A 72,089-nucleotide genomic window follows, 5' to 3' on the forward strand; every position below is an offset into this window, starting at 1 on the left:
CTGTGGAGGCTAGGTCGTTGTATGTATTTAAGGCAGAGCTTGATTGGCTCTTGATTGGACATGGCATCAAATGTTATGGGAAGAAGTCTGGAAAGTGAGGCTGAGGAGGGAAGAAAGGATGAGCCACGATTGAATGATAGAGCAAACTCAATGGGGCAAATAGCCTAATTCTGCTCTTGTGTTTCATTGTCTATGGCCTAACACATCCATCTGCAAAATTGGCTCAGTTTTTCTCTCATCATTAACATATCCTGGCTATTGTTATGCCCCATAGCCTTAAATTCTCAAGTTTTATATTCCTTTGTTTGTATTGGTCAGTTTTGGTCACCTCACTACAGGAAGGATGTAGATACAGTAAAAAGAATGCCGAGGAAATTTTCAAGGATGTTGCCTGGATTGGATAGCATGCCTTATGAGAATGGGTAGAGTGAACTTGGCCTTGTCTCCTTGGAGTGATGGAGGATGAGAGGTGACTTGATAGAGGTGTGTAAGATGACAAGAAGCATTGATTGTACAGATAGCCAGAGGCTTTTTTCCCCCCCAGGGCTGAAATTGCCAACATGAGGGAGTATAGTTTTAAGATGCTTGTAAGTAGGTACAGAGGGGATATCGGGGGTGAGTTTTCCCCCACAGAGTGGTGGGTGCATGGAATACACTGCCGGTAACAGTGGCAGAGGGGGATGCAATAGAGTGTTTTAAGAGACTCTTAGATAGGTACATAAGCTTAGAAAATTATAGGGGCTATACAGTAGGGCAAGTCTAGACAGCTTCTACCGTAGGTTACATGGTCGGCACAACGTTGTGGGCCGAAGGGCCTGTAATGTGCTGTAGATTTCTATGTTCTATTCTTACTCCCGAAATGCCCTCATTTCATACTTTTGGGTTCTCTCACCCGTAAAGCAGAAGACCTCGGCAAATTCATCAGATATTCCCTTCATCCTGACCATTCCTTCCCCAGCAGCTCTGAAACTCTAAGTTAATTTGTTTTCTTTCCCTCCAGTCTTAAGGAAGATTTTCGAGCTGAAAGTTGACTCTATTCCCCTTCCAACAGCGGTCGCTACCCGAGTTGCAGAGCCTCTCCGGCATTTAAAGCCTTTTGCTTCCGAAGGTTAGGCCCCGCACGCACTTTGACCCCGGCCTGCGTGACGTTGCCGTGCGAGCGTGTCGCCCAGAGGGACATGGCGGCGGACGGCCTTAACTGGTTCACCGTCCTCTTGGTGGTCGCTGTTTTCCTGCTGACTCACTACGTGATGAAGCGCTGGGCTCGGGACCGCGCCAGGCTTCCCGCCGGCCCGCGGCGCTGGCCCCTGATCGGCTCGTTACCGGGCCTCGGATCGGAAGCTCGGCTCCCTCCGCATCTGCTGCTTAGTGCCATGGCAGAAACATACGGCAGCGTCTCCAGCTTCTACCTGGGCAACTGGCTCCTGGTGGTGCTGAATGGTTTCGAGGCGGTTCGAGACGCACTGCAACGCAATGCCGACGTGTTCTCCGACAGACCAACCATTCCCCTGATAACAATCATAACCCAGCGCAAAGGTTAGAGAGGGGGTGGAGAGGATTCTAGTAACTGTCAGATTACTAACCGATTAATAGTTTACCAACTGATTCGGGTCCATAAAAGTCAACGTGCTCTAAAACAAGCCAATATCTGCCCGAGCACCACATGATTAAATTAGATGCTATTGTTTGATCATCATCCAGTTAAGAGTGCATCAATAAAAAAAATCACCCGTAGATGACAATAACCCTACTGCTTAAAAATTGCACCAGTTGAAGACGGTATCCTTTCTGATTAAAAGAATGTATGTGAATAAAATAGCCTCTTATTAAAGAAGACTATCAGTGGGTAATTGAGTACTGTCGCTAAAAATAAGTGACACATTATCACTCAGTTATCAAGTGTGTCAGCAGGTGGCAATTATCTTAAATACCATGCAAGCAGACAACTATTTGTGGTAGAGCTAGTAACTGGCTAAAGAGGGTGCTAATGGATGATGTGCAAATAGTTAAAACTGAGAAAGTATTATAGGTTAGGCAGCTGGAAATTAAATGATTTTTAAACTATTCCCCAGTTGATGCGCACTTGTCTTTTTTTTTCCAGGTTATTGGTCTTCAAGGAGTATTTTTGAGCTAAAAACGAAATAATTGAAACAAGAGGCAAAAGAATCTGAGAGGTTATAAATGCTATATGATTTCATTGGAATCTTTGGTTCCAATCACAATTAGACATCACAGTAGGGAGAAACCAGGGGAAAGGCCAAAGTTATGCTGATTAAGAGACTGGAACTTGAAAGGGACACACAAATAAGAACATTTTAACACCTCTGCTCCTACGTAGGAGCTCTGAAATCAATGGAAAAATACCAGCAACACAGTCAACATGACAATTCAGTTAAGATTATCAATCGTAGCAGAAGATATAAAATGCTTTAATAAGTTATGTAAAGTGAATTGATTCCCTTAACTATGACGGCAGTAAGCACTGTTAACTTAAAAATCAAAGAAGCAGTGGGACAAATCATGGAAGGATCTCAAAATAATTAAAAAAGAAAAAACCCATCCTCCAATCGAAAAAATCCAAAGTGTAAAAAAGAAAAATAAAACTCCAGTGGCCTCCCACAAATACCTAAAGGGGAAAAATGTTACCCTCAAATATTTCTTGCTTCAGAGACTGATTCCATAAAAAAAATCAGAATTGATAAAGGCTAGAGTTGTATAAAAATTCAGGGTAATTTACAGAGCAGATTAGAATCAATTTCTCATGAAACCATTTCTGTAATGACTTGGTGTAATAATGGTTTAAAGACATTTCACGGTACTGCGGGGGCAGATTCTAGTCATAGCTAGAGCTACTGCTCCATGCAAAAGACATACAAGTCATGAGCAATATCACTGTTTAGATAGTGTGCTTTCCAATAGGGCCCAGCTCTCCTTCATGGTTAGAAAAATATTGTGAAAATTACACATGTAATTTAGATCAAAAAGGAAGATTGATAGTACAGTATTCTTTCAAAGATTTTGGAAATATGGATGTTGCTATAGAATTGTGATTTATGTTATTGGGGCAGCATTTAGTACACTAACGCTGTCATCAAAGTTCTATAACTTTCCTGAGGTTTCTTCTACTTTGTATTTAAATGAAAATATTCATTTTGTAAGTATGATATTTCCTATAAATCAAAGTCCATGCTGCTGTGTGTGGAGAGTGTGGCAGGTGCTTGATTTATGCTTTCGGCTAATACGTCAGTGCAATTCTAAGGGAATGCAGCATTGTCAGAGGTGAAATTTTTCATCCGAAATGTTACGCTGATCTTTCATCGATTTGAAGACTATATTTCTCAATGTAAATTGCTGTGGAAATACAGAAAAAAAATGTGGTGCAGTTGAGCAAGTCAGGTAGCATCGAGAGGATTGACATTTCAGATCTGTTGCCTATCATGAGATACATCTTATAAGCTTGCAGTTATGGAATGCAGAAAGTTGCTTTTTGTTTCACAGAAACAAGAATACAGAAAAATTCCATCTCTTTAAGAGTACTGCAGCAATGACTTTATAGACTGCTAGAGACCCCAGATAATAATTTATTTCGAACAGTTACCTAAAATATTATAATAAACCTACATATTCAAGTGGGACCAACTACTTGATTCATGCAGACACTAGGAGGGTTTGGAAGCCTATATAGTTTAAGGTGCTGGTTTGGACTAAGAGAAATTCTTGCTTGAAATGGTGCAACAAGACCAATTTCGTTATTACTATTTCTTTGAATTATTCTCAAAATGCAAGTTACTAATAATATTTACTCTCATATAAGAGGAAATTATTATAAAAGTTGAGATGTCTTTTTGCATTTGTTACAAATGCAAAAAGACATCTCAACTTTTATAATAATTTCCTCTTATATGAGAGTAAATATTATTAGTAACTTGCATTTTGAGATTAATTCAAAGAAATAGTAATAACGAAATTGGTCTTGTTACACCATTTCAAGCAAGAATTTCTCTTAGTCCAAACATAGAACATAGAAATTTACAGCATATTATAGGTCCTTCAGCCCACAATGTTGTGCTGACCATGTAACCTACTCTAGAAACTGAATAGAAGTTTGACTGCACAGAATATTGTGTACAGCTTTCATTGCCACCCTACAGGAAGGATGTGGTAGCAACAGAGACAGTGTGGGAGAGATTCACCAGGGCGTTGCCAGGACTGGAGGACTATAGTTACAAGGAGAGATTGGATTGGCTGGTTTATTCTTATTGGAATGTTGGACGCTGACTGCTCACCTTACAGAGATTTACAAAATTATGAGGGCAGAATCTTCTTTCCCAGGGTAGGGAGTCCAGAATATGAGGGGAGAAAACTAAAAGGAGATCTGAGGGATGAATTTTTCAGTCAAAGGGTGGTGAATATTTGGAATGAGTTGCTAGCGAAGGCAGTAGAGACAGATATTGTTAGAAAGGTTTAAAGGAAAAGTAGATGGGGAAGGAGTAGAGTGATATGGGCTCAATGCAGTAACATGATGTCCCACACTTGGAATTTACTTGTTGTTTGCTGAGAACTATTCGACTGAACTGAACTGAATGTAATGTAATTGAAAATAATTTTATTTCACAAATCCTATTAACAATATAGTCTTAAAATAGGATGAAATGTATAAATGGGTCTTACTTAGGAGACACAAGAGACTGGGTACTCGAGCAAAGAACTAACTACTGGAGGAGGTCAGTGAGTCAGGCAGCATCTGCTGGAGGAAAGGAATTGTCAACATTTTACATTGAGACCCTGCATCAGGATTAGAAGTTCCCCTTTTCCTCCCAAACCCCTCCAACCCCCAATATTTATTTTTGTCTGCCTCCTAGTTCTATACACCCAGATCCCACACATTTCACCCACTGGCACCACTCCCCCATCTGGTTCTTTCTTCCCTTCATTTCTCCCCTGATGTATTCATCATCAGCTTCCTCACTCATCTGATTTTAACATTCCTAGACTAACGGCAGTAGGCTCCACCTTTACACTCCCTCCCATCTACCCCATCCCTTCATCATTTAACTCCACTTGTCCATCATCCATCACCCTTCCTTGATCCAACAATCACCTACTCAAATTCAGATTTATTTATCACATGTATATCAGCACATCAGTAAAATGTGTGATTTACGTTAACAACTAACACACCTAAGGATGTACTGGGGGCAGCCTGCAAGTGTCGCCATACCTACTGACCTGTCTGACCCCTCACACTTTCCTCTTTGTACTAGCTATCTTTCCTCTTCGCTCTCCAATGAAGGGTCTCAACTGTGTGCATTGACAGTTCCTTTTCCCCCAGAAATTCTGGCTGATGCACTGAGTTCCCCCAGCCGATTGTTTCCTTTTTGTGCTTGGTCATACTTTCTCTAGCTTTAGGAAGTACATAATTATAAAATAATTTAGGATGGTGAACTATTTAGAAATATTCAGGTAGGTATTAAAGTGATAAATAAATGTACATCTGTGTTTATTTTCAGGAATAGTCTTCGCACCATATGGTTTGGTCTGGAAGGAGCAAAGAAGATTCTCCCTCTCAATTTTGAGGCATTTTGGTTTTGGGAAACTTGATCTAGAGCCTAAGATCTTAGAGGAACTGAAAATTGTGAAGTCACAGCTTTCAAAAGCAGTGGGAACAGCCTTTTCTCCTTGTCATGTTATTAATAATGCTGTATCCAACATTATTTGTTCAATGTGCCTTGGAAAACGGTTTGACTATGATAATGAAGAATTTAAATCCATTTTGCATCTGATTGCTCGAGGAATGAAATTGGCATCAAACAGCCCTGCAATGCTTATCAATGTATTTCCTGTCCTTAGGTATTTACCTTTTGGACCTTTCAAAGAGGTTGCCCAAACCGTAAAGGATGTAACTTCATTTCTGAAAAAAATCATCGCTGAGCACCGAAAAACTATGGATCCTGAAAACCCACGTGATTTTATTGATTTTTATCTAAAAGAAGTAGACTGTGAAATACAACGGAACCAAAATACAAGCTTCAGTGAAGATTATTTATTTTACACCATTGGTGATCTCTTTGTGGCAGGGACAGATACAACATCCAATACTTTGTTGTGGGCTATTCTTATAATGGCTTCACATCCAGAAGTCCAAGGTAATGATTAACCATATTTTATGTAATACTTCTATATATTTAGTAGAAGGATGATATTATGTGCACATGTCATAAACAGTATCCCAATCATAATAAGAATAATGGAAACCTATTGTTAAGCATGGAGGTTTCATTAAGAAGGGTGGTGGTGGCATTATCCAGAGCCAAGTGATTCATCTACATTTCAATACATAAAAGCTCATCTACATACTTTTGCCAAAGGTTGAAATAATACACTAATAAAGAATAACATTAGTTACTTTTTCTCCAACTAATTACATTTTCAATCTCCCAGTGGCCACACATTTTAATTCCACTTCCCATTCCCATTCTGACATGTTTATCCACGGCCTCCTCTACTGTAAAGATGAAGCCACACTCAGGTTGGAGGAACAACACCTTATATTCCGTCTGGGTAGACTCCAACCTGATGGCATGAACATTGACTTCTCTAACTTCTGCTAATGCCCCACCTTCCCCTCGTACCCCATCCGTTATTTATTTTTATACACACATTCTTTCTCTCACTCTCCTTTTTCTCCCTCTGTCCCTCTGACTATACCCCTTGCCCATCCTCTGGGCTCCCCCCCCCCGCTTGTCTTTCTCCCCGGGCCTCCTGTCCCATGATCCTCTCATATCCCCTTTGCCAATCACCTGTCCAGCTCTTAGCTCCATCCCTCCCCCCCTGTCTTTTCCTATCATTTTGGATCTCCCCCTCCCCCTCCCACTTTCAAATCTCTTACTAACTCTTCCTTCAGTTAGTCCCGGGGAAGGGTCTCCGCCTGAAACATCGACTGTACCTCTTCCTAGAGATGCTGCCTGGCCTGCTGCATTCACCAGCAACTTTGATGTAATTACATTTTCAGTTTTTTTGATTTTTAAAAATGGTTGAAGAGATGCAATTATTATTACTTTTTAAATTGTTCTATTAATCTTTAATTGCTTTTGAATATCAGAAATATTTAGAAACATTCTAAAAATGATAGCCTTCATCTCATGCAAAGCTGTGTATTTTACTCTGCTGCCAAAGTTTTATGGAATGTTTCACGAGTGTCTGTTGTTCTGGAGTGGTCACATGACTGCACTTCATCGTACAAGACAAGAGCCTCACATTTTTGGACCTGGACCTGCTTAGTAGTAAACTTATACTGATGGATCCACAGATGTAAAGTTTGAAGATCTTTAGTGCGAATATGGGCAGCGAGCTTCCCTGAGCAAGTTAAATCAATGCTGCTTCTTAGCCATTGGCGCCATCCCTTGCTGTGGTAATTATCAGACTTTGGTTGGTGTTATATCTGACAGCAAAAGGTCTACCAAAACATCCCATTTCTGCAATCAAAATGTTGATTCACTCCTCCCTTCCCCACCATTTCATGCAGCTGAAACCCTCAAACTTGTATTTGTTGATTTCACTTCCAGTCTCCCCTCTTCTATCTTCTATACTTGATGTTCTCCGTAGTTTGCTACCTTTATCCTAGATCTTGTATTTGATATTAAACAGTTAAACTATTTTTACAATTCTCATCCTGGTTTTGAAAATTTCAGCTAAAAATATTCTATCATTATTCTTGTATTTTCCAGCTCTACATCTCAGCAATATCTGTATTTCTTTTCACCTGATCACTGCAGCATCTCCAATTTCATTAGCCCATTCATTGCTAACTGAATTAAATTGCCAAGATCTTCAGCGGTGAAATTCCCTCTTTGAAGTGCTCAGCCTCAGCTTTCTATCTATTTTCTCTTCTTTTAAAATGCACCTTATCTCTAAACAATGGACCTAGTATAAATAAGGGTCAAATTTTGTTTGCTAATACCTCTATAAGGCACTTTGCATTGATTTACAATATTTAAGATATATGTTATATATTACAAAGGTGAGAGTGCATTGACATTCAAAGTTCAAAGTACATGTATGTCACCATATACAACACTGAGATTTATTTTCTTGTGGTTATACTTATGTACTAAATCCAATAACCATAACAGAATTAATGAAAGACTGCACCAATAGGGCAGGCAACCAATGTGCACAAGACAATAAACTGTGCAAACACAAAAAGAAAGGAAATAAAAATAACACTCCTGTACCTTCTTCCTGATGGCAACAGTGAGAAGAAAGCATGACCTGGTGGTGGGGCTCCCTGATGTTGGATTGATGGATTCTATTCTCCTACAGCAAAGCTCCATGCAGATGTGCTCAATGGTGGGGAGACTTTTACCCATGATGGACTGGGTCGTCTCCACTACTTTTTTTGTAAGATTTTCTGTTCAAGGGCAGTGGCGTTTCCCTACTAGGCTGTGATGCAGCCAGTCAATAAGCTCTATACAAGTTTGTCAAATTTATAGATGTCATGCGAATCTTTGCAAACTCCCGAGAAAGTAGAGTCACTATTATTCTCTCATTGTAATTGTACCTACAGTACATGCTGAGCCCAGACCTGATCCTCTGAAATGATAATATCGAGAAATTTAAAGCTGCTGACCCTTTCTATCTTTAATCCTCTGATGAGGACTGGTTCATAGACCTCTGGTTTCCTCCTGAAGTTAATAATCAGCTCCTCGGTCTTGCTGACATTACTCGGAGCTTTTTTCATTGTTAGGTCATGTATTTTGTATAAAACAATTTTGAGCAGAAACTTGACATTTAATTTAACATAATATTCATAAATTACCAGGCTTTACTCACTTTTATTCCACTCATAATTAACTGAGACAGACCTATGACTATGATGATATAAGGCATGGTGGATTGGTCTGTAAATAAAATTCTTCTTTTTGCAGAACAGGTTCATAGAGAAATCATGGCCGTTATCGGTGAGTCTAGACTTCCTTCTTACAAAGACAGACATCACATGCCATTCACAGAAGCAACAATAATGGAAATTCAGAGGATGACAACAGTTGTTCCATTAGCTATCCCACATATGGCATCAGAAACTGTTGGTAAGTGTGCTACCAAATTAGCAGTTATTACTCAAGAAATAGCTTCTAAAGATTCATCAGGTTTTCTGCTGGAATATACATAATTAGTTAATAAATTGGGCATTATGTATTTATATTATTAATTGACACAAAGTAGTATAATATGCAAATAAAGATATATAAGGCTAAAAACACTCAATAGATCAAGCAACATCTATGGAAAATGAAACAGAGTCAATGTTTCAGGTTGAGGTTTTTTTAATTAGAATTGGGAAACCAAGAAAAAGGTATAGAGATTGTGATGGAGGCATGGATAGTTCAAAGGGAGTATCTCAAATAGGTTGAGGTTAGGGTTGCCATGGGGACAAATTATTGATTAAGTTACAGTAGATTCCAATTAATTGGGCCATTGGTTATTCGGGGCAGCCACTTAATTAGGACAACAAAAACTAATTGATAAAATAGCTGGGATTGTCTTCATTTATTTGGGACACCACGCTGCTAAATTGGGGCAGGAGACTGTTGCCAAACAGATTCTGACTAGCTTCAGTCACATATATTTGTGTGGCCAGTAGACTGTAAAACATGCACAGAGTGAACAGTTTTTAAATAGCATCAGTTGTTTGTGTTCAAAATCAGTGACTTTTGTCACTGATAGTTGGTGACAAATAATCAGTAAGACAATTCTAAACTATTTTGCTCCCTGTAGTTTCAAGCATTAAGGCTTGGTGATGCCAGAAATGGCTGGGAGTGAAAATGAAATGATTTCACTACTTCAAGTTAGGAACTAAGAGAATTTGAAGGTATTGACAACCATCTTGGATGTTACAATGAAAATAAAGATTTGGAGGATGCCGTGATTGAAAGCATTGGATGAAGGCAGTTCATTATCTACACTAGGTGTTTGTGCTGATTTTGTTCATTGTGTACACTGGATTAATTCCTCAGTTGATAACTATTAGGAACTAATACACAGTTTTATAGTACTGTAGTGTTCTAATTTGTTCTGTATTTCATTTAAGTACACAAGTTGTTACTTTTTTTATACCAATTTGTCTTTTTTATACTCTTTTTAACTATTTCCATGAAACTTCATCTAATTGGGGCAGCTGCTTAATTGGCCCAAAATGTATTGGTCCAATGTGTCTCAATTAACCAGAATGGGCAGAATTTATATGATGTTAATAAGTGCATTCACAGTCTTCCCCAACCAAAAGCCCTGGATGAACCATGACATCGGTAATCTGTTGAGGATCATATTGGTGGCATTCAGGTCTGGCAACCAAGAAAGTTACAAGAAATCTAGGTACGATCTCCAGAAAGCCATATCACAGATGAAGTGGCAATTCCGGACCAAACTTGAATCAGTGAAGGATACTCGACAGCTGTGGCAGGGTTTGAATGCTATTGCTTCTTACAAAGTGAAACCAGATGACAGGTGACAACAAGGCTTCACTCCCAGATGAGCTCAATTCCTTCTATGCTCGCTTTGACTGTCAAAACATGAAGGATTTCCACAGTCCCTGACATGAAAGCATTGTTCAGGAGGGTGAACCCATGGAAAGCATCTGGCCAGCGGGATGAACCAGGCCAAATACTAAAGACCTGTGCTGATCAATTGGCTGGAATGTTCACGGATATCTATAACTTCTCGATTCGATATTCTGAGGTACCCACCTGCTTCGAGCCCTCTTGAATTATACCGATGCCTAAGAAGAAAACAGTAACCTGCCTCATTGACTTTTGTCCAGTAGTACTTAGTGTACATCCACAGTGATGAAGTACTTTGAGAGGTTAGTGATGAAATGTATCAACTCCTGTGAGAGAAGTGACTTAGATCCATCCTACATTTACTTAGTTCCACTACTGGCATAATAGGTCCACAGCAGATGCCATTTCTTTGACTTCACTCAACCCTGGAACATCTGGACAGCAAAGATGCATGCATCAGGATGCTCTTTATTGACGACAGATATTCAATACTATCATCCCCTCTAAACTACTGAATAAGCTTCAAGATCTTGGCCTCAATACCTCCTTATGCATTTGGATCCTCAATTTTCTCAATTGGCGACTGCAGTCTATTTGGATTGGCAACAACAGCTCCTCCACAATCTCCATCAGTACCGGTGCACCACAATTCTGAGTGTTTAGGCCCCTGTTCTATTCAGTTTATACTTAGGTGGGCACGTGGCCAAGTGGTTAAGGCATTCGACTAGCAATCTGAAGGTCGTGAGTTCGAGCCCCAGCCGAGGCAACCTGTTGTATCCTTGAGCAAGGCACTTAACCACACGGTGCTCTGCGATGACACTGGTTTTTGCCCTTCCCTTGGACAATATCGGTGTTGTGGAGAGGGGAGACTTGCAGCATGGGCAACTGCCAGTTTTCCATACAACTTTGCCCAGGCCTGCGCCCTGGAGAGTGAAGACTTTCCAGGCGCAGATCCATGGTCTCGCAAGACTAACGGATGTCTTAGTACTTATGACTGTGAGGGTAAGCACAGCTGCAATGCCACATTTAAGTTTGCTGATGACACCACTGTTGTTGGCTGAATCAAAGGTGGTTGAGGAATCAGGAGGTAGGAGGGAGATTGAACAACAACAACAACCTTTCAGCAAGACTAAGGAGCTGATTATTGACTTCACCGAAGATCCATGAACCAGTCTTCATAAGGGGCTCAGAGGTGGAGAGGCTCAGCAACTTTAAATTCCTCAGTGTTATCATTTTAGGGGATCTGTCCTGAACCCAGCATGTAAGTGTAGTTACGAAGAAAGCACAGCATGCTTCTACATCTTTAGAAGTTTGCAAAAGATTCAGCATGACAGCTAAAACCTTGACAAACTTCTATGGATGTGTCCATAACACCATAAGATACAGGAGCAGAATTAGGCAATTTGGCCCGTCACTCCTGCTATGCCATTTCATCATGGCTGATCCAATTTTCCTCTCTGCCCCAATCTCCTTCCTTCTCTCTGTATCCTTTCATGTCCTGACCAATCAAGAATCTATCAGCCTCTGCCTTAATTATACATAAAGACTTTGCCTCCACAGCAGCCTGTAGTAAAGAATTACACGGATTCACCACTCTCTTGCTAAAGATATTCCTCTTCTGGTCTCCCACCATAGGAAACATCATCTCCACATCCACTCTATTAAGGCCTTTCACTTTACAATGCATTTCAATGAGCTCACCCCTCATTCTTCTGACTTTTAGAGTGAATGCAGGCCCAGAACCACTAAACTCGCTTCATACGACAAGCTATTCAATCCTGCCATCATTTTCGTGCACCTCCTTTGAACCCTCTCCATTTTCAGCACATACTTTCTAAGATAAGGGTCCCAAACCTCCTCACATTATTCTAAGTGAGGCTTCAGCAGTGCTTTATGAAGTCTCAACATTACATCCTTACGTTTATATTCTAGTCCTCTTGAAATGAATGCTAACATTGCTTTTGCCTTCCTTGCCATAGACTCAACCTGAAAATTAACCTTTAAGGAATCCTGCACAAGGAATCCCAAGTCCCTTTGTGTCTTGGGTTTTTGTATTTTCTCTCCATTTAGAAAATAGTCAACCCTTTCATTTCTTCCACCGAAGTGCTTGACCATACACTTCCCAATTCTATATTCCATCAGCCATGTCTTTGCCCATTCTCCTCATCTATCTGAGTCCTTCTGTAGCCTCTCTACTTCCTCAGAACTACCTGCCCATCCACACATTTTCATATCATCTGCAAACTTTGCAACAAAGTCATTAATTCCATCATCCAAATCATGGACCTACAGCGTAATAAGAACCTGTCCCAATACAGACCCCTTTGGAACACCACTAGATACTGGCAGCCAGCCTGAAAAGGCTCCCTTTATTCCCACTCTTTGCCTCCTGCCATTAAGCCACTGCTTTATCTATAAAGAATCTTTCCTGTAATACCATGGGCTCATAGCTTGTCAAGCAGCCTCATGTGTGGCACCTTGCAAAGACCGCCTGAAATTCCAAGTAGATAACATCAACCGATTCTCCTTTGCCAGTCCTACTTGTTATTTCTTCGATGAAGTTCAACAAATTTATCTGGCAAGATTTTCTCTTGAGGAAACCATGCTGACTATGGGCTATTTTATCATGTAGACCTCATCCTTAATCAACTTCAGCATCTTCCCAGCCACTGAGGTCAGATTAACAGGCCTATAGTTTCCTTCCTTCTGCTTCTCTCCCCTTTTGAAAAGTGGCAACTTGCAATTTTCCAGTCTTCTGGATCCATTCTAAAATCTAGTGGTTCTTGAAAGATCATCACTAATGCCTCCACAATCTCTTCAGCCACCTCATTCAGATGGTCCATGTGTCTTATCTACCTTCAGGCGTTTCAGTTTCCCAAGAACCTCCTCTCTAGTTATGGTAACTTTGCACACTTCATGCCCCCGGCTTCCACATACTTCCATCATACTTCTCGTGACTTCCACAGCGAAGACTGATACAAAATACTTACTCAGTTTGTCTGCCATTTCATTGTCCCCCGTTACGACCTCTCCAGCATCATTTTCCAGTGGTCTGATGTCCACTCTCGCCTCTCCTTTACATTTTATGTATCTGAAGAAACTTTTGGTATCCTATTGACTAGCTTATTTTTGTATTCCATCTTTACCTTTTTAACAACTTTTTTAGTTGCCTTCTGTTGGTTTTTAAATGCTTCCCAATCCTCTAACTTCCCACTATTTTTTGCTCTATTATATGTTCTCTCTTTGGCTTTTATGTTGACTTTGACATCTCTTGTTAGCCACGATTGTGTCATCTTTCCTTTAGAATACTTCTTCCTCTTTACGATGTATATATCCTGTACTTTCTGAATTTCTTCCAGAAATTCCAGCCATTACTGCTCATCCCTCATCCCTGCAAGTGTTCTTTTCCAATCAATTCTGGCCAATTCCTCTGTCATGCCTCTGTTATTTCTTTACCTCCACTGTAATACTAATACCTCTAACTTTAGCTTCTCCTTAAATTTCAGGTTGAATTCGATCATGTTACGATCACTCTCCCCCAAGGGTTCTTTTACCTCCAGCTGTCTAATCGATTCTGGTTCATCGCACAACACCCAATCCAGAACAGCTGATCCTCTCAGGGTTCAACCACGAGCTGCTCTAAAAAGCCATCTTATAGGCACTCTAGAAATACCTCCTGCTGTAATTCAGCACCAACCTGATTTTACCTATCTACCTGCATATTGAAGTCCCCCATAACATTGCCCTTTTGGCATGCATCTTCTATCTCCCATTGTAATTTGTAGGCCACATCCTCACACTGTTTGGGGGTCTGGATACAATTCTCATCAGGGTCTTTTTTATCCTTGCAGTTCCTTAGTTCTATCCACAATGGTTCAACTTCTTCTGACCCTATGTCACCTCTTTCTAGGAATTTGATTTCATTTTTTACTAACAGAGCAATCCTGCCCCCCCTGCTTTCCAGCCTATCCTTTTGATACAGTGTGTATCCTTGGACCTCGGACCTTAATTTCCCAGCTGTAATCTTCCAGCCATGGTTGAGGAATACTTACAACATCATACCTGCTAACCTGCAAAAGTACTGCAAATTCATCTACCTTACGCCGTATACTGCGTGCATTCAGATACAACAGGCCATATTATCAAAGAATAAAGAAGTTATTTTCAGGGTCTTGCTTACAATTTATCTGTCAAACAACATTATAAAGGATTACCTGGATCACTACATTGTGCAACTTAACTGTATGCATCAAAATTAACAGTCATGATTCCTACAGTAAACAATACTTACACTTTGTGTGCTATTTCATTATCTGGAAAGTGTGTCCTTCAAGAGATATTGAACGTGCTGTATAAATGTAAGTTCCTTTTCCCCTTTTTGCAAACTCTTACTTCAGTTCTCTGCCCTAGAAAATATTTATCAGCCAGCGTCGTCATCTCAGACTTTGCACTAACAGCCACAATGCTATTGACCAGCCTTCCTGATGAGGAGCCTTCGCCAGAAACAATGACTACTTATTCCTCTCCATAGATGTTGCTTGAACTGATGGGTTCCTCCACTGCTTAGTATATGCTCCTTAAGTTTTCCAGCATCTGCTGAATCTCTCGTGCTATTGATCAGTTTTCTCTTCTGATTGGGTCTTGCTATCTTTTTCCCACCCTCTTCTTACAAAAACTCAATTCATCATCACCATGCCAAATCCATACATGGTTAACATTTTGGGTCATGTTCATTTCCCTAAATTAACTCCTCTTTCACCAAATGATTCATTGTACTCCAACTTCTGAAGCACAAAGACTATTGAGATCAGTTAGAAATACTAAAACGTATGTTAGCACCCTAGCTTCCATCAAAATCTGTGTCTTTCTCAGATGTAAGAGAGTGCTGGCAAAAAGATTCTAGTCTGGGTGGTTTCCCTACTATTATAACAATAGTTAAAACATTTTTGTGCTGTTTTTTATTAGTTTGTAATTAACATAAGATCTGAGTCAGCTATGACTTTATTGTTTATTTTCATTTTATTATGAACCTTATAATGAGTCATAATTTAAATGTCTGGAAAATCAATTTGCCTCACACCATTATCCCTCAAAAACATCAGCAATAAGTAAATTGTTTGGAACAAATCCAATTGCATAGGGCTATCTGATAGTCAATGGACCAGAGGGAATAGTCTAAAAGCCCTTAAATAGGTAAGAAAAACAAAATATTTACAGGAATCAGAAGTACAATATTTTGATTTCTATGTCTATGAATATTTCAGCAGATTGAGCAAAGAAATTTTGGAATAATTTATCCCTCTCTCAAATAATGATTTTTCCCCCAGAGTTCAAAGGTTATACCATTCCTAAGGGGAGCATTGTGATTGCAAATCTGTGGTCAGTCCACAGAGATCCAAGCAGATGGGAGCAACCTGATGAATTTAATCCTTCTCGTTTCTTGGATACAGATGGAAACATAGTAAAAAATGAAGCTTTTATGCCTTTTGGAATAGGTAAGAGTTTATTTTCGAGTGTAGTATTCTTAATGGTAAATTTGTTTATTGTTCTTGCTTGAACTGAGGTACAGGGGAAATCGTTGTTACCATGTCAACCATACAGATCATTTTATTACAATAATGCATTGAGGTAATACCAAGAGAAGACAATAACAGAATGTAGTATTTAGTGTTACAGTTAAAGGAAAAGTGCAGTGCAGACAGACAATAAGGTACAGGGCTATAACTAGGTAGACCGTGAAGTTAAGAGCCCATCTTATTGCACTAGGGGATGGTTCATTAATTTTATAACAGTGGACTAGAACCTGTCCTTGAGCCTGGTAATATGTGGCTTCAGGCTTTTATATCCTCTGGCCAAATGGGAGAGGGAAGAGGAGAGAATGTTCAGGGTGGGTGGGTCTTTGATTGCATTAGCTGCTGTACCGAGGCAGTAAGAAGAGTAAACAGAATCCATGGAGGGGAAGCTGGTTTCCATGATGTGCTGAGCTGTGTCCACAGCCCACTGCATTTTCTTGCAGTTACAGGCAGAATTGTATTAAAACAATTTCCTCTACGTCCTTCCGTGTGAACAGTATTATTTGTCAACTAAGGAAATAAGTTGGAGAGTCAGAGAAACATGTTTGTCCTTGTACAAAAATCACTGAACATTACAGCAAGCAAAGCTGGAAGGCAAATAATGTTCTGGTTTTCATTGCAAGAGGACGAGTACAAGTGTAGAGATGTTTTGCTGAAATGATATAGGGATACTGATGACATTATTGGTCTACCTAAGAACAAAGAAACGTACAATGGAGAGAGTTGAAGAAAGACTTACCAATTTGATTTCTGGACTAAGCAGATAGAACCTATTTGTCTCAAGATGAACTTATTGAAACATAAAATTCTTAGGAGCTTGCCAGGATAGATGTAGAAATGATATTTGGATAGCACACTGGCACAACTAGTTGAGCTGCTACATCACAGCACCAGCGATCTGGGTTCAATCCTGACCTTGAATACTGTCTGTGTGGAGTTTGGACCTTCTTCTGGGTGTACCAGTTCCCTCCCATGTAGCAAAAATATGCAGGTTGGCAATTAATCAGCCACAGCAAGTTGTCCATAGGTCATAGGTGAGGGGTAGAATCTGAGATGGGGGGTTTATGGGAATGTTTCAATAGATGCATCTAATATCAGAGAAACGTATACAACATACGTACATCCTGAAATTCTTTTTCTTTGCAAACATCCACGAAAACAGAGGAGTGCCCCAAAGAATGAATGACAGTTAAAACGTTACAATCCCAAAGACCCCCCAACTCCCCCTCCCAGGCACAAACAGCAGCAAGGCAATGACCCTCCCCTCACCAGCAAAAAAGCATTAGCACCCTCCACCGAGCACTCAAACATGCAGCAAAGCATCAATAAAGATGCAGTACTCCAAAAACTACTCGTTCACCCAATAATTTGACATACCACAGATTCTCTCTCTCTCCCTAATAGGGGAAAAAGAGGTGTCCCCATTTCACAGTGAGAGGGGAGACATATGAAACAACTCACTGATGTATGATGTTAAAAGGCTGTTGCGTCGCTTTTTACGAGCTCTACGCCCAGAGAGTCGACATCAAAATGACGCAGCTGTCTGGGCACACAGCCCACAGCAACTAACCAGCTGCTCCCAATGTTCTGTGTTCTTCCGCAATGCTTCAGTCAGGGGCATCGGCCTAGAATCAGCAAGTCCCCAGAGCCACGAAATTCCGGAACCCTGAAGGCGCACTCATCTTGCAGGCCGTGTCCTTCGGATATCAAAAAATGGCCGGTTGTGATGCCCTGAGAGCGGGTCCTGTTCCTGCAAAGAACCAAAATCAGAGTGTAAATCCAGTTCAGGGTGTTCAAAAGAACACTCCCACACCCTGAAAAGGGACTAAAAGAGATATCAAAGATAGAAATGAAGCTGTTTCTGAAGGTGCAAGCAAAGGAGTCGCCATTTAGTGCCATCTTAACTTCGCCTCACCTTCATTAGGAATAGTCGACATGGCTTTGTCAAAGGCAGGTCATGCCATATGAGCCTGATTGAATTTTTTGAGGATGTGACCAAACATGTTGATGAAGGTAGAGTAGCAGATGTAGTGTAGATGGATTTCAGCAAGGCATTTGATAAGGTACCCCATGCAAGACTTATTGAGAAAGTAAGGAGGCATGAGATCCATGGGGACATTGCCATTGCTAAAGGCAAAGAGTGGTTGTTGACGGGTCATGTTCTGCATGGAGATTGGTGACTAGTGGTGTGCCTCAGGGATCTGTTCTGGGACCCTTACTCTTCGTGATTTTTATAAATGACCTGGATGAGGAAGTGGAGGGATGGGTTAGTAAATTTGCTGATGACACAAAGGTTGGGGATGTTGTTGATAGTGTGGAGGGCTGTCAGAAGTTACAGCGGGACATCGATAGTATGCAAAACTGGGTTGAGAAGTGACAGATGGAGTTCAAATATGATGGCAGAATATAGTATTAATGGTCAGACTCTTGGCAGTATGGAGGATCAGGGGGAGCTTAAGGTCCGAGTCCATAGGACACTCAAAAGTTGCTGTGCAGGTTGACTCTGTGGTTAAGAAGACATGCGGTGCATTGGCCTTCATCAACCATGGGATTGAGTTTAAGAGCCTAGAGGTAATGTTGCAGCTATATAGGACCCTGGTCAGACCCCACTTGGAGTACTGTGCTCAGTTCTCGTCATCTCACTACAGGAAGGACGTAGAAACTATAGAAAGGGTGCAGAGGAGATTTACAGGGATGTTGCCTGGATTGGGGAGTATGCCTTACGAGAATAGGTTGAGCGAACTTGTCTTTTTCTCCTTGGAGCAACGGAGGATGAGAGGTGACCTGATAGAGAGAGGTATATAAGATGATGAGAGGCATCGATTGTGTGGATCGACAGAGGCTTTTTCCTAGGGCTGAAATGGCTAACATGAGAGGGCACAGTTTTAAGGTATTTGGAAGCAGGTACAGAGGTGATGTCAGGGTTAAGTATTTACGCAGAGTGCTGAGTGCATGGAATGGGCTGCCAACGATGATGATGGAAGCAGATACGATAGGGTCTTTTAAGAGACTCCTGAATAGGTACATGGAGCTTAGGAAAATAGAGGACTATGGGTAACCCTAGGTAATTTCTAAACTAAGTACATGTTCGGCTAAGCATTGTGGGCCGAAGGGCCTGTATTGTGCTGTTGTTTTTCTATGTTTCTATGAATAGGGCTTTGCGATGTTGGAAATCTGATGCCTCTCTGTAGTGATGAGAATGGAGCCATATTACACCATGTGTCACTGGAATGACGCTGCAATTATGCAATAATGATTTGTTTTACATTGATCAATCCTTTTTTTTTGACTAGGAAAAAGAATCTGTATGGGAGAGCAAATGGCAAAGATGGAACTCTTCCTTATCTTCAGCAGCCTCCTGCAGTCATTTTTCTTCAAACTTCCTGAAGCTAATGATGCACCAAACATGTCTGGTCGATTTGGTCTCACTCTTTCTCCACATCCTTTTAAAATCATTCCAGTTAAGAGATAAGTTACATATTGGAACAGGCTACAGTCTTCCAAGGTTTATCATTTGCTGCAATGAAGAAAAGACAAAAATAAAGATTAGCTTCATTTGTCACAAGTACATTGAAACATCAAAGCATACATTGAGATGTGTTATTTGAATCAAATCGCATCAGCAAGGATTGTGCTTAGTACAGCCCGCAAGCTTTGCCATCCTTCTGGCACCAATGTAGCATGCCCACAACTCACTAACCCAAACCATACATCTTTGGAATGTGGGAGGAAGCCAGAGAACCCAGAAGAAACCCACATTGTCACAAGAAGAACATACAAATTCCTTATAGAGACTGGCAGGAATCAAACCCTGATTGGTGATTACTGGCGCTGTAAAGCAATTGCTCTAACTGCTACAGTACGAAGCTGATATCTCTTCAGTTCTTTGTATATATTACATCCATATTAACTTGAATGAAAAGGCAATCTCTAATTTTTCTCCTTTAATGGTGCAGCAATATGCACTGTAGATGTGTCACCATTGGCAATTTATGAAACAGAATCAGCTTTAAATATTCAGCCTCATTCTATGAATATATATTTTTCTTCTTCTGCAGAAATAGTTAAACATACCAGAAAACTTCCTATTTTTCCTAATATCTTGAATCTGACATCTCTACATAGAATGGAGAATGCATTCTTAAGCATTTCATTTTAAATATTTTACTCTTGAAGACTGCCTACAACTTACAGTGAACAATGCAAAGAAAAAGACACATGAACCACTTTTTGTTTTATCATCCTCTGGTAATTCATGAAAATCACATGGTTGAAGTGAGATGTATATTTCCTTCAGTATTTGCTGTTAGGTATTTTAATGAGAGAAAGAAAAAATAATGAAGAAACAATTGCTACAGGTCTTTATAATTGGGACAATTGCACTTTCTCTCCTAATTTAGTAGGTCTGTAAGATTTTGAAAACAATGTGATTTCTACATTATGGACATAGCTATGATTTTGGATTCCATGTTCCCAGTAAAGTTTCTGAATTGGTATCTGGAATATAGTACTGTGCAGAAGTTTTAGGCACATACACAGTATATAGCTAGTATCCCTAAGACTTCTACATAGCACTGTATTTGTCAACGTGGTGCAGTGAGCGGGTTTGTAAATATGGTAGGAGCAAAGGATATTAGGAATGGCGAGGACGGAGTGCCGTGGGAGGGGTGTGGGACAGGTGGCAGAGGAGTACTGGGGTGGTGGTGTGGTTGATGCATGCAGACACATCCAGCCCTGAGATACCAGGCAAGGTCACTTGATTCCAAACAATTGCTTTATTGATCATTACAGAATATCTCTGTGGTGCTTACACTCCCCGCTTCTCCCTTCCCCTTTTCCCAACCATGATTCCCCTCTCCCTGCTCCCCTCCCACTGTCAGTCCACAATAGAGACCCATATTAGAATCAGGTTTACCATCATTCACACATGACATGATATTTGTTTTTTTTTTGCAGCAGTACAGTGCAATACATAAAATTACTACAGTGCTGTGCAAAGTTCTAAGGCACCCTATCTATATATACTCCATGTGCCTGAGACTTTTGCCGGGTACTGTATGTGTAAATATTTCTGGTTAATCATATATGTTGGCTGTCATAATGGTGAGTAAACTAGAATGCATGTACCTTGTTCTCTCCCTTAGATCAATCATTGTTCTTGGATATCTGAAAGGAAAAAGAGACATGAATAAGGTTGGGGTGATGTAGAAAAATATCTCCTATACCAGCAAGACCTTCTTCACACGTGCATCATAAATGGGATGACAATTGTCTCAGCAATGGCCATTTTGTTGAGTGCCTGTTTTTGCTTGGTTTGAGAACCTACAGTTATGACATTCTCTCTTGTTAGCTCCAATTCCTCAGGTTTCACTGCACTTTCTGCAAGAAGGAGTATCAGTCTTTCTAAGCTTTGCTGCCACTGTGGAGCAGTTGTCAATGTGTGCACGCTTTGAAGTGTGAGATTTAGGCTTGTGTCAGCGTTGACTGGGTTTAGGGTGAGCTCTAGTGAAAGTTGTTAGTAGATTGGTGTTAGAGATACAGTAAATTGAGCAATAGCTGAGGATGCCAACTCATACTGATTTACACTACACAGAAAATACTAAAGTTCTTCAGATGCTCTGTCCTGATCTTCAGGACTAAAATCATGCTTTGACTATCTTTTCACAATGTGAAAATTGTATGTTCACCATTCTTTATTGGGAGGGTCTGCTGTTTCCATGTACCCCAACCCCATTCTTAAAATGTCAATCACTCCTCCATTCTATCTGTGTCAAGGCATCCAGTGTAATATCTTAAAATAATAGTTTGCTATTCAACCTCAGCCCAATGCATTTCCTTTTTCAAAAGGTCAAAATTAAGAACAGTGGGTTGGCCTCAACACTGATGTATGCAATCACCGGACAATTGGGAAATAAAGGTTGCACTCAGAAGTCATAATTAACAGCTCTAATTATTTACACATTATAACCATTTCAACCACACTAAATGTGATATGGAAACCGTGACACCTCATGCACTCTTGATCTTTTCAAGGATTTTATGTTCCCCGGCCTCCATCATCTCATTTTTATTGTGGATGTCCAGTCCCTATACACCTCCAACCCCCCGTCCCTATACACCTCCAACCCCCACCAGGAAGGCCTCAAATCTCGCTGCATTTTTCTGGACACCAGACCTAACCAGTTCCCCTCCATTCTCCTCTGCCTAGCAGAACTTGTTCTCACTTTCAATAATTTCTTCTTTGGCTCCTCCCACTTCCTTCAAACAAAAGGAGTAGCCATGGGCACTCGCATGGGTCCCAGCTATGCCTGCCTGTTTATCGGCTATGTGGAACAGTCTATGTTCCAAGCCTACACTGGTAATCATCTCACACTTCTCCTATGCTACATCAACAAATGCATTGGTGCTGCTTCCTGCACTTGTGTTGAAGTTGTCGATTTTATTCATTTTGTCTCCAGCTTCCACTCTGCCCTCAAGTTCACCTGGTCCATTTCCGATACCTCCCTTCCCTTTTTCGATCTCACTGTCTCTATTTCCGGAGACAGCTTATGCACCAATGTCTATTACAAACCCACGGACTCTCACAGCTACCTAGACTACACCTCGTCCCACCCTACTACTTGTAAAAATGCCATCCCCTTTTCTCAGGATGAGGCTCTTCATTCTAGAACGAAGGAGATGTCCTTTTTCAAAGTAAGGGGCTTCCCTTCTGCCACCATCAACGCTACCCTCAACCACATCTCTTCTATTTCACGCATCTTAACCCATCCTCCCGCCACCCTACCAGGGATAGGGTTCCTCTGGTCCTCATTTACTACCCCACCAGTCTCTGCATCCAGTAGATAATTCTCCAAAACTTCTGCCACCTCCAACAGAATCCCACCACCAAGCACATCTTTGCCACCCCCCCCCTCTGATTTCTGCAGGGATCACTCCCAAATGACTCCCTTTTCCATTCGTCCCTCCCCAATGTTCTCCTTTGTGGCACTTATCCTTGCAAGTGGAACAAGTGCTACACCTGCCCCTACACCTACTCCCTCACTACCATCCAGGGCCCTAAGCAATCCTTCCAGGTGAGGTGACACTTCACCTATGGGTCTGTTTGGGTCATTTACTGTATTGGGTGTTCCCAGTGTGACCCCTTGTACATCGATGAGATGTGATGTAGATTGGGAGACTGCTTCGCCGAGCAACTATGCTCCATATGCCAGAACAAGTGGGATCTCCCAGTGGCCACCCATTTTAATTCCACTTCCCATTCCCATTTTGATATATCCATCGATGTCTGGCCTCCTCCACTGTCGGGATGAGGCCACACTAGGATGGAGGAACAACACATTATATTCCATTTGGGTAGCCTCCACCCTGATGACATGAACATCGATTTCTCAAACTTCCAGTAATGCACCCAACCCCCTCTCCATTTCCCACCCCCTTTACCTTCTCTCATATCATCTCACCAATCAATTTCCCAGCTCTTTACTACATCCCTCCCCCTCCGAGTTTCACCTATCACTTGCCAGTTCTCTCTCCCACCCCCTACCTTTTAAATCTAGTACTCAGCTTTTTTTCTCCAGTCCTGCCGAAGGGTTTTGGCCTGAAACATCGACTGTACTTTTTTTTTTCCATAGATGTTGTCTGGCCTGCTGAGTTCCTCCATCATTTTTTGTGTGTGTTGCTCAGATTTCCAGCATCTACAGATTTTCCCTTGTTTATGAAAACAGTCCATCTTCCCTGAAAATGTCTGTCAAAATGTGTGAAATGATCCAACATTTAAAAGATACTTGGATAGATACATGATTAGTAAGTTAGGAGATAACATCATAACTCATGGAATAGTGTGTAAGATTCCAGCAGGATATCAGTCAAATGGGAAAGTGAGTGAAGGAATGAAACTCAGACAAGTGCAAGTGCAAACTGCTCTGTAGTTCCCTGCTTTCCGCCTTTTTTTTAAACAAGGAACTCACATTGGCTGTTTTCTAAACTTCTGGTAGAATTGGGTGTTTAGCAAACTTTGAAAATTTTCAACCATTGAATCCACTAACTCTGCAACCACTTCCTTTAGAACCTTAGCATGCAATTCATCAGGCCCAGGTCTCTTGCTGCCTTAGCTCCATGCATTTGTCCATTTGGGATGTTTGTAAGTTATATGATGTTATTTGAAATTTGTCCATCTGATGCAAAAAACATATTCAACATTACTGCCATTTCTTTGCTGTCATTAGTTCACCAGTCTCATTCTCTGGAGGCCATACATTTATCTAAGCCACCATTTTCCTATTTATGTCTCCATAGAAACTTTTACTGTTATGGAGTTATTGAACACTACAGAACAGAAACAGGCCCATCAGCTCATCTAGTGCATGTGAACTATTAATCTGCTTAGCCCCATCGACCTGTATCTAGATCACAGCTCGCCATACCCCTCCTATACATGTACCTATCCAAATCTCTCTTAAATGTTGAAATCAAACTTGGACTTAAGTTTGACAGTGACACCACTGGATCAAGGGTGGTGATGAATCAGCATATACATATGAGAGAGATTGAAAATCTGGCTGAGTGATGCCACAGCAACAACCTCTCACTCAATGTCAGCAAGACCAAGATTATTGAATACAGGATTAGGAAACCAGAGGTCCATGAGAAACTCCTCATAGGGGGATCAGAGGTGGAGAGGGTCAGCAACATTAACTTCCATGGTATATCTTTACAGAGGATCTGTCCTTGGTCCAGCACATAGCGTTACGAAGAAGCACACCGGCGCTTCTACTTTCTTCAAAGTTTGTGTCATGGTCCGGTCCGTGAAGTCCCCATTGTGGTTCATGGTCCGGTCCATGGACTCAGGACTCCGGGTCTTCCAGCTGACCCTTGTTTGACTAAATCAAAGGCACCTGACTCCCATCTTTGGGCTTGCAATATAAGTAGCCTTGGGATTGCATGTGGGCTGCTGGTTTGTCTTGTCAGTCTCCCTTTGGAGCAACCTGCTGATGGAAGGCTAGTGAAACCATTTGTGATCTCTGGGCCTGGTTGGAGGATCACTGCTTCATGGAGCCTTGTTGCCACTCATTGGAGTAGTCTTTGCAGTATGGATTTGGCTGTTTCCTGGGACAACTGAGTAGCTGCCAGCCACTCTGAGCTAGGTAGGGATCTGGCTGTTTCTGTAGCCAGCTGAGGTTGCTGACTGAACTGAGACTTGGAGCTACCCTGGAGCAGAGATGGAACTGTCTGTTGTTCTTTGGTGTTTGTTTCTTCTTGTCCTCGCCTACGTGGGATAAGTCAAGCTGTCTTGCTGTTGCCCTGTGGGGCGACATGTCTTGTCTTTGCCTCTGTTGGGTATGTCTGGCCGCCCTGCCGTTACCCAGCAGATGGACCTGTCCCACCTTGGTGTGGAGAAGTTGAGTCCTGGCTTGTCTTAAGCTAAGTCCTGGCTGTATGTCTATGTTCTGTCCTGTCTCATGTTAGTGTCGTGTTAAAGATGAGTCCGGGCTTGTCAAAGGATAAGTCCAGGCTCTATGTTAATGTTCGGTTCCCAGTCTGTCTCTGAGCTCCAAGAGCCCGGGCCTCGATGATCCCGCAGCCAAGCTCAAGACCCAAGACCCCAGCCTCAAGCCATGGTCATGTCCTTGCCCAGTTCTGGGGTCTGAGCCCGAGGCAAGACCCAGGTTCTGGGTCCTTGTCCAGTCTCGGGCTCGGAGTCCAAGCCTTGTCTTGTCTCCAAGCTCAGGCCTCTAGACCCCAGCCACGTCCTGTCTTGAAGCCATGTCATGTCCTTGCCTGGTTCCGGGGTCCGAGCCCGAGGCAAGACCCAGGTTCTGGGTCCTTGTCCAGTCTCGGGCTTGGAGTCCAAGCCTTGTCTCCTAGTCCTGGTCCCGCTATCCCTAGCCCTACTCTGCGTTCTTGTCCCTACTCTAGTCAAGTCTTGTTCATTGTACTTCAGTGTCTGTGTCTTGCATCTGGGTCTGTTCCCAGCACCTCTCATATGACAGTTTGTGTATGTTCAGAAAACTTTGACAAATTTCTATAGTTCTGTGGTGGAGAATATATTGACTAGCTGCATCATGGCCTGGAATGGGAACACTAGTGCCCTTGAATGGAAAAGCCTACAGAAAGTAGTGGATATGGCCCAGCCTATCATGGGTAAAGCCCTCCCCACCATTGAGCACATCTACACGGAGCGCTGTCGCAGGAAAGCTGCATCCATCATCAGTGACCCCACCTCCCGGGGCATGCTGTCTTGTTGCTGACATTAGGAAGAAGGTTCAGGAACAGTTATTACCCCTCAACCACCAGGGTCTTGAACCAGAGGGGATAACTTCATTCAACTTATCTGCTCATCACTGAACCCTTCATCTCATGTTCTTGATATTTATTGCTTATTTATTATTATTATTATTGTTGAAATTCATTTTTCCTCAGCTCAAGCTAGTAAAACCTGAGGTACAGGCATAGCCAAGCACACTTATTTCTCAATTGCTGGAATTTTCAGACCATTCTAGTGGTGTTTATAATGCAGCTTTCTGAAGATTTATGTAGAAATTCCTGTGCAGCCCTAATTGTTTGCTATTGTGTAGGGCTTTTTGGATGATACCAGCTCTAGATACTGGGACAGTGTATACCCTGTTCATGTTCCATAGTCTTTTAACTTCATCTTTTTAATTTAACATATTTCTGGTGTTTTTCACATTGATTTCTGTAGGTCATGTGTGTTTGGAATGGCTATATCTATTAAATTAGTTGTTCTTGCTTGTTTATCCTGTATTATAACCAGACAGTTATTATGGATTGTCCTATTTGTAATTGATTGGTCATATTGTAATTTTTTGGTAGGCTGACTATAAAGCTGGATCAAGTTTCTATTTATAGTAAGGTGTGATTTCATTTATGAGTTTGTATTTTAAAGCAAGGTTTTGTTAAATGGCTCCAGATCCTGTTATGTGTTGGATTGTTTCTGGTTTTTCTTGACATTTTCTACATTTATTGCCTGGAATGTGTTGGTCTTTTATTATGTATTTGTGATTTTTTTTTTGTGTTAACTATCTGGGCCTGTATTGCCACAAGGAACCCTTCTGTATCTGGGAAGAGATCTCCAACTCTGAGCCAGGTGTTTTATGCTTCCTTGTTGACATCTAGTCTGCTCAGATCATAAGGATGTCTGACATGGAGGGTCATGCCCTTCAATTGGTTAACCTTACTTCAATAATGATAATGTCTTCATTTTTCTGGGTTGTGCTCTCATTTATGTTTAGTGGTCTATACTTCTCATTGGAATTGCTTGCATGGAGTGCTGATTCCTGTTTTCATTGATGAAAATATATCCTTAGGAGTTTTACCTGAATGTTGTGTAGATTTTTAATGTCCGTTATTCCTCTTCCCTCTTCTGTCCTAGGTAGTGTTAGTCTAAGTGTATTTGAATGCACATAATGTTTTCTGAAATTTGTCATTTCAGTTCTTATTTTACTTTGTAAATTTTCCAGATTGGTTTCAGACCAAGATATTATGCCAAAAGAATACTTTAATGTAGGTATAGTGAAAGTGTTTATTGCCTTTGTTATATTTTTACTGCTGAGCTCTGTTTGGGAGATTTTCTCAAGTAAATTCTGTCAGATGCTTTTCCTTTATCACACTCTGATCTATTTTCTTTGTTGATTTCCCAGTTAATTGTCTGTTTCATATTCATCCATTGGTTGTACTGTATCCTGCTGCTCTGTTTTGTATTTTATTAACTCTGTTACACCTTCCTTTACATTTAATGTTCTGCATTTATCCAGTCCAAAGTTCATGTTTGTATCTTTAAAAAATAGTTCTACTATTTGAATTAATTCTTTTGCTTAGCCGATGAAGGAGCATATGATTTCAAATCATGCATGTATAGATAGTGTGCTAAGGTATAATTCATTTTGTTGTTTCTGATTCGATACCCAATTTTAATCTGATTCAGTAAATTAGAGAGCAGGTTTAAAGCTAGACGGAACCATAGTGGACTTAGAGTTGCCCTGGAAAAAGCTTTGGTTTATTTTGGTAATAGTGGTTGTTCTTTTTTGGGTGCTAATAGATAGGGTGGTTACAGTACACCAATGCTTCATCAGATGTTGCAGGAAGTTCACAAGTATTGCGTGTAGTGTATATATGTATGTAAAGAACTTTTGTTAACTATGAGTGAGGGACAAAGTCATATACCTTTTGGTAGTCAATATAACAACATGAAAGATTTCTGCTTTTCTGTTGGGCTTGATTTAAAATTACGGAATCTATTATCAGTTGTTCTTTATATCCTTTCATACCCATATGGCATCCTTTCTGATCTTCTGTAAGTATATTGTGGTTATCTAACTGAGCGGTGATTAGTTGTGAGATACGTGATGTTACAACTTTATATATAGTTTATAAATAGGGTGCTATCTTAATAGATCTTCTGTGATTTCCCCTTTAGGTAAAAGATAGTTTTACCTTCTGTCCAACCGGCCTTATTATTTCTTTCTTCTTTTCTTTAGTATTTGCACAGTTTGTTCTCTTACACACTGTTTATCCACATTGGCGTGGTCTTTCATTAATTCTATTTTGGTTATTGAATTTATTGAGTGTGCTTGCAAGAAAATGAATCTTAGGGTTGTATATGGTATACATATATGTACTTTGCTAATATATTTACTTCGAACTCAACAGTTCCCACTGAACAGGACTCATCTTCAAGGACTCTTCATCTCGTGTTCTCCATAATTATTGCTTACTTATTTATTATCTTTTTTATAATTTATTTTTTATTGAAGTTCATCATCAAACAGACATTTCCATAAGATATTTCAGATATTGTACATATATATATCATATAGTCATATATGCCATAAATCTCTGCATAATATTTATCTGAGGTATACACTTATAGAAGAGAGGAAAGAAAGAACGAGCAAAAGGAGAAAACTATGTACAAGTAGGGAGTAATTTTTTTTACAACATATTCATTGATTTGTGAGAATAAAATCAATGAGGTGTTATGAAGTTAAACCATTTTTCCCGGTATGAATCAAATTGGTGTGCATATGACTCGGATTTTATGCCAAATAGACTGGATGCTAGATTTAAGGACTGGACAGCTAAAGGAATAACAGTTCTTTGCAATATAATGAAAGAAGGAACACCATTCAGTTTTGAAATGCTTAAAGAGAAACACTTATTAGAAAAACAAGATTTTTATTGGTATTTACAGATGCAACAGTATATTAATAGGATGGTTAAAAATGTAACCAAGGCAAGTATATGTTTGATAGAGCTATTTAGAAAACCATATAATTCAGATAATGGTAGTAGAATCATTTCAAGCGTATGTAAGGGTTTATCAAATCTTAGAACACATTCGACTTCATACATTAAAGCAAAATGGGAGAAGGAAGGAGGGATAATTATATCCGAGGAAGAATGAACAATAATATGGAGGTATCAATGGAAGTGTACCAGTTCACAGAAATGGAGGGAGTTCAGATGGAAAAACTTGATGAGGTATTTTAATACACCCTCTCAGAAATCCCATTATGATAGTAACCTCCCTGTATGCTGGAGAAATTGTGGAAATCAAAATGCAAACCATTATCATATTTTCTGGGAATGTCCTGTTATCAAAGACTGAAGTGGGATACACTATGCCCTACAAGACATCTTTAAATGTGAAACACCCTTAGAAATTAAGACCATCTATTTTGGGTATATACCTTAAGAATTGTTGAAAAGAGATAAATATTTAGTGAATATACTGCTGGTGGCTGGTAAAAAGACTCTTACCAGGAAATGGTTATCACAGGAGAGCCCAACTTTAAATGCATGGATAGAAATTACAATGGACATTTACAAAATGGAGAAGGTAACAGCATCTGTTAATCATAAATTGTAACAATTTATTATCATTATTAATTTGTTTATTTCCTTTAAAATCTGCCCTGTTGGGTGTGATCCTTCATTGATTCTATGGTGTTACTTGTATTTACTCTGCCCACAAGAAAAAGAATCTCAGTGTTCTATATAGTGATGTCTGTGTACTGTGATAACATTTACTTTGAACGTTGAATCTACCACTTCCACTGGTAGTTCATTCCACACTTTCACCACCCTCTGAATGAAGAAGTTTCCCCTCATGCTTCCCTTAAACAGTTCACCTTTCATGCTTAACCCATGACTTCTAGCTCTAGTCTCACCCAAGGTTAATTAATGATAAAAAGCCTGCTTGCACTTACCTTTACCCCTCATAATTTTGTATACCTCTGTAATGCCCTGGTTAATATTTCTACTGCTATGTTGTAGGTATTTCATTTCAGCGGTTTTCTGCAAACGCAGTGTGTCCTGCTGGTAGAATGTTTTGGTTACGGCTAAAGGTAAGAAGCTTTTTGTTCAACATGAATGTAGTGTCAGCCAAGCAGAGAGAGCTTTCTAAAAGACAGTAGTCTGGTTTGGAGTCTTTTTTGGCGGGAGCTGAGGAACGGGACAGAAAGGAAGATGCCACAGAATGCTGTTGGAAAGAGAGTCTCCATTGCAAGAAGTGCTTTGTGCAGATGAATGTCTCCGAGGAGGAAGGGTAATACTCCTGAGAGAGACGGCCAGTTTACTTGAGGTGGTCTTTGAGGGGAGTTCAAAAATGTGGCGGGTGTTTTCACATAGAGTGTGGGTCCAGTGCAGCAGCTCATGAATAAGAGGTACGCTCCCGAATACTCCAGTATGAACTCGGAACAGTTATGTGCACATTAGACTGGTTTAACAGTAATGGACCCTTTTATTTTCTTTTATTTTTCTTCCTATTAACTGTTTGATAAAGCTGAAATTCTTTATAATTTTATGCAGTGTATAATCTGTTATTTCTTGCCGACTGATAGTTGTGTATGGGCAGTATTTACACAACATTTGCTCAAATCGAGTTTCCGTTAAGTGGAACATCCCAACTTTACTGTTTGGTTGAACCCCAAATCATACCAACCCTAGATGTAAATTGTTTATAAAGGTGACCTTCTTACTACAGAGCCCCGGGGCTGTTAGCGGAGTTAGCAATCAAGCCAAGTTTCCATACGAGCCCAATGAAAGGGTTACATTTTGTGGGGGCTTCATCCAGAGATTTCGGGCGCTGTTTGAATGCTGTTTTAGGATTGATTAAGCAGTTTGTGTGTTTAAACTAGTGTTGGCGAAATGATTAAGTACTAGTGTTGGGCGCTACAGGGATTAAGGTTCTGTGCGATTCAAAGAGATTATCAAATAATTCTTGTATTCTGAACAGGGTGGATGTAAGGAATCCCGATAGACTTTTACTCGGGAGCTGAGTTCTGTGAAAGTGCTGGGGGTAGTTATGCAGATTGAACGGTATTTTGACCAATCAGCTGGTAAGGATGTTGTGTTAGTCCACACTAGCAATGACGTAACTGAAGTCGTGCTGCCCAATATATTAGAAGCTCCTGGAAAGGTGGGGTCATGGGCAGTCCATATTTTTAGAAAAGGGGGAAAGGTAGCTGAGGGCAAAGACTTTTAAGACAAGTTGGTCTTGTTTCTGGGAAGTGAGGGAAAGGAGTTGTTTGATGTGAAAGGTCTAATGAGTTCTTCAGCAGTTGACGGAAATTCTGAATTGGTGTCGGCTATTACATCACTGGTTGATAAATGCCAAAGTTATCGTAGGCAGGGAGTATTCTCTGGAGTCAAACCCGCACCCAATGGGGAAGAAGAATGAGGTTTGGGCAGAGCAGACTTCTCAGTTAATGGATGAATAGCAGTACTCAGATAATATGGAAAAAACAGAGACTGGTATTTAAAGGGTCTGGCGGTTGATATAGTGAGCTGCCTCAGGGCAGAAAACCCTTTAGCCACGTCAGCTAATTACTTGTAAGCGGTGGAAGGCCCTTTTGGCCTTGCAGAAAGTGCAGCGGATCTTAGGATGAAATCCAGGGGGGAGGAGAGAAGCTGTCTGTCTACCTTTTCAGGTTGGAGAAACTGCTGCATTTTTTGTGCCAGTGTCTGAGAGAAATTGCTTGAGAATGGAGCAAGTTGGGAGGGGCATGCTATCACATGAGGTGATTGCTCTATATATTCGAATGACCCACAAGATACGCCCTGCTCCACCTTTTACCTTTTGCCAAGTTACTCCGAGAAGTTAGGAGGAAAACATGACTGAGAAGCAGAACATTTCCAAAACTTGAGTAGTGTCTTCAGTGGTAGCCCCTAAGGCTAAAGTGACCCCTGATACCACAGAGATAGAGCTTTTGAGGAATGAGGTAGAAAACCTTCGAGCTGAGCTGATTTGATGGATGTCTGCTAATGTTTCAGCTAAACGTCCATTGGGAAACCCAACCCACCTGTAGGAATTAAGACGCAGAGGAATGCTGCTTAACAGGATCTCTTGACTAGAGAGGCAACTGATATCTTCTGTTACAACTGTGGAGAAGATGTACATTTCATATTATGTACTGAAGTAGTAGCTAGAGTGACAGGAATCCCCAAACTTGTCAGAGTGCCCAATATCCCAGCCATCCAGGTGGATGTTCCTGATGATTAGGAAGAGCCATGCATACATATGTGAGCACTGGTAAGACCTGAACTGCAGAAATCTTTAACTATCTATGTAAACAGGATGACAATGATTGTCAGGAACACCTCAGGAAGAGATGTTACACTCATATGTAGGATGCCAATTGCCCCTCTTTTTCCTGTGATGGTATTGTCTAATTTTGCAGGGGAAACGGAAGAAGAACAGTCTCCTGGATTGCGGAAGTTGACGTCGAAGTCATGCAACTTTGGTGACTCACCAATACTGGAGGAATGGAAAAGGAGATTAAATGAGAAGATGTCAGAATGCGAAGATGTCTTTTCTATTGATGAGTCTGATGGTTGGTTGCTCCAAAAGTACTTGCCACACTATTAGAGTGACCAAGGACACCCCTTTCCAAGAGAGGTAGCACCAGCGGAGCTAAAGATGTTCAACAGCACCTGCTTAAAGTGAAGGAAACTAAGTTCAGTTGTGGCAGAGGAACCTAAGCCACTAAGTAAACAAGTGATAGACAGGGGGAGATATCCTCCAGTAGTCAGGAAACATCACAAAGAGTGGCTGAAGTTGGAGAAGTTGAAGATGAGATGAGGAGGTCTCAGAGTCTGGAAACCCCAAGTTGGCTGGCAGAAAATGCATCTGGGAAACTGTGTGTTATGTCCATTCCCACGGTGAGATATGCTACTTCCATTTACAAATGGATTGAGGATCCTGAAACCACGAAATTCATTTGAATACTGTGTTACTAATAATAGTTTATTAAGTTCCACAGTCATGGGGATATGATTATTTTTGGTGGTGAAGAGAGTGTAATGGCCTGATTAAGGTTTCTACTGCTATGCTGTAGCTATTTCATTTTAGCAGTTTTCTGTAAAAGCATTGTGACCTGCTGGTAGAATGTTTTGGTTTCAGCTAAAGATAAGAAACCTATTGTTTGGTTTAGGAATGTTGTGTCAACTAATCTGGATGGTGGGATCTGGAGAAGGTTGCAGAGGGAGTTCTCTGAAGGACATTTGTTTGGTTTGGGGTCATTTTGGCAGGAGCTGTGGAGTAGAACAGAAGGGAAGATGCCATATAATGCCATTGAAAGGAGAGTCCCCATTGCAAGAAGTGCTTTGTGCAGATGAATGGCTTCAAGGAGGAAGGGCAATATCCCAGAGAGAGAGAGAGAGAGAGAGAGAGAGCCAGTTTGCTCAATATAGTCTTCACGGGGAGTTTGAAAATATGGGTGGTTTCACACAGACCGTGGGTCCAGTGCATGAGTAAGATACTCCGGAATACTCCAGTATGAGCTCCAATGTTTATGTGCAGATTGGACAGGCTTAACTATTATGGGCTCTTTTCCTCTTCCTATTAACCGCTTGACAAAGCTGAAATTGGCAAATATACTTTCTTTATAATTTTATGTGGCGTACAGTCTGTTATTTCTTGCCAACTGATAGTTGTGTATGGGCAATATTTATACAGCATTCACTCAAGTCAAGGTTTCATTAATTGGAACATCCCAACTTTCCTGTTTGGTTGAATCCCAAATCATATCGACCCTGGATGTATATTGTTTATAAAGGTGACCTTCTTACTACAGGGTCCCATGCTGAGTTAGCAATCAAGCCAAGTTTCCAGACAAGCCTGGTGAGAGGATTACACCTCTATCAAATCTCCCCACATTTTTCTATGCTCTCGGGAATAAAGTCCTAACCCATTTAATCCTTCCCTATAAATCAGGCCCTCAAGACTTGGCAACGTTCTTGTAAATTTCTTCTGCACTCTTTCTATCTGATTGATATCTTTCCTGTAGGTAATTAACCAGAACTGCACACAATACTTCAAATTAGCCTCACTGATGTCTTATACAACTTCAACATAATATCCCAACTCCAGTGCTTTGATTTATGAAGGCCAATGTGCCAAAAGCTCTCTTTACAACCCTGTCTACATCTGAAGCCATTTTCAAGGTATTATGAATGTGTATTCCTGCACTCTTCAGTGCCCTACCACTCACCGTACAAGTCCTATCCTGGTTTGTCCTCCCAAAGTGTAACTCCTCACAATTTTCTGCATTAAATTCCATCTGCCATTTTTCAGTCCATTCTTCTAGCTGGTCCAGATTCTGCAGCAAGCTCTGATGGGCTTCCTTGCTGCCTAATAGTCCCCAATCTTACTATGATCCACAAACTTGCTGATCCAGTTTACATTATCACAGTTTGTTGATGTAGATGATAAACTACAACAGTCCTCACACCAATTCCTGCAGCACACCACTAATCACAGGCCTCCAGTTAGAAAAGCAACCATCTACTATCACCCTCTGGTTTCTCCCATGAAGCCAATGTCTAACCCAGTTTACTATCTCATCCTGAATGCCAAGTGACTGAACTTTCTTGACCAACCTTCCATGCAAGATATTGTCAAAGACCTTGCTGAAGTCCATATAGACAACATCCACATCAGCTTTCCTGCTAACTTCCTCAAAAAAACTTCTACAAGATTGGTGGGATACAACCTACCAGGCACAAAGCTATGTTGACTATCCCTAATCCTTCCCTGTCTTTCCAAATATTTACATATCTGGTCCCTTAGAATACTTTCCAATGACATATCCACTGGCCTATAATTTCCCTGCTTACTTTTCGAGCCTTTCTTAAACAACAGAATAACATCCGCTATCCTCCAGTCTTCAGGCACCTCACCTGTCGCAAAGGGCATTTTAAATATCTGTTTTAGGGCCCTTGCAATATCTACTCTAGCCTCCCACAGGGCTTGAGGGAACACCTGGTCAAGCTTTGGAGATTTATCCATCCTAATTTGCCTCAAGACAGCAAACACCTCCTCTGTAATGTCCATGACCTTCCGGCTGCTTTGCCTCACTTCTATAGAACATAGAACAGTACAGCACAGTACAGGCCCTTCAGCCCACAATGTTGTGCTGACTGTTAAACCCTACCTCCCATATAACCCCCCACCTTAAATTCCTCCATATATCTGTCTAGCAGTCTCCTAAATTTCACTAGTGTATCTGCCTCCACCACTAAGTCAGGCAGTGTATTCCACGCGCCAACCACTCTCTGAGTAAAAAAACCTTCCTCTAATATCCCCCTTGAACTTCCCACCCCTTACCTTAAAGCCATGTCCTCTTGTACTGAGCAGTGGTGCCCTGGGGAAAAGGCGCTGGCTCTCCACTCTATCTATTCCTCTTATTATCTTGTATACCTCTATCATGTCTCCTCTCATCTGCCTTCTCTCCAAAGAGTAAAGCCCTAGCTCCCTTAATCTCTGATCATAATGCATACTCTCTAAACCAGGCAGCATCCTGGTAAATCTCCTCTGTATCCTTTCCAATGCTTCCACATCTTTCCTATAGTGAGGCAACCAGAACTGGACACAGTACTCCAAGTGTGGCCTAACCAGAGTTTTATAGAGCTGCATCATTACCTCGCAACTCTTAAACTCTATCCCTCGACTTATGAAAACTAACACCCCATAAGCTTTCTTAACTACCCTGTCTACCTGTGAGGCAACTTTCAGGGATCAGAGGACATGTACCCCCAGATCCCTCTGCTCCTCCACACTACCAAGTATCCTGCCATTTACTTTGTACTCTTCCTTGGAGTTTGTCCTTCCAAAGTGTACCACCTCACACTTCACCGGGTTGAACTCCATCTGCCACTTCTCAGCCCACTTCTGCATCCTATCAATGTCTCTCTGCAATCTTCGACAATCTTCTGTACTATCCACAACACCACCAACCTTTGCGTCTGCAAACTTGCCAACCCATCCTTCTACCCCAACATCCAGGTCGTTAATAAAAATCACGAAAAGCAGAGGTCCCAGAACAGATCCTTGTGGGACACCAGTAGTCACAACCCTCCAATCTGAATGTACTCCCTCCACCACGACCCTCTGCCTTCTGCAGGCAAGCCAATTCTGAATCCACCTGGCCAAACTTCCCTGGATCCCATGCCTTCTGACTTTCTGAATAAGCTGACCATGTGGAACCTTGTCACATGCCTTACTAAAATCCATGTAGATCACATCCATTGCACTACCCTCATCTATATGCCTGGTCACCTCCTCAAAGAACTCTATCAGGCTTGTTAGACATGATCTGCTCTTCACAAAGCCATGCTGACTGTCCCTGATCAGACCATGATTCTCTAAATGCCCATATATCCTATCTCTAAGAATCTTTTCCAACAGCTTTCCCACCACAGACGCAAGGCTCACTGGTCTATAATTACCTGGACTATCCCTACTACCTTGAACAAGGGGACAACATTTTCCTCCCTCCAGTCCTCCGGTACCATTCCCGTGGACACGAGGACATAAAGATCCTAGCCAGAGGCTCAGCAGTCTCTTCCCTCGCCTCGTGGAGCAGCCTGGGGAATATTTTGTCAGGCCCTGCGAACTTATCCATCCTAATGTATTTTAAAAACTCCAACATCTCCTCTCCCTTAATATCAACATGCTCCAGAACATTAACCTCACTCATATTGACCTCACCTTCATCAAGTTCCCTCTCATTGGTGTTACCAAAGAGAAGTATTCATTGAGGACCTCACTCACTTCCACAGTCTCCAGGCACATCTTCCCACCTTTATCTCTAATTGGTCCTATCTTCACTCCTGTCATCATTTTGTTCTTCACATAATTGAAGAATGCCTTGGGGTTTTCCTTTACCCTACTCGCCAAGGCCTTCTCATGTCCCCTTCTTGCTCTTCTCAGCCCCTTAAGCTCCTTTCTTATTACCCTATATTCCTCAATAGACCCATCTGATCCTTGCTGCTTAAACCTCACGTATGCTGCCTTCTTCCACCTGACTAGATTTTCCACCTCAGTCACCCGTGGTTCCTTTACCCTACCATTCCATATCTTCCTCACCGGAACAAAGTTTTCCCTAACATCCAGGAAGAGATCCCTAAACATCGACCACATATCCATAGTACATTTCCCTGCAAAAACATCATCCCAATTCACACCCACATGTTCTAGCCTTATAGCCTCATAATTTGCCTTTTTCCCCAATTAAAAATTTTCTTGTCCTCTCTGATTCTATCCTTTTCCATGATAATGTTAAAGGCCAGGGAGCGGTGGTCACTGTCCCCCAGGTACTCACCCACTGAGAGATCTGTGACCTGACCCAGTTTGTTACCTAATACTAGATCTAGTATGGCATTCCCCCTCGTCGGCCTGTCAACATATTGTGACAGGAATCCGTCCTGGACACACTTAACAAACTCTGCCCCATCTAAACCTTTGGAACTAATCAGGTGCCAATTAATATGAGGGAAGTTAGTCATCCATAATAACAACCCTGTTATTTTTGCACCCTTCCAAAATCTGCCTCCTAATCTGCTCCTAGGTATCTCTGCTGCTACCAGGGGGCCTATAGAATACTCCCAATAGAGTAACTGCTCCCTTCCTGTTCCTGACTTCCACCCGTACTGACTCAAAAAAGGATCCTGCTACATTACCCACCTTTTCTATAGCTGTAATAGTATCCCTGACCAGTAATACCACCTTCCCCCCCCCCCCACCTGCCCCCATCCCTTTTAAAGCACTGAAATCCAGGAATATTGAAAATCCATTCCTGCCCTGGTGCCAGCCAAGTCTCTGTAATGACCACTACATCATAATTCCATGTATGTATCCAAGCTCTCAGTTCATCACCTTTGTTCCTAATGCTTCTTGCATTGAAGTACATGCACTTTAGCCCTTCTACCTTACTACCTTTACACCCTTTATTCTGCTTCTCTTTCCTCAAAGCCTCTCTATATGTTAGATCTGGCTTTACTGTATGCACTATACTTGCAGTTCTCGCATTACATTTATCATCCTCCACCTCACTATTTGCTCTAACACTCTGGTTCCCCTCCCCCTGTAAATCTAGTTTAAACTCCCTGGAGCAGCACTAGCAAACCTTCCCGCAAGGATGTTAGTCCCCCTCCAGTTCAGGTGCAACCTGTCCCGTCAGAACAGGTCCCACCTTCCCTGGAACAAGGCCCAATTGTCCAGCAACAGGAAGCCCTCCCTCCTGCACCAACTCCTTAGCCATATATTTAGCTGCATTTTCTTCCTATTTCTAGCTTGACTAGCACGTGGCACGGGTAGCAATCCTGAGATTGCAACCCTGGAGGTCCTGTCCTTCAACTTTGCACCTAACTCCCTAAACTCTCTTTGCAGGACCTCCTCCTTCTTCCTATACACGTCGTTGGTCCCTACATGGACCATGACATCTGGCTACTTACCCTCCTTCCTGAGAATACTGAGAACTCGATCCAAGATATCGCGGACCCTGGCACCAGGGAGGCAACAGACCATCCGGGATTCTCAATCTCTCCCACAGAACCACCTATCTGTCCCCCTAACTGTCAAATCCCCAATCACTACTGCTCTCCTCCTTTCCCTCCTTCCCTTCTGAGCTGAGGGTCCAGTCTCGGTGCCAGAAACACGACCACTGCAACTTGTCCCTGGTAGATCGTCCCCACCAACAGTATCCAAAATGGTATACTTATTGTTGATGGGAACGGCCACAGGGGTGCTGTGCTCTTTCTGCCTATTCCCCTTCCCTCTCCTGACAGTCACCCAGCTACCTGCCTCCTGACTTTTAGGGGTGACTATCCCTGTAACTCCTGTTTATTTCTGCTTCTGTCTCACGAATAATCTGAAGTTCATCCAGCTCCAGTTCCCCGACTCAGTTTGTCAGGAGCTGCAGCTGGATGCACCTTTTACAGGTGTAGTCATCAGGGACAGTTGTGCTCACTCTGACTCCCCACATACTGTAAACGGAGCACTCGACTGCCCTAACTGCTGCCTCCATTACCTACTTCTAAGTTAATTAGAGTTATTAAAGGAACTTGCCTGGCCTTACCTCACTGGGAGCAGGCTTGTCCTCAGCCGTCTCTGTCCACCTCCTAACTACATACAGATGCAAAAGCTCCACTTAAGATCTTCCCCATCTCTTTCAGCTCCATACATAGATGACTACTCTGATCTTCAAGAGGACAAATTTCATCCTTTCCAATCCTTTTGCTCCTAATATATCTGTAGAAGCCCTCGGTATTCACCTTCACCTTGACTGCTAGCACAACCTCATGTCTTCATTTAGTCCTGATTTCCTTCTCAAATGTTTTTTTGCTTTTCTTATACCCCTCAAGTACATCATTTGTTCCTTCCTGGCTATATCTGCTATTGACCTCATTCTTCTTAACCAAGAACTCAACATCTCTTGAAAACCAAGGTTCCCAAAAACTGTTATCCTTCCCTTTATTCTGATAGCAGCATACAAACTCTGTACTCTCAAAATTTTGCTTTTGAAGGCCTTCCACTTACCAAGCACACCGTTGCCTGAAAACAACCTATCCCAGATCCTTGCTGATACCATCAAAATTGGCCTTTCTCCAATTTAGAATCTCAATCTGAGGACCAGACCTACCCTTGAAACTAATGACATTATGATGACTAGATGCAAAGTGTTCCCCTACACTATCTTCTGTCACCTCCCTGTCTTGTTCTCTAATAAGAGACCTGGTATCACACTCCGTCTCGTTGGAACCTCTTTGTATTGATTAAGGAAACTTTTCCTGAACACACTTGACAAACTCTATCCCATCCAGCCCTTTTATAGTATGAGGGTCCCAATCAATACGTGGAAAGTTAAAATCACCTATTATCACAACTTTGTTTCTTGCAACAATCTGCAATCTCTCTACAAATTTCCTCCTTTAAATCCCACAGACTGTTGAGTGGACTACAATCCCTTTCTTATTCCTCAGTTTCACCCATATAGTCTCAGTAGCTGAGCTCTCCAGTCTCTCCTGACTGAGCAATACAGTGACATTTTCCCTAACTAGTAATGCCACCCTTCCCCTTTAAATCCCCCATGCTCTATCACATCTAAAACAATGGAACCTTGGAATATTAAGATGACAGTCCTGCCCTTTCTGCAATCAGGTCTCACTAATGGCTACAATGTGGTAATTTCATGTGCTGATTCATGCCCTATGCTCATCTGCCTTTCCTACAATGCTCCTTCAACTGAAATATACACAACTTAGTACATTAGTCTCACCATGTTCAAACTATTGATTCCTGACTTTATATGTAGGCTTAACAACATCTTTCCCAAAAACCACTCCATTATCTGCTCTAGCACACTGGTACCCATTGCCCTATAACTCTAGTTTAAGCTGCCTCATGCAACACTAGCAAACCTCCCCACAAAGGTAATAGTTCCCCCGCAGTTTAGGTGCAAACCATCCCATCCCATTTGTACAGCTCCCACCTTCCCTGAAAGACAGACCAATGACCCAAAAATCTGAAGTGCTCTCTCTTACACCATCCCCTTAGCCACATGTTAAACTATATTATCTTCCTATTTCTGGCCTCACAATCCTGAGGTGACAACCCTGGAAGTCCTGTCCTTTAACTCCCTGAACTCACATTACAGGACCTCACCACCCTTCTTACCCATGTCATTGGTACTGCCGTGGACTATGACCTTTGGTTGCTCTCCCTCCCACTTAAGAATGATCCAAGATGTCCCTGACCCTGGCTTCTGAGAGACAACATACTATCCGGGAATCTTGTTCTCATCCACAGAACCTACTGTCTGTTCCTCTAACCATTGAATCCCTATCATTACAGCTTGCCTCTTATTTCTTCTTCCCCCTCCCTTTCTGAACCACAGAGCCAGACTCTGCCAGAGACCTGACCACTATGGCTTTACTGTGCTAAGTTATCCCACCACCCTCCCCCTGCCACCCCACCCAAGTATCCAAAGTGGTATAGCTGTTATTGAGGGTAATAACCAGATGGGTACTCTGCACTGGCTGCCTATCCCTTTCCTCTTGCAGTCACCCAGTTACCTGTGTTCTGCTCCTTGGGTGTATCTACCTCCCTGTTTGTCCTGTCGATCAACCCCTCAGCCTCACGAATGGTCTAGAGTTCATTCAGCTCAAGTTCCGATTCCTTAACACAGTCAGTAAGAAGCTATAGCTGGATGTACTTCTTGCAGATGTAGTCACCATGGACACTGAAGGTCTCCCTGCCATCCCATATCCCACAAGGGGAGCATTTCACATCCTACTTGACATCCCCACTACTCTAACTTCAATAAGAGAGGGAGAGAGAGAAAGAAAGAAAAAAATAAACCAAAAAAAATCTACCTTCAGCCTCCTCCTCTCTTCTATGAAGCCTCTATGATCCGAAGCCTCAACTCTACACTCTAAACCACTTAAAACTAACTTCTCTTTATTGGACCTTGCCAAGTACCTAGTTACGTACACTTCAACATTTTGTGTGTGGCGAGGAAAATTATTTTATATTATCTGTGTGGTATCTCACAAAATGTACTTCTGTTCTTTTAAGTCTTTTGCTGCTAGAGTCTTAAAAACTCCCTAATCCTCAATTCAGCCACAAATTCTTGCCACTTTGTATACCCTAGTTCTCAATTTAACATTACATTTTACTTCCCTTGACCACAGATTTTGCCTCTTCCTCTTTATGCTCTTTTGTTGAGCATTATAGCCCAGCTCTTGAATAATTGCCACTTTTCTTCAACAGACCTATCACTTGGCTTTTTCACCCAGTCCACTTTTGACAACCCCCTCCCCTCCGTACCATTATAATTGCCTTCATTTAATTTGAGGATACTGGTTTTCAATCTATGATGTTCATCCTCAAACTACATTTGGAATTCTGTTATTTGGTGGTCATTATTTCCTCAGGGATCTTTATCCACAAGATTCCTATTTATTCGTCCTGATTACATTAGACTAGGCTATTTTAAATTTGTCTTGCAATTGAAGTAGAACAATGTGTAATTGGTTGTTGTGGCCTTAAACAAAATCAGGTGTAAAGATTTTCATCGACAGTCAGCAAGATGTACTTTATGAAGTGCTTCAGTTAGTTACAAGAATTGCAAATCAGGGAGGTCAGGTAAAATTTCTATGGGTTCCAGCACATATAGGGGTGAAGAGGAATGAGAGGGTGGATGAGTTGGCAAAGAGGGCGTTAAAGAAAGAAAATGTGGAAATGCACATTAGTATCAGTAAAGCAGAGGTTAAGTGTGTAATCTGGGAAAAAGTCAACCGAATGTGGCAAGAAAGATGGGACAGGGAGGGGAAAGGGAGGCATTTATATCAAATACAAAAGAGTGTTGCAGTTACTAGGGTAGGTAATGGAAACAGAAGAGAGGAAATTGTGTGGACTAGGTTAAGGCTGGGGTATTGTGCATTAAACAAAACATTGAAAATGATAGGGAAACACCAGACAGGATTGTGTGAGGAATGTCAGGAAGAGGAGTCAGTAGAACATGTAGTTTTGAGTTGCAGGAAGTATGGGATACAGAGAGAGATGATGAGAAATAAATTAAGGGAGTTGGGGATGCAGGAATTCATATTAAAAGGGTTGCTGGGCATGGGTGAGAGAGCACAAGTCCGGGTATTTTTAGTGTTTTTAAGGGGTACAGGGGTTTTTTATAGAATATGATGAATAAACAGGAATGGGATACTAGGATGGTCAAAGATGGGAGGGTGAATGTGTGTGTGTATGAATATACATATATACATACGCGTATGTGCGATTGGATGAAGGGATTTAGAATGTATGTTTAGTGCACATTCTGGAGCAGAGGGTGGCAGCAATGCACCATTAAGCTGGATGCCAACCTCCGTAAAACAAGATACAGACAGAAGATTTTCATCAAGAAGGGAATAGGCTTTCTCAGAAGAAAGGATCTTGCAGTTAGGAATAGTTTACGGAAAAAAACCTCAAATTTATTTTGTAGTCAGAAGGCTTTTCAGAAAAGGTAGCTTATTATCATAATCAGGATCCATAATAGGAAGGGGACTGATTTTCAATACCAAAAGATCTGGATTTTCCTTTCCATTGAGACTGCAACACCTAGGGCACCAAGATGTGGTCCTTTGTGGTACAATTCACATGCTAAGATTACTTCCATCTCTTTTCCTTACTCTCTTTTCTTTCTTATATTGTTGGCCTTTAATGTAATTCGTCCACTACATAGAGCATAGATCACAGCAGGGTGCTCTTACTGAAAACCTCCTAGAATGTGAGACCAGCATGACAAAATATCCTAATCTGACTTGTACTGCTTAAAATATGCCATTTTGGGGAGAGTTATCCTGTTTTGCTGCATGACATGGCATGGGTAATGGCAAAATAAGTAGATAGGATGCTAGTGGCAGCAGAAAGTCGATAAGGTGGTAAAGAAAGTATAGAGCATATTTGCCTCCATAAGCTGGGGTGTTGACGATAAACATTGAGAAGTTACACTGCAGTGTATAAATCTTTGGGCGAGCCACATTTGGGTTCTGGTCACTGTTTTGCAGGAAAGAACTGGAGGCTTTGGAGAGGGTGCAGAAGACACTCAACAGGACTTTGCCTCAATTGGGGAGTATTAGCTGTAACTACAGGTTGGATAAATTTAAATTGTTTTCTCTGGCACATCAAAGGCTGAAGGACAACCTGATAGAAATATATAAAATGATGTGCGGTATAAATCAGGAAGATAGTTAGAGCCTTTCTCCCAGGACGGAAATGTCACACTCTAAAGGGCATAGCTTTAAGGTGAGAGAAAAAGTTTAAAAGAGATTTATGAGGTATTTTTTAATACAAAGAGTGCCTAGTACACCCTGCCAGGAAAGGCAGTGGAAGCAGATAAGAGGCAGGAATATAGGACATATAGGATTAATTTGTGCTGGCATCATGATCAACACTGATGTAGTGGGCTGAAGAGCGTGTTCCTGTACTGTGCTGTTCTAAGTTCTATATTCACTGGACATAGTTGGATATAATAACAGAGCAGTTACTTTATTAGATTATTATGCAGAGGTCATAATTACTGAGTTGGAACTCACCATGGTAGCTGATGAACTTAAGTAGTTAACTAAGTCTGAAATTAAAATGCCAGTGTGAGTTATGAAAACAGTGGTAACATTGAGCTTGTCATAATATCCTTAAAGTAAATAATTGTGCCTTGTCTACACGGTCTAGTCTTCATTTCTTTCTGAAATGGCTTCAATTTGGGGCAATAAATACCAGCTTGCCAGCAATTTCCACATTTGTGAAAAAATAAACAGTCTTGTCTGAATGTCTATATAAAGGTGGAAGGTAAGGCGCTATTTTAAGATCTAGTGAGTTACGATAATTTCAGATTAAGCATATGGGTTCCCAAACACCAACAAATCTAGGCTTTGCTCCCAGGATGATGTAAAACATGAAATATGGTCTTGCTTCTCTCAATTTGGCTGTGCTGATATTTTCTGCAGCTTTTGAAAGTTAAGAGTTCATGTTCTGCTCCAGAAAGAATTGAAATGACACTTCACCTGCAAGTCTGTCAGGGTCACGTACTGTGTCCAGGGCTCCCGGTGCGCCTCCTGTACATTAGTGACACTCAACGTCGATTGGGACACTGCTTTGTTGAGCACCCTTGCTCTGTCTGCTACAAAAGGCCGGATTTCCTGCTGGGAACCCAGATTAATTTGACTTCCTTATTCCCATTCCAATATGTCTGCCTCCAACCTGATGGCATAACCATCTATAATCTCTTAATTTCTGGTCATTTCTCTGCCTTCCTCCTACTCTCTTTGCACATGCCCCATTTTGGGTCCCCTCTTACCCCTTCTCTTCACCTACCCATCACCTCCCTTTGGTGCCTCTCCTTCATCCCTTTTTCCCTTGGTCACTTTCCTCTCCAATTAGGTTCCTTCTTCTTTAGCTCTTTACCTTCCCCAGCTATGACCTCCCAGCTTCTTGCTTCATCCCGGCCTTCCCCTCACCTGACTACACCTATCACCTTCTAGATTGTACTCCTTCCCCTTTAGAACTTATTATTTTGGCTTCTTCCCCCTTCCTTTCCAGTCCCGATGAAGGGTCTCTGCCCAAAACATCAGCTCTTTATTCCTTTCCATAGGTGCTGCCTGACTTGCTGAGTTCCTCCAGCATTTTGTGTGTGTTGCTCTGGATTTCCAGTATCTGCCAAAACTCTTGCGTTTAGGATTGAAACAATAGTTTTTGTTCAGTGTAGACAAATACACATAATGTACATTCATGTCAATTAGAATTTTTGGATACTTGTTATTTGAAATATGCTGCTGCATTTGTGTTCTAAAAGATGGCATAGTTTGTAAAGTGCCAAGAAGTTGTAAAAGATGCTCAGAAATTCAGGTTCTTCTATATTCTCAAAAATATAGCTTCCTATGATTAAAATAAAAATACTAGAAAAACACAGTTGGTAAGCAGCCTATGAAAAGAGACACAGTTAATGTTTCATGTTAATTACCTTTCATCAGCACCAGTTCATCAATTTTGATGAAAGTTCATTAGCCTTCCCTGTTGAGCCTTTGTAGCTTTTTCTATTTTTATTTCAGAGTTGTAGTCTCTGCAGCATATTATTTCTTTGATTTTCAGTGATTGAAGTATTAGCCAATGTCAATTGACATCTTGAGAGTAGCACCAAAGATGACAGCTGTAGTGTTTTGGTGTCTTGCCCTGTGTTTGTTTGTTTTTTTTTCATGAACAGTGCAACTTTTAAGCAGCAATGAGTGTAGTTAAACCTGAAATTCCAGGAGCGGCCCCACCACGTACCTCCAATTTATTTGAAATAACCTCCTATTTTACATTTATTTCTTTTAAATGATCCTATGTAGTTGATCAGAACCTTCTGAGGTTCTAATTGGGGAGAGTGTGAAATCCATTAACAGCTTATAGAATAAGTAAGAACCCCTAATAATAATTTAACAAGTTAACACAAGACTTCTGGTAGAAATGGCACCTCAGACAGTGTAACCTCCAAGTGCATGTCGACAATTGAAGGATTTCTGAGCAGTGAAATAATCAAAGATATTCAAAATGTTATAAAGGTTGATGGAATAGTCTTAGGGAAACTATTTCTTCCCATGGACAGGTCAAAAATAAAGGACATAACAATAAAATTAGAATTAGCCCATTCTGAAAGTACACAGTGGCATGCAAAAGTTTGGGCACCCCTGGTCAAAATTTCCGTTACTGTGAATAACGAAGTGATGGTCCTGCATAAAGTTAAATAACTTTTGGAGAGATGTTTATAGAATGTTATCAAAAGTCATAGGTCTGGACCTACAACCGAATTCACTTGTGGCAATCTTTGGGGTTATTCCAATGGAAGCAGGAAACATTTCTGCTTCTGCTCAACTCATGATAGCTTTCTCAACTTTATTGGCTATTCTGTTGTACTGGAAGGATCCCAATCCACCTTTTTTTTTTGGCTCTCCTCCATTGTCTTGTTTAAGTTTGGAGAAAATATTAAGTCGGACATTGATACATCTTTTAAATTTGAGCAAACTTGACAACCTTTTATTCAATATTTTCATATGATCTAATTCTTATTACTTTATAGTTAATTATTCATTTTTCTCTGTGAATTTTTAGATTTGATCAGAAGGTGTTTCCCTTTTTTAACTGTATCTTCAAAATGGACTGCCCAGTCCCCCTTTTCTGTTTGTTTTAGGTTAGCTTAGTGGTTTTTTTTGTCAATAATAGAAATTTTAAATTTTCTTTTCCATGAACTGTTAAGAAGAGAGGTGGTTCTCTTTTCTCTTTATATTAGCTTAATACTATACATGATTTTGACAGTGTATACTCCTTATTTGTATTATTATTGAATTATGTATTTGCAATAACCTCTCCTCTGCTTTGTATTTACCTTTATTCTTTTAAATCAATAAAAAACAGATTGAAAGTGAATAGCTAAGGGAGTAAAAGATGAACTGATTTCCAAAAGGCATAAAGTTAAAGATGGCACGTTCCTTTAATATTTTAAGCAAGATTACTTTTTTATTTCCATCTCTTACAGTTTCCAAATAACAAAAAAGGAAAAGGGCCCAAAGCAAAAGTTTGGGCACCCTGCATGATCAGTACTTAGTAACACCCCCTTTGGCAAGTATCACAGCTTGTAAACGCTTTCTGTAGCCAGCTAAGAGTCTTTCAATTCTTGTTTGGGGGATTTTCGCCCATTCTTCCTTGCAAAAGGCTTCTAGTTCTGTGAGATTCTTGGGCCGTCTTGCATGCACTGCTCTTTTGAGGTCTATCCACAGATTTTCGATGATGTTTAGGTCGGGGGACTGTGAGGGCCATGGCAAAACCTTCAGCTTGCACCTCTTGAGGTAGTCCATTGTGGATTTTGAGGTGTGTTTAGGATCATTATCCTGTTGTAGAAACCATCCTCTTTTCATCTTCAGCCTTTTTACAGATGGTGTGATGTTTGCTTCCAGAATTTGCTGGTATTTAATTGAATTCATTCTTCCCTCTACCAGTGAAATATTCCCCGTGCCACTGGCTGCAACACAAGCCCAAAGCATAATTGATCAACCCCTGTGCTTAACAGTTGGAGAGGTGTTCTCTTCATGAAATTCTGTACCCTTTTTTCTCCAAACATACCTTTGCTCATTGCGGCCAAAAAGTTCTATTTTATCTTCATCAGTCCACTGGACTTGTTTCCAAAATGCATTAGGCTTGTTTAGATGTTCCTCTGCAAATTTTGTGGTGAGGACACAGGAAAGGTTTTCTTCTGATGACTCTTCCATGAAGGTTATATTTGTGCAGGTGTTGCTGCACAGTAGAACAGTGCACCACCACTCCAGATTCCACTAAATCTTCCAGAAGGTCTTTTGCAGTCAAACGGGGGTTTTGATTTGCCTTTCTAGCAATCCTACAAGCAGTTCTCTCAGAAAGTTTTCTTGGTCTTCCAGACCTCAACTTGCCTCCACTGTTCCTGTTAACTGCCATTTCTTAATTACAGTACGAACTGAGAAAACGTCTACCTGAAAATGCTTTGCTATCTTATAGCCTTCTCCTGCTTTGTGAGCATCATTTATTTTAATTTTCAGAATGTTAGGCAGCTGCTTAGAGGAGCCCATGGCTGCTGATTGTTGGGACAAGGTTTGAGGAGTCAGGGTATTTATAAAGCTTTGAAATTTGCATCACCTGGCCTTTCCTAACAATGACTGTGAACAAGCCATAGCCCTAACAAGCTAATTAAGGTCTGAGACCTTGATAAAAGTTATCTGAGAGCTCAAATCTCTTGGGGTGCCCAAACATTTGCATGGTGCTCCTTTCCTTTTTTTCACTCTAAAATTGTACAAAACAAAAAAATACACTAATCTTGCTTAAAATGTTGAAAAGAATGTTTCATCTTTAACTTTATGACTTTTGGAGATCAGTTCATCTTCTACTCACTCAACTATTCACAGTAACAGAAATTTTGACCAGGGGTGCCCAAACTTTTGCATACCACTGTATATTCCACAAGAAAGTATATATTCCACAAGAATGACAGAATTTTAAGACTCCACTTTGGAAGACCGCAAGTAAAGAATCAGAACTGAGAGCAGTTGATCTTTGTGAATAAATTGAAATTTAAGTGAATTGTAGATGTTGTCCAGTTTGATTTAATTCCATGTTAGAGCAAGTTTGAGAACTAGGTGGTCTGTTCCAGGTACTTTTGATACTGGGCATCCATTTCATTGCCACTAACAGTCAAAATTAGGGCCAAGTTGAAGTGTAACATGCACAAATATTGTTTAATTGTTTCTTTTGTAGTAAATGGGGTGGGTTATAAATCAAAAGGCCCTTCATCAAATGTTATCCCTGATGAGTATCATTGCAGAATATGTCACAGCTGGTTTAGTGTTACTCATAGTCATAGTCATACTTTATTGATCCACGGGGAAATTGGTTTTTGTTACAGTTGCACCATAAGTAATTAAATAGTAATAAAACCATAAATAGTTAAATAGTAATATGTAAATTATGCCAGGAAATTTATTGGCTCAGGCTGTTTGACCCTCCGAGGGAGGAGTTGTAAAGTTTCCTGGCCGCAGGCAGGAATGACCTGCTATGACACTCTGTTGCATCTCGGTGGACTTGGTTACTAACTTGTAACTAAGTTTTTTTTTATGCCATTTTGTCAGCAGACCTCATAAATAATAAATTAGGATTTCCATTTCCAACTCTGTTTTCCCAATGTCCTTGCATTAAATGTGCCCTTTCACATCTGGTCTGGTCCAAATGCTCCAATTTAATGTTTGTCTGAGTCAGCTGAGGAATCAAACCCATCAGTAAAAACATGTCTGCAACAGTGGAGAAGTGATTATAGGTAGTTTTCATTTATTTCTGCCACTGCTCCTGTGGTTCTTTCTCCTCCTAATATCTCACTCTGTTCAACTTAATTCACTCTTCTATGTAATTATAGGCTGCATACTTACACAAAGTCCCTTCCCAGGTCTCTACTGTCAATTGATGGAAACCACTCAGCTTCAAAGCAGAAGCATTTGCATTTTCTTCAGCAGTGCCCTTGCAACTGGATCAATGATGAGGTCATGAAATCTTTGTCCTCTCCAATGGTGGCAGAGACAGTTGAAGATGAGTAATGCAACACTTTCTTCTTGTTGCAGTGATTTCAATCAAAAGGCTCACTGCCACTCTCATGGCAACCACTGATAATGCCCATACCTCTATCATCTAAACTCCCATGAGTTTTTAATTCACAATGTCTATATGCTACTCTTTTTGATGAACAATAGCAGTTTCTACCCATAGTGTGGGTTAGAGGATGGCAGTTCAAAGGCATGCAGTTAAACTGGGAAAGTGATGTTATTGGAATAATGTAGTTTGATAACTTGTTCAAGATCTTGTATGATTTAAATAGACTAGAGAGGAGTTTTCCCCATTAACAGCTGGTTCAAGCACCAAAGGATATAAGTGGAAAATTCTTGAGCGAAGGTAAAAGAGGCATGTGAAAAAGACTTTAAATTTCCAAATTGGGGTTGGGAGGTGGTATGTACTGCCCATAGGATTGTGGAAACAGAATTAATTGGTGCCATTAAAATGAAATTATGCAGCCATTTGTGAGATAATTTGCAGGGTTAGGGGGATGTGTATGGGAATGGAACTAATTTGATTGTTCTGTCAGTAATTGGCATACACTCAAGGGGCAAATAACCTCTTTCAGTGCTATGACTATTTTGTGATTTTTGGACTCCAAGACTTTAACATGATGAATGTTTAATGGGCCTAAGGTCCGAGTTCACAGATCGCTTTTCCAAGATAAATGTGAACATGGGGATTTATAGTTCAAAAAGCTGCTACAAGGATATGGCAGCACGAAATAATGACCTTCTTTACATTTTTATTGATGATTTTATTATTTACTGTATTACTACTAACTAGACTCTCCAAGATTTTTATTTTCAAAATGTTGCCTTTAAAGATTTTGGTGGAATCTGATAAGTTGTTTGCAGCATACTAAGCGGTACAGTGAAATCATTCAAATAATGATGGGCTCAGTTCCATGTATTATTGTTGATTGCAGTACATGCTGCCAAAACTGGCAATGAATTTCGTTATCTTGAGGTTCTGAATTAATTTTCTTCAATGTGGTTTTGTATAAAAATGTAATTTAGTTCTAAACACCCTTAAGTATATAATATAAATCAGCTAACCCAGAGAAAAAAAGAATGAAAAACAAACTTAACAGCTGCAAGTGCACTGTTTATATTCATTATATAAAATCATTGTTTTAATATCAACTGATACTGAAACTAGAATTAATTTAAAACTTGTGCATTACAATAAAAGAAAATTTACTTTGTTATTCCATTTTGTACTGGGATTAAATAATATTCATGAACCATCTGTGTTTCAGTTTTGATTCATGTACAACTGAGATTTGAAATAATTATAAAAGCTAAATGATTCTTCAAAATAAATTGATAAGCATAGAAGAAAATGTTTTTTTGTAATACTATTTCACAGAACGTAGTCAGCCTTGAAATACTATGCAACACTACCTATCAATCATGTATAAGCATGGTTACTGAAGTATATGCCACTCAGTTATGCAATAAGTCACAGTTCAGCTCGATCCTCTCATAACTAATTCTCAATCATGTTTTTCCCCCCTCTATGAACAAGAGAGCCAATAGGAGCTTTGTGTAATGCACTATGATTTCCCCGGTAAAGACTCTGTGGCTTGCAAATGTGAGATATACCAATGATAAGGATTATAACTGATTGTACATCTACCATGGGTGACATGGACTCTTTACAGATTGGATTTTCCATAGTTTCTTCATGAATTTTGTGCAAAAAAAATTGCAAAACCAAGACATTTCTCTTTATAAGTTTCTGTCTTACTGTTTTCGTATCTTTGTAATTCTCCCTCTTGGCACTTACCTCAGCAAGTGAAAGAAGTGCTACACCTGCCCATTCACTTCTTCCTTCACCTCCATTCAGGGGCCTAAACAGTCTTTCCAGGTGAGACAACACTTCACCTACAAATTTGTTAGAGTTTTCTACTGTATGCTGTGTTCCCAGTGCAGCCTCCTCTACATTGGTGAGGCCCAACATAAATTGGGAGACCACTTTGTCGAATACCTTTGCTCCATACTCAACAAATAGGATTTTCCAGTAGCCAACTATTTTAATTCTAATCCCACTTCCATTCCAATGTGTTGGTTCAGGCCGCCTCTACTGTCATGATGAGGCCATTCTCAGGTTGGAGGCGTAACATCTCATATTTTGTCTGGGTAGCCTCCAACATGATGGTATGAACATCAATTTTTCTAACTTCTTCCCCTCCCATTGCTCACTCTGGCTCCGCTCTTACCGCTTCTCTTTTCCTCACCTGCCTATCCCCTCCCCTGGTGCTCCTTCCTTTTCCTTTTTTCCCCACAGTTGTCTCCCCTCTCCAATCAGATTCCATTTTCTTAAACCCTTCACCTTTTCCACCTTCTCACTTACCCTACTCCCCACCCTACCCAACTTGCTTCATCCATCATCTTCTAGCTCAAACTCCTTCCGCTCCCCCCACCTTCTTATTCTGGCTTGCTCCCCATTCCTCTCTGGTCCTGATGAAGGTTCTTGGCCCAAAATGTCAACTCTTTATTCCTCTCTATAGATGCTGCCTGGCCTGCTGAGTTCCTCCAGCATTTTCTATATATTTCTCTGGATTTCCAGCATCTGCAGAATCTCTTGTGTTTAGATTTAGTAATTTTAGAGCAGGTTAGAATGCAGTGAAGGGTGAAGTTCACCTGTATCGGGGTCAATGCAATTGATTGCTTGAGGAATCAGAAGAATCTTGCATCATTTCTGTTATTGCACTGTATGTGGTACATGTGAGATTTATCATGTATGCCAGTCAAATGATGCATTGATTTTTAATAAGGGGGGCACTCTTAAAATGATACTGTTTTCATTGTGTACACAATTTCATTAATCTAATTTAATTTTTTAAAAACCCCAGTCTTAATGAAAGTGTGCATTTAGATGGAAAAAAGCCCTGTAACAAAGAGTGCAGAAAAAAGTTTGGATAATTTATGACATCAAACACAGGAAGCATAAAAGGAGCTGTATTTGATAGCTAATTTTAACATATAATCTTTCTCAAGAGTATGTTTTCCACATACCCCTTCAAAGAACAGATAGAACCATTTAAATTAGTGTATAGTAATTATAGCCCCTATTTCAAGTTCATTTGTGCTTTGTAGGTGAAAATATCTTTTATGTAGAAGACACTATGATCAGTGTAGAGCAGCAAATAGATACTAAAGATGAAAGTTAGTTTACTTGATTTAATTACTTAATGAAGCACCAACTTCTTGACTTCTAAAACTTTCATTCCCTTCAGAAGACAGTCTAAAACTGTCAACAGGTTTTTTGATAATGGTATTAAAGCATAGCATTAAATGAGTTTGCATGTAACTTAAGGGATATGGCAAAGTATCATCTGAAATCTTACCAAAATTATCCAACTTCCTTTCATGTGTATCAAATAAATTTGCAGTATAAAACAAGAAGATTGCTTGAGTGTGCCATGATTTTATGGTACATGGTTCCAGGAGGGGGTGCTCTTGACAGTTCTGTTGGATCCTCAATAATTCCTCTAGACCAGTTTGAAAGAACATGTTGTGTTTGCACCCTCTTCATCATTCATTAGGCCTTTCCTTAGTTTCTTTCTTTACACTCTTATGTAGTAGAATGTCAGCTCCACAGAGCTTTATCTTGCCAAATTGAACAAACCAGAAATAAGATGTGCTGTAAAATTCTGATGCTGAAAAACACTAAGCTCTGTTGAATTATTTCATTAAAATAATCGCAGCATCAGACAGAAGTCAACATGATTCCACAAGGTCAAGTCTGAGGTATAAAACCCTGCAGGAAGTATTGATGACTGAAGAGATTATAAGGGCAAGTTTCAGCTTGACTATCTGGTTGTTAATGTGGTGGAATGGATCATCTGCCAGTCTGAATCCATCTGCTTTTTATCTCATATCACTTGGATAATTATTGCAACAGGCAGATAATCATTTCATAGATTATAATCACTGCTAAAATTACTTTATTTCCAAATTACATTTCTGTCATAAAGAAGAAAATGGTAGATTAAAGAACAAATCTATCAGTTCCTGTTATGAATTTTTAATATATGAAGACATGGAATCATCTGTTTTCATAAACAAAAATTCTGACCAGCAGGGCTCATGCTTCAGAAATACAAATAAAAAGATTAAGATCAATTGTTAGCATGTACATACCTTTTTCAATACTCATGGAGGGTCTTGGCCCAACACAGCAACTGTTTATTCACTTCCATAGGTGCCTGACCTGCTGAGTTCCTCCAGCATTTTGTGCATGTTAGAAACATAGGAAACCTACAGCACAATACAGGCCCTTCGGCCCAGAAAGCTGTGCCGAACATGTCCTTGCCTTAGAAATTACCTAGGGTTACCCATAGCCCTCTATATTTCTAAGCTCCATATACCTATTCAGAAGTCTCTTAAAAGACCCTATCATATCTGCCTCCACCACAGTCGCTGGCAGCCCATTCCAGGCACTCACCACCCTCTGCATAACAAAAAAAAAACAACAGCAACAACTTACCCCTGACATCTCCTCTGTACCTACTTTCAAGCACCTTAAAACTGTGCCCTCTCGTGCTATCCATTTTGGCCCTAGGAAAAAGCCTCTGACTATCCACACGATCAATGCCTCTCAGCATCTTATACACCACTATTATGTCATCTCTCATTCTCTGTCGCTCCAAAAAGAAAGGGCTGAGTTCACTCAACCTATTCTCATAAGGCATGCTTCCCAATCCAGACAACATCCTTGTAAATCTTCTCTGCGCCCTTTCTATAGTTTCCACATCCTTCCTGTAGTGAGGTGACCAGAACTGAGCACAGTACTGGGGTCTGACCAGGGTCCTATATAGTTGCATCATTACATCTCGGCTCCTAAACTCATTCCCATGATTGATGAAGGCAAATGTACTGTATGCCTTCTTAACGACAGAGTCGACCTCCGTAGTAGCTTTGAGTGTCCTATGGACTCGGACGCCAAGATCCCTCTGATCCTCCACACTGCCAAGTGTCTTACCATTAATACTATATTCTGCCATCATATTTGACCTACCAAAATGAACCACTTCACACTTATATGGGTTGAACTCCGTCTGCCACTTCTCAGCCCAGTTTTGCATCCTATCAATGTCTTGCTGTAACCTCTGACAACCCTCCGCACTACCCACAACACCTCCAACCTTTGTGTCATCAGAAAATTTACTAACCCATCCCTCCACTTCCTCATCCAACACACATAAAAGTTGCTGGTGAACGCAGCAGGCCAGGCAGCATCTCTAGGAAGAGGTGCAGTTGACATTTTAGGCCAAGACCCTTCATCAGGACTTCCTCATCCAGGTCATTTATAAAAATCATGAAGAGTAAGGGTCCCAGAACAGATCCCTGAGACACACCACTGATTACCGACCTCCATGCCGTCTACAACCACTCTTTGCCTTCTGTGGGCAAGCCAGTTCTGGATCCACAAAGCAATGACCCCTTCCCATGCCTCCTTACTTTCTCAATAAGCCTTGCATCGGGTACCGTATTAAATGTTGTTCTGGATTCCCGGTATCTGCAGAATCTCTTGCTTTTTTCAATACTTCCTCTGATTTCTTCCTCTCAACCTTGGAGGCAGAATGTCAATCTAGACTTGCAGATGAAGTCATTTGAAGTCCAACTCTTCCAGATGACTTGATCTTCAGGCCTGGGCTTTGCTGTTGTAGACTATTTGACTCTCATTGGATAATCAGAAATCTGAATTCTTCCTTCTGCATCTCCAGTCTTGAAGGGTCTCAGGCCAAAGCATTAACTGTTTATTTTCTTCTACTGAATCTAAGTTGTGCATTCCCTGATATCTTGATTGAAGTCAGTTAAATTGGTCCTTTACAGGAAATTAATCAGAGGTTTCCATTACTCAGTGAATCGCTTATCCTGCAACATCTTAAAAATGCACATTACCTCTTCACTGAATTTCTAAATTATGTAGAGCTAGAAGATACCACAAATGAAAAACAGAAGAATTTGGAAAATTCAACAAATACCATTTAATTTGTTACCTAAACATCAGGTACTATTAATGCTCAGAGTAGGGAATAGTCTCCACCACGTGAATGCATGTAAATTATTGTGGTTTTAAAATATTTACAATATAGTCATCATGTATAGAAAAATCACAGGAATTTCCTTTTGAAGTTGCCTCTGTCAAAGAATGTGCAAATTTTAAAAATAATTTTTAATGTAATGCTTGGTTTTGTTGGGTACCAATATAATTCTTCCCATGGTCAACCCTTAGACATTAGACATTTCCTCCTGCTTCTCTCTCTGCCTAACTTTCTTTATATTTCCAGCATTTTCCTCAGCCTTTACTTCATTGTAATTGTTTGGTTTAAAATGTCTTATAATATAAATGATAAAGCCTTTGCTAATTTCTGGTATTATCCAGAAATGTAATCTTAAATGTATATTTTTAGTGTTTGATACCAACAATTTACATTAATGAAGCTGATCTGAGACTGAAAAAATGTTCCAGAGTTCTCGACAAATTAGTGACACTAACATAAGGAAAGAACTAGGTTGAACAGTTTTAACGGTTGTCATGAAGGACTATTTGAAGAAGAGGATGTACATAATACATTTTTGATAAAAGAGAAGAATGCTATAGCTGAAAGTGTTGGGAGGTAATTTCAATGGGAAGAGTCAAAAACAAAGCCACAAGTAGAGCACGTAAGTAAATAGAAATCATGGGACAAATTCATTTCAGATGTTTGAACAGCTTGAGCAACATATAAATTCAAAGGTGGTTGTTGAAGTGTAATGAAAATTACAGATGCAGATAAAAGAGCTGCAGTGCATACTGAAATAAGGGGCTTGTAGGGATAAGAATATAGTCAGCAACATTTAGATCTCAAAACAGAAGTGGAGTGGTGGAACATCATAGGAGCAAGGACCAACATACAATCTGCTGGAGGACTTCAGTGGGTCAAACAGCAACTGTGTGGGGGGGGGGGAAGGAATTGTTGATATTTTGGGATAAACCCTGCATTAGTTCTTTCAGCAGATTATTTGTTTCTCCAGATTCCAGCATTAACAGTCTTTTGCCTCACTAATGCTTTTGTAGATTCTTCTTCTGAATCAGTCTCATGTCAGGCCTGCACAGACAAGCACCTCCCAGACTCCACCCAGCTAACAGGAGTCACCTGCCACTCATTTCCAACTCACCCACCTGCAGCCTATTTGAACCAAATTCTCATCCATAGTACTTTGTTCACCCATTGAACCAGCCAGCCTCAATCAGCTGCTCCTAGTCTTCTGTTACCTTGTTACCTATGCCGTTTAGTATCTGTTCTCTCTTGTTTCGAGACTTCGAGTTCATTATTTTGCAGTTTATTATTAATGTTATCACTCATTACTAAACTGTCCCTGCTGCTCTGCTTTTGGGACAGGCCTCCTCTACATCTCCTGACAGGATGGGTGAACCAACAATTGACCCAGCAGATTATGCTCACCTAAAGGAAGCCATCCATTGACAGAAGGACGCAGTTCCAAAGCAGCAGCAAACCAGTGATCATCTCGTCACCACTCTTAACCAACTGTCAGTCTCAATACAGCAACCCCGCACCAGCTAATCTCGTCTCTTAGAGCCTTGTTCCCGTGCCCAAACGGTTTGATAGATTCACAACCCAATGCTACTGCATCCTGTGCCAGTGAGTCTTATACTTCGAGCTCCAGCCAACTGAGCCAGAGCCAACATTGCCTTCATCATCCCTCTCTTGACTGGGAGAGCTTGGACCTGGGCCACCACTAACTGGCACAATAAAACCACTATTTGCAATAAATATGAGGAATTCACTGTCAAAATAAACCAGGTTTTTGACCATCTGGGAAGTGGAAGGGTGGCAGTGGATCAGATGCTTCAAGACTTGCACGATGCTGGATTACACAGTGGAATTCAAGACCTTCATGGTGGACTGTGGCTGGAATGTGGAATCATTGCTGGCCCATTACTATCACGGCCTCTCGGAGTGCTTGAAAGACGAGCTGTCTTTCTGGAAGCTGGCCATTGACTTTGAAAGCCTCATCGCTCTGGCCCTCTGAATTGACAAGAGTCTGATGGAACAACCCTCCAGGGCATCAGCCAGAACCCAGAACCATTTCAGGCTGCAGGAGCCTCATCATCAATGCCTCCAGAGCCTATGCAGGTAGAGAGAGCTCCCTTAATGCCCCAATAGTGTGAGCATTGGTGGGGAAACCGCTTGTGTGCCTACTTCAGAGCAGCGAACCACCATCACATCAAATGCCCAATGTATCCAAGAAATGGCATCACCATGTAGAGACAAAAGGCTTTTAATCTGGTATGCTCCCTCCAGCCCTTTGGCCCTTTATTCCAGCAGCATAGTCTGACATACTCCTTCTGTCCTCCTCCATACCTTGGCAGCTCTATGTGCACAGGAGGCTCTCGTGGATTTCAGTGCAGCAGATAACATTCTGGACCAGACTGCAGCTTGGACCAAGCTTATATCTCACCCCTTCTGTATTACGGCCATTGACAGACATCTCTTGGAGTCTGGGATGGTCAGAGTGTGCATATGGCCTGTGCACATGAGCATTGGAGAGCATCTCAAGTCCATCTAATTCCTCATGATTATCTCACCAAACACTTTTGGGTTACCTCTGACTCTCCACTCATAACCATCACTTTGTTTGGTCATTCTGTTCAGTGCTAAGTTGGGGACCCACCTAGGGGACCACCTGCCTGCAACCACAGCTGAGTTCACCCTGTAAATCCGTGGATATGGACGAAACTCTCAACATCACCAAACTCCCACAGGAATACCAATGCGTAGCCATTGCCTTCAGTAAAAGTGGAGCCAGCACCCTGCCACGTCTCAGACCAAATGACTGCATGAATGGCCTTCGTCTGGGAACCATTCCTCACTGAGGTCATATATTCTCCCTCTCCCATCCTGATACCCAAGCCATGAATGACTACATCACTGAAGTGCTACAGCAATGCTTCATTCAACCATCCCAGTCTCCAGCTGATACAGGATTCTTCCTTGTCAAAAAGTAAGATGGGAGTCTTCGACCCTGCATTGACTATCATGAACTCAACAAAATCACTATTAAGAACTGCTACCCTCTCACCTTGGAGGATAGCACATTCAAAACACTGCAGGGATGAGATCTTCACCAAACTCGATCTACAGAGCATGTACAAACTGATCTGCGTCTGCCAGGTAGATGAGTGGAAGATGGTGTTCATAGCACCCGCTGGCCACTCTGAATAATTCTGATGCCTTTCAGACTTTCCAACAGTCCAGTCATTTTCCATATCATCAACCAGATCCTGTAAGACATGCTACACAGGTATGTGTTTGTCTGCCTCGATGACATCCTTATCTTATCAAAGGACCCCCAAGACCAAGTCTATCATGTCCATTTAGTCCTTCAGCATCTCATTGAAAACCAGCTGTATTGCAAGTTAGAAAAATGCCAGCTCCACATCCCTGTCATTTCCTTCCTGGGTTACATCCGTTCACCCCAAGGCATAACCATTGACACAGGGAAAGTGCACGCCATCTTTGAATGGCCCGGACCGTGCTCCCTCAAACAGCTGCAATGCTTCATGTGCTTTTGCAACTTCTATCACCATTTCATCAGGAACTACAGCCAAATCATTCCTTCTCTCATCACTCTCACCAGATCACCTTCCTCGCTGATAACTTGGTCTGCTGCTCACGCTTTTGAAGAGTTCATAAGACTCTTCACCGTCTGCCATCCGAACCCCTCTGGACCTTTTGTGGACTAGGAGACACGGAGCTAATCACCATTAAACAGACCTTGGAGGAAAGGAGATATTAGCTGATGGGAAATAGATTTTGTCATGGGTAAGCCACCTTCTGACAGGGGCCACACTGATGACTACTGGGTGGACTGGTTCTCCAAGGTGACCCAGTTCATTGCCCTCTCCCAAACGTACATCAGCCACTGAGATGGCGGTCCTGGTACTCAAACATGTAGTTCGCCTCCACGGTTTCCTTCAGGACATTATGTCTAACTGGGGCTCACAAATTGTCTTCCACCTCTGGCAAACCTACTGCTCCCTCCTCCACACCTCAGTGAGTTTGTCCTCGGACTATAATCCGCAGAACAATAGTCAATCAGAAAGAGCAAATCTGTAAGTGGAGAAGTTTCTGAGATGCTTCACCTCCTCTCACCCTTCCACATGGAAGAAGTATCTGCTCTCAGCTGAACTGTTTCACAGTCTACACATCTCCTGTGCCACAAGTATGTCATCCTTTTAAGTACTTCATGGCTACCGACCCCTATTGTTCCCCATGGAGCAGCAAACGGTGGAGGTCCCATCCACCAGGGCCCTGGTTCGCTGGTGCCAGAATGCTCAGAAGAGTGCACAGAGGCCCATCCTAGTTGCCAATAATGCCTACTGTTGTTAGACTTACTACAGTTGGCAGCCAAAGTACTCTGGCCTGGGGACTGTGTCTGGCTATCCACCCGAGGTCTGCCCCTGCACACCGACTCTCTCAAGATCTCACCCAGGTTCATTGGTCCCTTTAGGTTACTCAGCACATCAACCCAGTCACTTACCATCTCCAGCTGCCACCTTCCCTCAGGATCACACCTACGTTCCACCAGTATTACCCTGATTTCCAGCATCTACAGCTTTTCTCTTGTCTAAGTTCCACTTGTCCTACCTCAAACACATCGTCCGTTGGCCACTCAACCCACGTAAGCCTGCACCTCTGGAGTCAAGGATGGTGGATGGGGTGGTTGACTGGGAATGGTATGACTTGGAGGAGAGGTCTTGGATGCCATCCAGTTTCATCTTGGATCCACCAGTCATCGACAAGTTCCACTGGACCCATCCAAACCATCCTGAGTTGTCAGTTGCCAGCCATGGGGTGTGTCCTGTCAGGCCTGCACAGGCAGGCACCTCCCAGTCTCTACCCAGCTAACAGGAGTCACCCACCATTAACTTCCAACTCATCACCTGCAGCCTATTTAAACTCAGCTCTCATCCACCGTCCTTTGTTTACCCATCAAACCAACCGGCCTCAACCAGTTGCTCCTAGCCTTCAGTTACCTTGTAGCCTGTCGTATTTAGTACCTGTTCTCTCTTGTTTCATGCCCCTCCCATGGCTTATTATTTTGCAGTTTATTATTAAAGTTATCGCTCGCCACTGGATCGTCTCCACCACTCAGCTTTTAGGTCAAACCTGCTCTACATCTCCTGACTTTTCAGGATCAGATACCATGCCTGATTTATAGATTCTGAGGTGGCTGATGAGGTCAATGTGGGACCACTAGACGCAGTCACGTGACGCTGAAGAGACTTGATAGGATGGGGGGGGTGGATGGTTTTTCAGGTGGTACATTGTCACATGCAGGTTTCTATGAGTTCACAATGAAGGGGCTTAAGCTTCTCAATGCTGTTTTGAATACTACTCCTTCATTCATAGAGCAGAGATGCCTGTGAGTTGGTGAAGAGTTATACTTTTGCAAGGGGGTTTTAAGGACATTCTTGAATCTTTTCATTTGTGCACCTCAAAATATCTTGCAATAACAAAGCTTGGAACAGAGAACCTGTTTCAGGAGTCTGGTGTCAGACATGCAGGTGACATAGTCTGCCCAGTGCAGCTGGTTGAGTGTAATTAAATGTTGGGGATGTTAGCCTGGAAGGGAATACTAATGTTGGCTTGCTTACCGTGCTAATTGATTTGGAGGATTCTGTAGACTTGATAGTATGATTATTATTTTGAGGTCTGTGCTATGAAATATAGCATGCTACATGCTAGTTCCATCTCTCACAGTAGACACATTTTTTATTTGTCAGAGATTGAAGGCTTGTGCTGAAATTCATTCTCTATTAATGGAAATCAACTTGAATTATTCGAACATATTCCTGATTGGCAGGTACTGGGCACCTAGTTGCACTTCACCCAATAGAAATAGAGCTGACAATAGGAATCACACCTGCTCCTGGTCAGAATTATAATGGATTGATCTCTATAATTTATACTGTAAATATACCACTTGTAATGGTTATTTGTACAATACCCTTCACGTGGTCAAAGGCACAGAAGCATTTACAAACTGAACTTGGCTGAGCACATAAGAGAATATAAAGGGTTGAACGAAGGTATATGTTTTACATAGTAACTTAAAAGAGGAAAGAGAAGTGGAGAAGTTATGAGCAAGCTTAGAATGCCAGCAAACAGGGAGAATCAATTATTTAGAACTGAGGGATGGTAGATATCTATATTAGGAAGATTGAGAATAGCAAAACTAAGGTGAAAATTTCAAAATGAGGATGTTTTATAACCAGGAGCCAAAGTGGGTCAGCTGAGAATATGATCAGCTGGATGACAGAGAAAGTATGTTAGGAGATGGGATGCAGGGCATTGTAAAACAATGATTTACTCATTCATACTGAATTATTTCAGTTGTTTTCTCTGTTGATTTTTTTTCTTTCTGCCATGAACAAAGGCTAATGAAATAGAAATATTGAACTGTTCCTTGAATGTCTTATTTCTCTTTCCTTTTAGGTTTTTCTCCCTTTTTTCTTGTTTTCTCTTTTGTTCTGTTTCATTATTATCTCACATTCTATAACTTTTCCCCTTTTGAATTTCTGATGTAAATCTGTCTCCTATTTATTTTCATTCTGTCCAGTTGATACTTGAACTTTTAGCCGTTGGTCATTCTCTCTCTTCTGCAGACCACGTATTGATCTGATCTTTTGTTGTCATGTTTCTAGATTGTCTCTTGTTCCTCCTGTCTCCTACCTACGTTGTTAGTCATTTTCTTCCTTTTCACTTCCTTTTCTTAATGTATGAACTTGTATTTAGGCCCTTGAATAAAAGTTGGATTGGTGTTATGATCAGTAATCCAGCTTTCAAAGCCAATTTTCTATCTGATACGTGTTGAGTACCCCTTATCTGAAATTCCAAAATCTGAAAACTTCTGAAATTTTTTTGAGCGGTGACATCACAAATGGAAAATTCCACAAGGTGCTGGGAAGGTTTCCAGGTAATGTGCAGGTCTTGGCACATCATAGACAATTCTGAGAATTAACCTCACGTATGTAATGAATAGAAGTTAATGAAAAATGAATAAACACTACATAAAGCAAAAAATGAAAATTTTGATCGTGTGTTCAAAGAGCAGATTTGTTAGTGTTGTGAAAATATGCTGCCTACTGGTATGCTGATCATGAAACAAGCAAAGATCTAACACAACAAACTGAAAATTGAAGGTAATTGCAAATATTCAGCAGGCTGATTGCAGAAATTTAAGAAGAGGCACAGCTTTAAATTTTTAAAGATTTTAAAGGTAAAGCATCTGCTGATCACTAAGCAGCAGAGAAATTCATTGAGTTTGTGAAGATCATTGCTGATGAAAATCTACCACCAGAATGAGGCTACAATGCTGATTGTTTTTATGCCTTACATAAAACCCCCCCAAAAAAGCGAAGTACAATACAGTGTACAATAACCTTTCAATCAAATCATGACATTGTAGTTGGAGACTGAAAGCCTGCCATTGTTTGTTGTTGTTCAACAGCTGATTCAGGTATTCTCCCAGTGCTGCTGTGCTGTTTTTGTTACTCTGCACACTTTATATTTCATTATATTAATGGAATGTAATAATTTTTACTATTAACTACATATGTGTGATGAACAAGTGGAAGCCAAAATGCTTAACAGTAGCACATAAATTCAGAGTTGGAAATGATGGCAATCCCAAGGTATCTTATTATATATTCAAGTATCCAAAATCCAAAATATTTCTGGCCCCAAGCATTTCAGATAAGGAGTACTCAACCTGTACACATTTTCTCAGGTAAATTTTCCTCACCTGTTTTACAACCTATTACTTTAACTCTTCCTTACTTATGAAATTTCCTTACTCTGCCTCTATTTACATCCATATTGAAAATCCCCTATGCTATTAGTCAAATAATGTGGGCTTTTACAGCTTCAGATAAAAGTTCTTTAAACTTGGTTTCAATATTAGTTGAAACATTTGGCTGTATGACTCATAGTGATGTTAATTGTTTAAAAAGTAGTCTTAGAAGGGTTTATAGATTTTACTGTAAAAGGCAAGTACAATAAAGTTCCAATCTCACTTAGTAATTATCTGGGGTGTTCTATTGACATCATTCATCTGCTTCAGATGATAAGAAATGGAAAAGCACTTGGCCATTTGGACCTTTGTTCCCTTTCTGCGATTTAATAAGATTGCACATGTTTTTTTTCAACTATGTACACTTTTCCTCCACTGACCCCATATCCTTTGATTCCCTTAGAATTTCAAGTTATTGTCTTCTGCTGTACCACCCATGAGGGCTATTTAATTAGGAGGAAAGTCAGAAGGGAAGTCACACCATGGAGCATAAGATTACAGCACAATACAGGCCCTTCGGCCCATGACGTTGTGCCAACCTTTGAAACTGCTGAAAGATCAATCTATACAGCCATCCATTTTTCTATCACCCATGTGCCTATCTAAGAGCTTCAAAATGCCTCAGATGTATCTGCCTCTACCACCACCCTTGGCAGTGTGTTCCGCACACCCATCACTCTCTGTATAAAGAACTTACATTTAAAATCACCAGTTATTAGGCAAAAATTATGTACTTTGGAGAGGCCTGGAATAGGTTACCTCTGTTGACCAGGGTGCATAAAAGGAATAGGAAGGGGTAGAAATATTTCCATGGAAAGAAGTTTAACCTTGATGCTTAATAAATTGAAACTTCTCAGGCCAAATAGTAAACTCACTTTTTTCATGTTTTAGAATGGCTCCATTTAATTCAGGAACTGGAACAAAAGAGTTGTGTCCAAAGAGTTGCCATATTTGTTGCTCTAAGTCTTTTCTCATAGGGATGTACAATCCAGACACTTCTGAGAACAACTCTAGTATTTTGTAAATAAAAAAACTTAATTTACTGAAAATACTTAACAATTCAGGCACTAACTAAACACAAGAGATTCTACAGATGCTGGAAATCTAGAGCAACACACAAAACTCCAATCTATGTCTTTATCTAAAAAGCTTTTCACCACATATTCAAGAAAATAGTTTTCTTTTCATGATTGAAGCTTGACAATGACTCTTGTTCTTTACTCTATCTTTAAAAGTGTTGATTTAAAAAAACTGAATTGAGTGTTATAGCATGTGAAAATAAATAGATAAAAAAGATAATTTGAACTAAAGTATTGATAGTTTCTCTCCACACAGATTACGCCTGAACAACACACACCTTTCTTTCCCAGTCCTGAAAAAGGGTCTTGGCCCAAAGTATTGACTGTTTATTCATTTCCATAGATGCTGCTTGATCTTCTGAGTTCCTCTTAGATTGAGGAGCGTAAACTGGTGAATTATAAGTGAATCTAGGTGAGAGGTAGAAGGTAGGTGGAAGAGGGGAGTAAATGTTCCCCCCCCATCTCAGCTTTCCCCTCTCACCTGCATTCATTCATCACCAACCAGCTTGTGTTCCTTCCCCCTACTATCTTATTCTGGTTTCAGTCCTCTTTCTTTCCAATCTTGATGAAGGGTCTTGGGCCAGAAACATCAACTGTTCATTTCCCTCCATAGATGCTGCCTGACCTGCTGAGTTCCTTCAGCATTATCTGTGTGTTGCACCAATTAGCTGAGTTATAATGACTTAGATCCCCTACAATAAGCAATGTTAAAAAGGAGAGCACTGCTGAACTTCCACTAAATCCTGGGGCTATATTTTACAATTCACTTATCATTTCTTCCATTGGTGTCAACTCGGTGCCCTAGTTTTAATTGTTCCACACTGTTTGGTTTTTGTAAAACTGGTATGTGTGGGTAGCTGCTGTTCTAAGTTCTGCTTGTGTCAAGTAAAGGCAGAACTCCACTTGTCAGTAGCCAATAAGTACAAGCAGCCTTGCGCATTCGATTCCTCTTGCAAATGAATGACCACTATTCTTGTGTGGTGCTTGCTATTACACTACAGTAAAAGTTGCACCTGAACCCAAGCCTGAAAGCTGTAGAGGCCTCTAGTCACGAACCTTTACCAGTGCTTTACATGACTTTCCCTTCCCTTCTTACCTTGCCTGATGCCACTTACATTTGCAATGACCTGAGGTCATTCCAGGGACATCTCTATTTACTTGACACTTCTCTTCAAGAAAGGCAGCAGGAACAACCAATTAATTACAAGTCTGTGAGACAAAAGTCAGTGCTAGAGAAGCTACTATCAGAAAAAGACTGAGGCGTGGGATTAAAATACATTTGGGAAAAGTTCACATGGTTTTGTTTGGAGAAAGTACTGTCTGGCCAATTAGACTGAATTTTCTAAAAAGTAACAACATGTACTGATGATGCAATGCAGTTGATAGTCTAAATCGGGGTAGGCAACCTACGGCCCGCAGGCCAGATCCGGCCCGCGAAGGTATTTTGACTGGCCCGCAAGCAAATATTGGGACACTATGCTTATCCAGCCTGCGAACAATTTTTTTCCTTATTCTGAGTGTTTCACCCGACCACACTGATGGACATGCATGGCGTCTTGTTACACTGGCCCCAGGTTCCGTTTTGTTCCAAACCAAACACTGGTATATACAAACAACGAGAAGGCAGACTACCTGATTAATATGTATTAGATACTCTCCGTGCACGCGCAGGTTTTCAGATGGGATTGTTCAAATTTGTAAACAGCAACAGCGTCACTGTGTTTTAACAAGAAATCCACGCTAAATATCCAGATACTTACATGTGATACGATACTTGTTGAATAACTCGCATTTCGAAATAAAATCGAAGAAAAAATTTCCAGTGGCAATGAATGCAAAACGCAGGAAGGTAGACACTGAGTGCCGAACACTTGGACACTAGATTACTTCTTCATCAAGCAAGCTGGGAAACCAGTTTGTCTCATTTGCTTAGAAAATGTTGCTGTGAAAAAGGTGGCAAATATCAGACCACATTACGAGACCTGCCATAGTGGAAATTTTAACAAGTTTACTGGGCAAGCAAGGAAAGATGAAGTTGAGCGATTGAGCAGTTTTTGTTGGATACGGAGGCGGAATATGGGGAACTGGCTTATTTCTGCAATGTACGCTGGCTTAGCCGAGAGTCAATGCTGGAAAGAGTATTTGCATTGCATGAAGAGGTGGCAATATTCCTTGAAAGCAAAAATTAGGATGTTTCACATTTTCGTGATCCTGATTGGCTTGCAACCTTGGCATTTCTTGTGGACATTACATCTCAGTTAAATAACTTGAATTTACAACTTCAAGGAAAAAATCAGCTGATACATGAGATGTATGGTCATATTGCGGCCTTTGAAAGAAAGCTGCAATTGTGGTAGTACCAGCTTCAAAAAGGAAATTGTGCACATTTTCCCACTTTTCAAAAAAGTAACGCATAAGTTCCGGGCATTTTTGTGAATATGGCCCAAGAATTGGAAAAAGAGTTTTCACCTCCTTTTGCTAATTTTCACTTGCATGCAAATAAGTTCAAGCTGTTTGCTACTCCATTTGATGTGGAAGTGGACACTGCATCAGAAATTTTTCAAATGGAATTAATTGAGATGCCGTGTGATGACATATTGAGATCAAAATTTCATTCTGAAGATATGTCAGTGCTTGACTTCTTTAGAAAATATATTCATCCAAGTGGGAAGTATCCTAACTTAGTGGACCATGCAAAAAAGATGGCATCATTGTTTGGCAGCACTTATCTGTGTGAACAATTACTTTCAAAAATTAAGCGCACCAAGAACCATTTGAGAACAAGATTGACAGATGCCCATCTGGATAATGTCTTGCTCTTGGCATCAACAAGTCTGACACTCAATATTGAGAAGCTTTCAAGCAACAAACAGCATCAAGTTTCACATTGATTTATCGACTGTTTGCATTAAAATTTTCTTTTTTATTATACAAACGTACTTAATTTAGCACCATTCAATGCATCATGTTCATATGTTTTATGTTTAAAGATTCTTTGTATCCTTTTAATAGATTCAAAAGATGCCTTGATTGAAATAAATTGCAACCAAACTGAGTTCTTTGATTACTAATTGGCATCCTTGGTTAAGCACAAATGATTTTCTAGCATGCGTTATTCATTAATTTGAGGCAAAACATAACTAGATGAATTTAAATGGATAATTCCCATATTTCAAATTTTTATGGCATTTATCTGGCCCACCGTCTGCTTATTAATATGTGATCCAGCCCCCAGAGGCAAAAAGGTTGCCGACCCCTGGTCTAAATGGACATCAGCAAGGTCTTTGATGGTGTCATGTGGAAAATTGGTACAAAAATGAGAGCATATGGAATGGAATGCAATGCAAGTTTGTTTCAAATTGAATCCAAAATTGGTATGATAATAGGAGGCAGGAGATGATGATGGGGTTGCTTATGAGATGGATTCTGTGTTGATATGTTTTTATTTTATATAGTTTAAAATTTGGATGTGAGTACAGGATATATGATCGATAACGGAGATGACACAAAAATAGTTGCTTTGCTGATAGTGAGGATTGCTTTTGATGACATGATATTGCTGGGTTATAATGATCTCACTAAATTTGATGGGAGGACTAACAGAAAGAGAATATATGCAATATATAGCAGTGGTGGGGAGTACTGAGGCACACATGGACTTCATTGTACAAGTCCAAGGACTCCTAAAGGTGGAAATACAACTGGATACAATAGTGAAGAAAGTTTATGGGATATTTGCCTTCATTAAATTTTTTTCACCAGGGGACATTTGAACCTGGAATATATAGCTTGAATGCCTGGTAGAGGCAGGTATACTCATAACATTCAAGAAATATCCAGATGAGCATTTGAATCACCAAGGCTATGAGGCTAGGATGAAGTGCCGGTAAATGGGGTTAGTATAGTTGGATGCAAGACCATTGTGGGTCAAAACATTGTTACGGTGCTCTATCACTGACATTTTGAACATCAGGACACCATGATTAATTTTAAATAAGTTACTATACAGCACACAGTAATGTATGAAGGATAAAGTGGTCCCTAAATGACACGAGGCTGAGTTAATTTAGTTATCCCATTAGTATGCTAGTTATCAAATCGCACAACAGAACCTTTATTTATCAGTGAGGCCCAAACCATTTCACCTGTCCGCCACAAAAGGCAGAATTTCCCAGTGGCCACCGGTTCAATTTGACTTCCCATTCCTCTTTCGACATATCAGTCCATGGCCTCCTGGACTGCCACAATGAGACCACACTCAGGCTGTAGGAGCAACACCTCATATTCCATCTGGATAGCCTCCAACCTGATGGCATAAACATCTATTTCTCTAATTTCCAGTATTTTCTCTCCCTTCTCCTTTTTACATTCCCCATTCTGGTTCCCCCTTACCCCTTCTCTTCTCCTCATCCAACCATACCTCCCTCTGGTGTCCTTCCTCCACTCCTTTTTCCCATGGTCCACTGTCATCTCCTATCAGATTCTTTCTTCTTCAACCCTTCACCTCTTCCACCTATCAGTTCTCAGCTTCTTATTTTATCCCTTCCCCCTCACCTGGTGTCACCTATCACCTGCCAGCTTGAATTTCTTCCCCTCTCCCCACCTTTTGAATTTAACTTTGTCCCCCTTGTTTTCCAGTCCTGATGAAGGATCTTGGCCCATAACGTCAACTGCTTATTCCTCTCCTTAGATGCTGCCTTACCTGCTGAGTTCCTCCAGCATTTTGTGCAAGTATCCTCATCAATTAGTCCCCAAGGAAATCTTTTGTAGAAACCTTTAGGAGCCAGGTCACACCACAAATTATTTTAGTTATCATGTATTCATATATTCTCCTGCAAATTACTGATATCCTGGTATATGTATCTCAAAAAAATTATTCCCTTTCATTTAAAAAGAAATCTGTATAGCTTGCAATTGATCTGATCAATACATTCTCCTTCCATTATTCCTTGAAAACACTAAAGGATATTGGCAAATATCTTTTCCTCAACCAACATCATTAAAACAATTATCTGGTCATATTGTTAATGATTGTAGGACACTGCTGCACACAATTCAAGAAAGTTGCTATTTTTCTGACAGAGTCCACTTCCTCCACTAGGTGCCAGGATCTCCTTTTCTATATTAATTACAGCTTGTCTCAACCCATCTCACACCCGTATTGATTTCTCCAATTCCACACTTGGAGGGATTTCTCTTTCTCTAGTGTTCTGATGACCACTTCAGCCTTGACAGCGGCTGCTGCTAATGTACTTAGATGAAACTCTTAAGAAACTAGCCCAGGGGCGGAAGCACGCTCAAAACAATTGCAAAAATATATAGATACAAAAGTATGAAAATAGCATACAATTGCTCAGAAATCAGACTAGGGTATGCTAAAATATCATTGAGCTAACTATGTTAGTTCAGAACTCTCTTTAAAAAAACACTTAGTTGGATAACAAAGTTTTTAAATCATTTTGTATATTTCCTGCCTTGGTTGGTGAGATTCCTGTGCTGTATATTTCTTGACAGGAGCTGCTGGATCACTGCACAGTGATCATTCTGGAGGGTGTCAGAGATATTCCTGGGGCAACTGAATGAAAGACTGCCATTGATCTGAGAGGGGATATGGGAAGGAGTAATACAGAGTAGTGTTCTGTTTGTGTGGCCACTTCGCCTGACCTTCTGCCAGAGAGAGACAGGCACATGCCACGGTGGGGTGTGTGATTAGGGAGGCAGAGGCACAAGAGACTGTAGATGCTGGAATCTGGAACAACACACAAACTTCTGCAAGAGCTCAGTGGGTTGAGCAGCATCGATGAAGGGTTTGGGCCCAAAATGTTGATTCTTATCCTTTCCATAGATGCTACCTGACCTGCTGAGTTCCTCCAGCATTTTGTGTATATTACTGTGAAAAGAAATTGTTAACATTTTGGACTGACCCTGCAACAGGACTGTGAGTGGAGAGGCTTATCTCCCTCCAGCAGCTGTCTCCTGTCTTCACATTTCCCTCCCCCATCTTGCTCTGCCTGTTATTTTCCTTTGTTCTTTCTCACTTGTCTGCCTCCATCTATCAGTCATCTGTCACAGACTTCCAACTCCACCTCCCACTCACCTCCCCTAACTGGTACTACCTGTGTGTCATCCTACACCCCTCTTCAGTCAATCAATTATCTCAGAATCCTTTCTTGCCAACACCCTTTTCTATGCTGTCCATCTCACCTCTGCACTCTCAGAGGTAGCATCAAGTTGAAGTGAGGTGCACAAAATACGAAAAAGCTTACATAGGATAATACTGGATTTATGCACGAACTAAAGAATAGAAGCAGTGCATTAGGCCCAACCAGTCTCTACTGGAGTCTGTGAACTCGAACCTCCTCTGGCTTAACAGCATAATCTTTTCATCCTTTCTCCCACAGATGCTTGTGGACTCTCTTCTTAAATGCATCATTTCTACTCATTTCAACTACAATTTATGTTAGCAAGTTCATATTGTCAATACACCTCATATAAAGAAGTTCATTCTGCATTAGACTTCAAACTAACTGTTTTATGATTGCCTGCAGTATTGCTCTTCCACACAAATAGAAATGTTCTCTTCTAATGCACCAGATCAAAAGCTTTCTTTGTTTACAATAATTCAAGAGAAGAGTGACCCAGTTTATTGATCTGTTCATAATACCCTTGCATTTCTATTTTCATTTTTACCAATCTCTAGACTATTTCCATTTTTCCAATATCCTTTCTATAATATTGTGACAAGAGCTTTAATCATTAATGGACTAAAGAATAACAGGTTTGCAGATACTTTGAGAATTTCAAAATGAGACAATGAAGACCCTTTAATTCCTGTCTGATTGGCAATCTCACCAGATTATGCTCTTTGCTTTGTTTATGACTCAGGTGACAAATATGTTCTCAATATGGAAGGCCTAATTTCAGACAGGAGGGTTATATGCTGCATGCAGTTCTGATATTGGGTGAAGATCAGGTATGCTGGCATGAATCCCAATAAGAAATGCCCTTTCCAATTTTATTAAGGTTGCAATATCACAAGAAAATGTTCACCA

General features: G+C 40.8%; 1 protein-coding gene across 1 annotated transcript; it reads left to right on the forward strand.

The window, feature by feature from the left end:
* Nucleotides 1-993: 993 nt before the first annotated feature.
* Nucleotides 994-47,357, forward strand: LOC134349242 (cytochrome P450 2U1). The gene is made up of 5 exons (XM_063053268.1): nucleotides 994-1,536; nucleotides 5,511-6,146; nucleotides 8,928-9,089; nucleotides 15,887-16,054; nucleotides 19,426-47,357. Exons 1-5 carry the CDS (start codon nucleotides 1,179-1,181, stop codon nucleotides 19,602-19,604), a joined length of 1,503 nt encoding a protein of 500 aa, XP_062909338.1. The 5' UTR covers nucleotides 994-1,178; the 3' UTR covers nucleotides 19,605-47,357.
* Nucleotides 47,358-72,089: the final 24,732 nt, after the last annotated feature.

The sequence above is a fragment of the Mobula hypostoma genome, chromosome 7, assembly GCF_963921235.1.
Source record: "Mobula hypostoma chromosome 7, sMobHyp1.1, whole genome shotgun sequence".
NCBI lineage: Eukaryota > Metazoa > Chordata > Chondrichthyes > Myliobatiformes > Myliobatidae > Mobula > Mobula hypostoma.

Bases quoted from the DNA above. Each gene is read 5' to 3' on its own strand.
- LOC134349242 (XM_063053268.1), top strand. From the start codon at position 1,179: ATGGCGGCGGACGGCCTTAACTGGTTCACCGTCCTCTTGGTGGTCGCT. The intron at 1,537-5,510 runs GTTAGAGAGGGG...GTTTATTTTCAG, and splicing joins AATCATAACCCAGCGCAAAG to GAATAGTCTTCGCACCATAT. The intron at 9,090-15,886 runs GTAAGTGTGCTA...TTTTTCCCCCAG, and splicing joins TATGGCATCAGAAACTGTTG to AGTTCAAAGGTTATACCATT.